The sequence below is a fragment of the Protopterus annectens genome, chromosome 2.part1, assembly GCF_019279795.1.
Source record: "Protopterus annectens isolate FY-2018-M chromosome 2.part1, PAN1.0, whole genome shotgun sequence".
NCBI classification, from domain to species: Eukaryota; Metazoa; Chordata; order Ceratodontiformes; family Protopteridae; genus Protopterus; species Protopterus annectens.
In genome coordinates this window covers 1,143,998,672-1,144,070,760 of record NC_056729.1, presented here as the reverse complement: position 1 = coordinate 1,144,070,760, position 72,089 = coordinate 1,143,998,672, and positions in this window count along the sequence as shown.

The window sequence follows — 72,089 nt, the reverse complement described above, 5'->3', positions numbered from 1 at the left end:
TAAAAATAACACATTAAAAATTTGCATTTAAAATGTGCAAAAATTTCCAGCAATTCAGTGTGATGACATTTTATTAAAAAATGCATACCTTTTCTTCTGTCCCTGATGTCTGCTATTGATTCTCTTACTGACAACTCAAGGTTAAAGGGGGGAGGTACACTAACTGCCAAGGTCATATTCTTATGCATGCTGACAGCTGTTTTAAATTAAGCACTGCCTTTTTTAAGTTACTGCTGAGAATACCCATTAACTGGGAGTCTGTTGTCAAGAAAAGTGATGGCGGGTAAGAAAATATATACTGGTCATTGTTAGACACTGTTATTTTTGTCTGTTTGACAGTCATTGATAAACAAGGCAGTGGATCTTGAAATCTCTGCAGGAAAAATAAATACTAAATTTAATGTGCCTGTCAAGATTATGGGAAGAAGACGAGGGACACAGCAATTACATTTGGAATGGTTATTGCCCATGTAAGTGTTCAGTGATCTAAAAATAATAATTTTCTCAATATTAATCTTCTCAAGTAAGGTTTCCTACTGTACATTGCTCAGTGACACAGAAAAAATATTGTAATATTCTATAGAATCATATGATGTTCACATTAAAATAAAACAGCACAGGTTTGTAGAACAGGGTATATGATACATAATAGCCATTAAGAACATGCATATATAATTTACTGTTCACAGCAAAAGAAGTGCAAATGTTTTGCTTATTATTTAGTGCTGCTTTTCATTTTATAATAGAGCATTTTTCTTTCTTCTTTATGCAGGGTAGCTGAAACAGTTCTCTGTATCACTATTTATTTATTATGCCCATGGGGAGAATTTAACACAGAACTTTGCATATAGTTATTTTCATTGTAGGGTTTCTAGTATTCAGCAGTTATTTTCTGGCTTTAAAGAAATCCCCAAGGATGTGCCCAGTGTAATATCCATTAATTTGTTTCTAAACTTTGAGACTGGTGTCTTAATGATAAGATCTTCAGGGTAAATGACAGCTATTATAAATGCTCTACACAAATGGTAATACTTACGTCAGCTAAACTGTACATGAAAATGACTGCAACCCATTCAGTTGAACACATCTGTCATTGTAACAACAGGAACTTTAACAGCACTGTGGTTAAACAATTTTGGAAAAGACCTGGACGTTTATTACATTTAGATTATTTGAGTTTCAGAACATCTCAAGGACTTTTCATTATCAAACTAGGAATGAAGAAAGCAGAACATAATTCAAAGTAGAATATTTTAAATTCCTATATTTCATGAAACATTTTATGTAATGAGAATTACATTTAAAAGATGCCACATAGTTAATAAAGTCATATCTGATTATATCATATAAATGGCAATTAACATACTAGACTTCTTTGAAGGACTGTGGATCCAAGATGCTCCGTTGACTTACATGTGTTTTCATGCTACCTCTACTAATGACTGTTTGCACTGATTTTGCTTGGTCTGGTTTGAAAATAGCTAAGCAAGCATCAAGGCCTCTTGAGGAGCATTTACTGAAAATTATTTATGGTTCCAGCCTTTAAAAATAGGTGTGTAGTGAAGGTAAGGCTGCATGCAACTATTGATTGCATGCACGCTATGACTGAATGCTTAGGTCCTACTCTCACTAACCTTTTGTTGTACAATAAGTATACTCAGAGAAAAAAATGAAATGGGAAGTAGTTTCATCAAGTGCAGGTTTATTCATATAAGTTACCAGCTGCTTATGACAAGAGTTATACTGCTGTTAAGTCCTTTGTCTTCAATTCATTTTGCTTGAAAAGTAAATTCGTTTTAAAATACCTTACCAAGCAAAGCAAAATTACTGCTTATTTTAAGTCAGCGAGAATTCACATTATGAATGTAATTGAATTCTTTGAAGCTTGAAGCTTAAAAGCTTCTGAGGTTAAACTTAAAGGTCATAGTTGTGTATTAAAGCTTACAAGCCAGAGTTTTAGACTTTCACTCACTGTCATTCCACTTAGTGCTAATGTGATCCACGTAAAATGTTACAAACAGTGATGATTTGTAACATCAGTTATTGTAATAACAGGCTGGACAGGAAATCTAGTCATATTTGTTGCTTTAGAATTAATTAGCTGGCAAGGCTCTTGGCATACATAGATTCAAATGTACAAAGATAGTAAGGACATGTTCTATTTGGCAGCATCATATTCTTTTTTCTGTGTACATATTTAAAGCTGGGTTTCTTTTATGAGAAATCAGTGTAGGGACCTTTATTTAGCAAATAAAAAATACTAGCATATTTTGAATTTGTAACGTACTTAACAGTTCATACATTAACATTCCTTAGTATTTATTGGACTGTTAATCTTTAGTAAAACATGACTATGTTACACTGTTTCATATTCTTGTATTGTGTTATATGTAGTTGAAATCATCTTTTTGTTTCTGAATCTTAATTTACTATTGTGTAAATAATTATGAAACCACATGTGTTTATAACATTAATTATTTTGCCAATATCCTGAAAATCATTTTGCCTTTAGGAAACACATAGTTGCTTATAATTACAATTAAACTACCTAAGGCAGAGTATATTTTTCAAAAAAAAAAAAAAAGGAAAAGTAAATAAAAGCAGGCAAAGCTGTAATCTGCCAGTTCAAGAATTCTATATTTTCTGCCAATGTTTTAATAGCTGGAACATCCTACCTTCTTTGCACGTGGTTATAGGCACATTTTATGCAGTTGTAGTTAACAGATTTTAGACCTGGTTTTGCACTCAAGTTTTTAGATGTCACTATGAAATGAATGTGAAATTCTGCAGAATGGAAAATTTCTTGCTGCTCACCAGTTTTAGCAGTGTTTTTTTTGTACAGGAACTCCAACAAATATTCTTATATGTTTTGCAATTTATGTTCTGTATAATATGCTAACAGGTTATGCTGCTGACGTTTTATAAAATCTTCAGTTAGTGAGTAATGTATTGCATTAATGAGTCATATTTTCTTTGTTACTCTGCAGGTAATGTCATTGGAAGGTGTCAATTAAGGTTGTGAAGAACAAAATCATAGGTCTAGTTTTATTGATGTTAATAATGCATTATGGCTTTAGTGGTTTTAAAAACATATTGAGCAAGGAGTGTTCAAGAAAGCTGGATTACCCTAGTCTAAATGAATTGTAGAGTAAAGAAATGAAAAAATGTGAAATCATTACATGAAGTAACAGAAGATGGAAGCTGATGAGGGGAGAGATTTTAAAATTATCAATACCATGTTTAAGTATTAAATGTGAATGGGAACATTTCTTATAAATCTGTAATACATATTTGAACTATTTTACAGTAACATTGCATATTAGGGAAGAGCGAGTACTAACTATCTACAGTATTAGTGCAGCAATATAGTGTCCCAGCCATAATAACTGTGACAGATTATATTATATGTTTAATTGCAATGTAGAGTGAGCAGTTATATTACTGAGATTATTTTGCTTTTAAAATGAAGTGTTACAGTTCTATATAGTTTTAAATGATTGCTTTAGAATGCATTGCTGCCTTCTTAGATATCAATTTACCATTCATGTAAATGGCAAATATCCTTGGATATCTAGTTAGAAAACATATGCATACTTAATTATATACAATGTTTACAAATTGCATAGTGTATATTTAATGAAAGTATAAAATTAGAGAGTTACGTTTAACCAGTATTAATGTCCAGTTGAAGACCCTTCAAGTAGTAGATGAGTATTCTTCAAAATATGAAATATTAGGGCAGTTGTGCTTAATTCAAAATGTGCAGGCAGTAAGCATAGATGAGAGTTTGGTAAAAATTTGAAAGAAAATACTTCTTACAAGGATAATGCAAAACATATCTTCATATCTGATAAAAGAAAGTATATTAAGAGGATCAGGAGAAAGAAAAATGAAAAACCAAAATGAACTCCAGCTATGAAAGGGAAGATGGGTCATAGTGACGATGACTACACAAATAGGCACATTTGGAATAAGAAAAAAAAAAGGAAGGTAACAAAATGGGTTGTGTTTAGATGAATGCATAAGATAAACACATGCTACTATAGTCAATGAGACAGCACAGATGGAAGAAAATATAAAATTAAGTTTCAGAGATCTTTCTGTAAGAAAGGTATAAGCTTTGTGCAGCTATATGAAAGATAACGGTAGCAAGACTGCACAGACAGTTCAAAAATGTTATCTGACAGCAGCCAGAGAGAAGATGCTCTGTATTATTTTCAGGCAGCCAAACTCACAATTGCCCCTCCTGTAGACACTTGTTTGATGACAATAGTTTTATTTCTCTGAGGTGCTCTGAGGGCAACAATAAATTCTCAATATGCTGAGGTGGTAGAGGGGTATAATACATTTAATGCAGAACTGTTAGACAGACAAATATAAACTGAGAGAGAAGTTACATGTTTTAATATATAAAGAGATTAAAAGAGAAAAAACAGATTTTGGAAGAAAACGCAGGATGAAGACCTAAGCAGAGTACAAGACACTGATATGGCTACATACTTTCTACAAAAGACATCCTGCTTTAATAAAGCAAGTGAAGTTAGAAATGTATCCTTTCACATTCCTGATCCATACTAGGTGAAAATAAAAACATGACAGGTACAGTGGTATGCATATTTTGGCAGGTATATATTAAATAGTAAATGCATATTGAAAATGCTGATGATTTAGGATTTACATAAATGGCATCAGGTAATAACTGTTATTATGCAAAAAGTTTTCCTTTCAGAGACTTTCATACTAAAAGACACAAAGAATGTTAAACAAAACTTCACACTTAAAATATTATATTTCCTATTATATAAACTATTTTAATTACTGCGTGATGCAAATACACAGAAAAGAAAACTATGTATACATTTAACATGTCTCTATGTAGTGGTTGTTTAATTTTATTTTTTGACCTTCACTCTTAGCCATCAGGACCCCCAGTACCCATCTGATGCAGTTGATCTTCCTTTGGTCGAGAACCAGCCTGTATGACAGCCCTATAGAACATTAGCTCCACGACAGAGGTTAAATAGAGCAATTCAATCCATTCACTGCCCTTCCAAAGATCAAGTCAAGCACTGGAAAGGACGTTGTTCATGTCAGTAGTACCCACCATTCAGACCTAACTCCCAACCTATGGTGAATGGTGTTTTAATTGATGTTGATACTCAAAGAATGTTCCTTTTGCATGGTTCCACATGACTCTATGATCACCCCCCCCCACTTACATCGCTTACATGCAGTGTTGAGTATTGAGTGTTGGACAAACAGATCCAATACTTCTGCAAGCAATCCCTCAAACCCTCTTTTTCAATTTAGTGGTGCTATGGATATCTGCCTCCATCTTCTGGGATGAGTGAGAAAATATCAAACACTCCCTCTCATCCTTGAACACCCATCTCTTCCATTACTGAGGCAAGAAACTCTGTATAATTTCTAGCTTTTTAAAAAGGCTCAAAATATGTCTTCAAAGCCACTGATATGCATATCATTTAATTATCTATTATGAAAAATATAAATAAAGCTCTGTCCTGTAAAAATGTTTTTGAAAGGGTGATGTGGTAACTAAGTAATGGGGTGGTCATATGCTTTCAAAAAAAGGGTCACTTTTTTATAGACATATTGCATAGTCCCTTCAACTGTTTATGTGGAATGTTGCAAAGTCAGGTAAGTAGCAAAATTCATAACAGATAATTAATCTACTATTTGGAAACAATTGCATGCATTTTTTCACAGTGGATTACAATGAAAGGATGTGCTGTTTTGCCTTGGAATGGTATATGAAAAGTCTAAGAAGCATGTGGGTTGCCATACATACAGATTGCATATTGTATCAACCACCTACTGTCCTTTGCACTTTTTCTCTTTCCTAAGGGGCATTATGGAATATGTTTTGTATATAATCTGCACAAGATGAATGTGTGAGCTGGTTAGGTTACACAATATAATTGTTTTTTGTGGAGTTGCCAAAAACAGTACAACTTTTTCTTTGTGTAGGTGATTTTTCTAGTCAGCAGCAGAGTCTGACAAAACCATCAGTTAAAGAGCATTCACAGATTCTAAGCAGAATTGTAATTGCATGATGTGAGGAATGGGATGGCATCCTTAAAGAATATTTGGTAGAGATGGAGATCTTCAGCCTGGAATAGTAAGAAGGAATGAAAGCAGTATTGAGAGGATGGATAATGAAAAAAGTGGGGATCACAGGAAGGATGGAAAAATGGATTCTCAGAGAAGTAGAGAAGAAGCTGAAAGAAATCTTTGGAAAATATACAGAAGGATTGAGGAGAGAAGTATAAGCATGAGTTACAAGATGCACCTGTGTAAAACAGCCAAGACTGAATCAGAGATAATCAATTGAAAGTAATTGTGGTGCGGACAACGGGAAATAGGAGGCACATAAACTAAAGGAGGCGAAAGAGAACAAAATAAATAGAAAATGTAATGGAGAAAGACAGAAGTCTAACAGAGAAAAGGGAACAGGTAAAAAAACTACTCTTAGGGTTTTATGAACACCTGTACAGCCCAATTGAAAACAGGGAAAACATAAGAAACAGATGGAGATGGTAGTATAATTTGAGGAAACAAAGATACAATGAACAGACTCAACAATGACATTCTGGTGGGGGAGGTAGGAGAACTTATAGCAGGCCTAAAAGAAGGAAAGGCAGTGTGACTGGATTAGTTCCCAGAGGAATGTTATAAAACTTTAAGTAAAGAACTGAAAGGATCCCTGGCTTGGATGTACAATTAAGGTGACAATGAGTGGAGGTTAGCACCATTAAATGATGGGGCAAGAATCATCCTTATGTCAACGGAAAACAAGGATAGTAAGGATCCAGGGACATTCAGGCTCTTATCAGTGATAGGCAGAAAAGCAAAAATAATGGCAAATATATTAGCAACAATAAAAGAGAAATATATGCCTAAGATTAGACAAGGGTAAGTGGGTTACCTGCAAAGAAGGACATCAATGGATAATTTTTAGGATGGCTGAGATTTATGTAAAGGTATAAAACAACCAAGAGGAACACTTTAAATTTACATTTTTATGTTAGTAATAAGGCATTTGTCCTGCTGGTGTAGGAATATCTATGAGAGATTCCAGAGTACCTAAATGTTGGAGACAGGCTTATAAGGTATATAAAAGCTGTCTACTGCAGTTCTAAAGCAATTTTTCAGGTAAGTGATGATCTGTCTAGAAAAATTAGGGATAGTTAGAGGCATCAGATAGGGTTATCCACATTCCCTCCTAGTTATGGATACCATGGCAAGAAAAATTAGAAATGACTGAGAGTAACTAACGCACAAAAGGAGTGAGGCAGTCAAACAATTTTAATTATTTAGATGACTGAATCATGATGGTAAACAATAGTGAGGACGGCTGCATTCAAATTCATATGACACATTGAGAAATTTAAGGGAATTGTGAGGTTGGTGTACAACAAAAAAACTGTTTCGATAATCATGAGTAAGACAAAAGCTATGCTAGGGTGTAGTGAACATGTCAGGAGCCAAATATTTAGGACTGCAGCTATGAAAATGGTCAAATAGACTAATGAGGAAAATTGCAATCCAAGTGAAAGTTAGGGTACTAAAGCAATGGGTATGCTGAAAAAGGAACAAATGGAAAGAAAAAACAAGCATTTACTTGCACGATAATACTTATAAGGTTGATGGTTAATTCAAGAATGGGTTATACCTTAAGAAATTTGCCATTGATGGGAAATGAAAATGCACAAAGGAGTTACAGGTTATTTAACATATGAATATGGAAAGAAAAGTAAGACAGAATAGCCTCAGCCACAGTACAGTGATGCAGACCTATAGGAGGGTGGGACCCCCTAATCTGGAACTATAGACACTAGCTTGCAATCCTTTCCAAAGGTTAAGGCACAAACAATAGCAGACAAAGAAGGAAAGCAGGAATGTAAAGAAAACAAAGAGAGAGACAGAAAAGGAAAAAAGAAGCCCTCAAAATGAGTAGGATGGTAACAAGTCTTAGAATGACAAATCTAGGATAGGAAAGAATGGGGGAAGGGTGAGGGCCAAAAAGAAGACAAAAAGGGTGAAATGGGGTTCAAGAGGCTAGGCCAAATCCTAAAGAATACCAGTACAGGAAATGTGGTATTTGTGGGGTGGCAAGCACAAAAAATGTGGGCAGTAATAACCTCAAGGGTAACCTCAATAAGGGAACTAATTAGAGCAACAGAATGTGAGCTACAAACACAAAGATGACAGGAAGGAATCTGTCAAACAAATGGAAAGGCTGGAAGACAAAAGACAGCACTATGTGACATGCAAGCATCTGGAAGAAAAAAAACATATGTAAGGATGATATGAAAAATAGAAGAATAATGAAGAATGCCATATGATTGGGAAAGGGTAGAACAGTAGTGAGAAGAGAAAACAGTCTTGGCAGATATGCATAAATTATGGTAATACCTATAGCCATTTGATTCAGAAATAACTCCCACCTCTGGTGTTAAGAGCTGTGTCCAAAAGAGACTGTTTTCCCGGTGCACAAAAATGTGATTCAATGGCACGTTGGCCGCAATGAGGAAAGATGTCATTGTCATCTAATTTGCATGTCTCTGAATCACCCTTAACTACCATAAATGCAAATCAGCACTTTCCTGGGGTATTCCCATTGGTGGCCCATGCATCACGTTGGTATAGACATCTCCACAATTTCACTCTCCCACACATATGTGCACATTGAAACAGATACACACACACATACACAGTCCCCCACCCAATGGTGTTCACAGATTCATTGATTCATAGACTGTGACTAGGCTACTGAATCAGGTTCATAGGTAGGTACTAGGCTATCGGCCCAAGGGCTTACGTAAGCCTAGTCAACAAGGTTGCCTGGCTTACACCATCCAAGAAAGTTATTTTCCTGTGCCACTGTTGAGCAGAGACACAGAAGTGATCCCTGGGGTGTATTACCTATTTCCCATCCACTCATCAAGATTTTTCTTGAAGAGTGCTAATGAAGAACTTTGCTTGACATAGATGGGTAGCCTGTTCCAAAGCATGGGAAGTCTCTGGGGGGCCTTTCCAAGTGTAGCCAAGTTTTCCTGAAAGAATAATGATGTCCTGTATCCAAACAGAACATCCAGAGCCAGACATTTATAAGCTACCTCTGTCTATAATGGACATGGGTGTTAGGCCAGGTGTAAATTTCCTATTCCCCATCCACTGGTGTAGGTTGCACTTAAACTGGGTAATAGCTTCACATGGAAAGGAATCCTGTTCCATAGCAGGAGCAGTCTCTTGGAATCATATCTGTCTCTCCAGCATGTTCTGTTTAAGTCACAGACAAAATTCAGGTCCTTAGATCTTGTATTCTCTGGTACTGTTTGACTTATGAATATGTAGGAGATTCATAAGTATGGGGTTGGTGGATGCCTTGTACGCCAGGCATAAATCACCCTTTAGCAATCTATAGGAAACTGAGTAGAGGGAAAGGGCTTTTAAGTGCTCTACATAAGGCAGATTTTTACACCTTGTATTCTCTTTTGTCAAGAACCTCTCAGGTCACTTTAGTTGCTGCATATACCTGGTCAGGAACTTACTGAAGGGAGCATTATACTCTATGATTGGTCTGATAAGGGCAAAGTATAATGGGATAATGACCTTTTTGACCTAGATGCCATGCCCTAACTTATAAGTTGTGCTACATAAAAGGATTTCTTCACCCTGGTGTGGCCATGTGGTGGTTGAAGGCACTGTTTATGTGCATAACCAGATCCCTGACCACTGGGTCGACTCTTAGGGGAGTATTATCAACCCACCAACATACTCACCCATTCAACCATAGACATACAGACACACGCAGACACTCACACACACCAATATAACTCTTACTTGCCCCTGATGTGTCCATATTCACCAAGGATATTCACACCACCAAGTTAGTTGCCCGACACAATCCATCTGAAATTCTCCAGGTGCAACTAACACTAAGTAAGACTGCAATCCAAATTGTAGCTTGCTAAAGATCCCCACCACCATGCCCCAAGATTCTCACTGTACCTTTCTAAACATACTGGAAAATATTAATATACAACTAAACACCCTAATACTGGGTGATTTCAACTACCCTGCCATTAATTGGGAAAACTACTCATGCACCAACACCTTTGCCCAACAGTTCTTGGAATTCATTAATTCCAATGCCCTGGATCAACTAATCCATAGTCCCACCAGGGGCTCCAGTACCTTAGACCTTGTCATTACCAACATGGGAAATCGATGCTCCACACCTATGGTCACCCCCTTGTTGGTCAGGTCAGAAAATAAGCTAATCACCCTTAACATCTACATCCCACCCCCACTCCCCAGTAAGGAAACCTCCATAAAAAACTTCTCCAAGATCAACTTCATGCTACTCAAGTCAGAAGTAACAAACTTCATGACACCCATGTAGATGGGAACTGAAAGTCTGACTGCTGAGTCCTAGACTAAGGCACTGTACGAGCACATCAACTCGTGCATGAATCGTGTCATCCCAAATAGAACCAAGATGCCCTCCTCCAAAAAAAGGAAGCCGATCTGGTGGTCCCCTGCCATAAACAAACTTTACAACAAAAGGAAAAAACTGTTGCAGAAAAGAGGAAAATCCCAGGATGCATAAAACTCCCTTACCAGCCTCAGTAAGAAGCTGAGATCCCTCATAAAATCCTCCAAAGTTAGTTACGAAAATAAAATTGCCAAAGATTCCAAAGACAACCACAAGGCATTCTATAACTATGTCAATAATCTAAATGGCAATGCTCAGATCTGCTCTGAGCTACAACAGAATGGCATTAAATATACTGATCCCAAGAATATTGCCAATATCCTGGCAGATCGATTCAGTGCCAACTTCACCCCCCTCTCACCCCCTATATGGCCCATCTCAATACTGGAAGATTGCCAAATTCCAGTAATAACGGCCACACAGGTACAAAACACATTCTCCAAAGCTAAGAATACAGCCTCCATGGGATCAGATGACATCCTGGGCTGTGTATTACGTGAACTACAAAATGAACTGGCACCTCACCTAAGTGTCATGTTTAATCATACCCTCACCTCAGGCTTCATGCCCACTGAGTGGTGCACAGCTACAGTTATCCCACTCCACAAGGGGGGAATCCACCTTGGATCCTGGGAATTACTGCCCCATCAGTCTGACAAGCCTGATCTGCAAGGCCATGGAATGTACTATCATGGAACTTATAAACAAATCCATTGGCAACCTTAAAACACTGGACCCCACCCAGTTTGGGTTCACGAAGGGCTAATCTTGCCTCCTGAACCTTACAGACTTCTTCGAATCAGTCTCCAGAGCCATGGATGAGGGTAAGGCAGTCCACACAGCCTATCTGGACCTCGCCAAGGCCTTTGACACCATCCCCCCCCCTCTGGAATCATAGATAAACTTATTAAACTGGGCATTAATCCCCACATCACTCGATGGGTTGCCAACTGGCTTACTGACAGAACCCACACTGTAAAAGTAGCTGACCCCAAATCCAGCTCCAGACAAGTGACAAGTGGAGTACTTCAGGGTTCAGTCCTGGGACCTCTCTTGTTTGTTATCTACCTCTCTGAAGTACAGGCCAACACTAAGCAACTCTGGCTACCAAAGTTCGCAGATGACTGCAAACTGGGAGCCATTATTGAATCCCCAAATGATGTAGATACTCTACAAAAGGGCCTTACAGAAACAGATGCTTGGTGCCAGTGCCATGGGCTCAAGCTCAGTGCCAGGAAATGTATAGTTATCCCCTTTGGGAAAAAATATGTGCCCATGAATTATCACATAGGTGGCAGTACACTAAACACCGAAAGTGTGATAAGAGACTTAGGGACACAAGTGGACAGTGGTCTCTCCTTCAATAACCACATCGCCACAACAGTCAGGAAATCCTTCTATGTGGCACACCTCATCACTAAGGGCTTTTCATACAGAAAAAAAGGAGGCCATTGTCCCACTGTACTCATCCCTCATTAGACCCATTATAGAATACAATGCCCCATTTGGTATGTACCTCTCAAGACATCTGCAACAACTGGAAAGGCCACAGAAATACTGCACTAAAAGAATCACAGACCTAAAGCAGATGCCCTATGCTGACTGTCTTAAAAAACTCCAGCTATACTCTGTCGCATATCGTCTACTCTGAGCTTATCTCTGCTTAACATACAAGGCCATGTCAAACTCAGAGCAGTTGGACATGCTACACTTAAAGAAATCCCAATCCCTCAGAGCCACATGCTCTAGGGATCTAAATCTTTTCATCACAATAAACAAAACATGCTGGAGGGATAGGTTCCTGACCCAGGGACTCCCCAGACTCTGGAATAGACTGCCCATACATGTCAAGCAGAGCACCTCTTTGGCCCTCTTCAAAAGGAACCTTGATGTTTGGATGGGAGAAAGGAAATTCACCCCAGGGATCATGTCAGTCACCCTGCTAGACAGGAGTCTAGGGAAGTAAATAGTGTGGGAAGAAATAGCCAGGGAATTGTTATGGCTAGGCTTGTATAGGCCCTAGGGCCAATAGCCTAGTACCAACCTATGAACCTGATTTGACAGAGCATCTACAATGTCTCTTCTTATTTTTGCCATACCCTGTAAATCATGGATCCTTATAACCAGTCAATAATGCCAGACATTACAGTTTCATTCTTCTTAATATGTGTGTACAGTGCATTGTGATGCAAGAGCTGCTGCTCTATTAATGTTTTCAGCAAGTCCAATTTCATTTTTCATGGTGTCATTTAGTGTACCTCCTGGCTTTCTCCTGAAAGCCTTGCTTTACATGAACACACTAACATTGCTCTTAACTATCCTTGAATTTATAGACCACTCCAGCAACTGCCTGTTATACATGTTATGTCCCTTGAAACTCACATACCCTTGCTATCTCTGAAATATGCCAGACAATGTTTCACTCTTATTATTACCTAAAAAATGCAATGATGCACTGGTGCTGATTTATACTGGTTGATTTTCCAGTCTGATGTCAAGCAGGTGTGATTTTTTTGTGTGCTTTGTCCTACCTATGCCTTCACTGTTCTTTACAGGGTGGTCTGGTTTCTTCCCACATCCTGGAGACTTTAAACCCTTAAACAAATTAGTGATTCTCTAAAATGGCCATTTGTGAAAGCATGTAGTGTGTTAGTATGATCACACCCTCTGATGGACTACTTTCCTTTCTGGCACTGTTTTTTCTGGCTTGCTCCCACTGCTTGCTGTGGTGACCTTTAGTTCTTGCCTCCCACCACCATAATGGAAAAGAGGCTAATGCAGGTAATGTAGTATGAATAAATGAATACTACATTGCTGGAATGTATATTACCTCTAAGTTCTAACACCAACCATAATTGAAACTCTATATAACTAGTCATCTAATACATTATAAAATGTAGTCAAACTATAGAGAATTCACACTTTCCTGCCTTTCAGCAATACATATGTATGGGTTTCTATTAATTATTCGAAAGTTTTAAAGTTCGAATGTCATATGGTCGACACCATATGATAGAACTTTAAAAAGTTCGAAGGTGAAAAGCAATGGCTCTATACAGCACAGAATGGGAAAATTTCCATTTTCTGCACTGAAGTGTGATCTCGGAGTTGGTATATTTAAGTAGGGGATGTGTGGGGGGGTGCAGGGGAGCTTGCCCCCTTTCTCAGAGTGTTGAGGTAAGTTTTTTTTTTTTTTTTATTTTTTTATTATATTTTCGATGTTTCAAACTTCGCTCATATGTTGCCAAACATATGAGGTTCGAAGTTTTGAAACTTCGAATATATAATATAGACCCTACTGTATTACCCATGTTCTCCTTTTTTGGCAAAAGGTAAACATCATTTCTTGGAATTGTTTGCCTTCTAATGTCTAGCATGCCTATGAGTAGCAAACTGCCTTTAAATGTGGCCTAGTACAAGTTGCCAAAAAAGACTAAGTATGAAAGTTGCATATATTAATGTCTAATTCTCCAATAAAGGATCTTCCTTACCTACCTGGCAAGTAATGGATTTAAAATAAAGTGTTTTTGCTATGTTCTTCCCTGCAAAGATTAATGGAATGTACTACCACGTTTCTGTCCCTCTTGGAACAGAGATGTTAGCAAAATCAGTACCACTGGTACTATAGATTCAATATTTTCTTTGCAAGACTGTTGAGACTTTATGACACATTTCAGAAAACCCGTGTACTTCATAGGTTCATAGGTTGGTACTAGTCTATCAGCCCTAGGGCCTATACAAGCCTAGCCATAACAATTCCCTGGATATTTCTTCCCACAATATTTACTTCCCTGGACCCCTGTCTAGCAAGGTGACTGACATGATCCTGGGGTGAATTTCCTATCTCCCATCCAATCGTCAAGGTTCCTTTTGAAGAGGGGCAAGGAGACGGTCTGCTTGACATGTATGAGCAGTCTATTCCAGAGTCTGGGGAGTCTCTGGGTTAGGAACCTATCCCTCCAGCATGTTTTGTTTATTGTGATGACAAGGTTTAGATCCCTGGAGTGCGTGGCTCTGAGAGATTGGGATTTCTTTAAGTGGAGCATGTCCAACAGCTCAGGGTTTGACATGACCTTGTATGTTAAGCAGAGATCACCTCTGAGTAGATGATATGCCGCAGAGTATTGCTGGAGTTTTTTTAGACTGTCAGCATATGGCATCTGCTTTAGGCCTGTGATTCTTTTAGTGAGGTATTTCTGCTGCCTTTCCAGCTGTTGCAGATGTCTTGTGAGGTACATACCAAATGGGGCATTGTACTCTATAATGGGTCTAATGAGGGATGAGTACAGTGGGACAATGACCTCCTTTTTTCTGGATGAAAAGCCCTTAGTGATGAGGTGTGCAACATAGAAGGATTTCCTGACTGTTGTGGCGATGTGGTTATCGAAGGTGAGACCATTGTCCATCTGTGTCCCCAAGTCTCTCATCACACTTTTGGTGTTTAGTGTACTGCCACCTATGTGGTAATTCATGGGTACATGTTTTTTTCCCAAAGGGGATAACTGTAACACTACCTCCTTCTAAACTCACCCTCCATCCTTCCCCTCTAAACCCTTTCCTTACTCCTACCCCTAACTGTCCTTTACTATATCAATCCCCTCACCAGTCGAATGGTCAACAACTACAGTTGCACTTTTATTTCTCCTTCACTGCTACCCAATCACTCATTACAAGCTTCCTCTCTCTTTACTTTAAACTCAATTTCTCCTGGACTACCTACCTGAATATACATAGCTAGCCAACATTGTATGTAATCTGTAATCAGTATTATCATTGTGTACTCGCTTTACATTGTTATGTGTTTTTCTTGTGTACTAGCAAATTTTTTTATTCTTGAAGCTTGCATATATTTTGTAACTCTGGAGCTTTTCTTCCCGGGTCTCCACTGAAAAAAGGCCTCAGCCCAGATGGACCAACTTGGTCAACAAATGTCAAATAAAAATAAAAATAAAATAAACCTCTGTCCTTGCAGCCACTGTGTCCAAGGGAACATCAGTACCTCCCAGCAGCTGTAGCTCACTTTCAGACTTACTGCTACAGGATAGCTCCTTCTCTGAGACAGCCTCTACACCAGTCACAGCATCAGATATGAGATCTGTCTGGGTCTCCCAGAGGCTACTTGACCTACATGCCTTTCTCCCAACTTGACTGCATGTCACTGCATGCACACAAGGTACTGCATCATCAAAGTTATTCCCTATCAGGACATATGCAGAAATATCCTCAAATACACCTACATGCTTGCTTCCTCTTCAACCCTCCCAGTCAAGATGAACCCTAGCCAAAGGTATTTGGAATGGTGTCCTTCTCAATGCTCAGACTAGAGTGAACTGTCCAAGCATGTACTGCTCTTCTCTAACCACTGCAGGCCTCACAATGGTTATATCAGAATCTGTGTCTCTCTTAGCAGTAGCCTGTTTACTATCTGCTAAGACAGGATATAAATTTTGGTGATAGATTGGCACGTCTGTTGTTTCCAAACAACTTACCACTGACAGTTTGTCTTCCCCCACTTGCTGGCTCCTTCACGTTTTGTTTCTCACCTGGCCTTGATGGACATTTGACTGCTATGTGGCCCTTCTGGTTACACTTGAAACATCTAATCCCTAACCGTGTACTTGGACTAGTTGTTTCTACTGTTACTGGTGTACTCTGGTGTACTTTGTTGGAGTGGTTTAGACTGCCACCATGGGTTCTCTTATGTCCATGTGCAGCACTGGGTATCCCTTTCTTGTGCACTGGTGCTCTGCTTGCTAAGTAGAGATCCCCTTTTCTCCCTAGCTCCTCCACAGAGTTACATTCCCCATCTGCTAACCAGATTCTCATGTCATCAGGTAAAGTACGGAGAGCATGTTCTGCAGATCAGCTGAATCTGCGACAGTTTGCCTTTAGAATTTTCTTCACAAACATGCACAGTTAGAAATGCAAAAGGAACACTGTTCAAGTCTTTAAAACATTTTGTACAAACAGATTATAAATCAACATATAAGAACTTATTTACAATATCATAGCTAGTCACGCTGGCATATAATACACAGGTTATTCTGAAACTATGTACAAAAACTCAGCCAGGCATGCTAGCACAAATAACAGTGCCTAATTTCTTGACAACATCTAACAGGGATCTGACATACAACTGAGGTAGGGTGCATATTATGAGGCTGTGCAAAATGATGTGTCTGAATAAGAGTGTACTCTCAGCAGGGGTCTCCGTCAAGGTGGTCACAGTAAAGGATCGTGGAAAACATTACATGAACCAACCACAATCATGGACAATATCTGAATAACACCAACACTAATTCCATGCCTCTGACATAACATATGTGATATGGAGTGATGATATGAACTTGTGCCACGCGCACACACACACACACACACACACACACACACAAACAAACAAACACACACACATTTGAACAACTAAAATGATGCATCCACACTCTATGAAGGTAACCATGCACACAATTCTGGCACTGTAATATATGCAGGAGATGTTATGAGGGACACTGCTATATTTCTATGTGACAGTATTGGCAATACCGGCTAGTTTCCTTGTGTGCATGGCATATATGTATATATATATATATATATATATATATATATATATATACACATATATATGGGTCTACGTTGAATGATCAAAATTACAAAACGTTTTTTAATCTCAACCATTAAAAAAAGAAAAAAAAAATTAAAACACATGTATGCAGGGGGGCAAGCCTCCCTGCACTCCCACATCCCCCGCTACTAAAATATACCAACTCCGAGATTACACTACAGTGAGGAAAAGGGAATATTCCCATTCTGTGCTGTGCAGAGATCTCCATTTAAATGTTCAAAGTTTTAGAACTTCAAGCATATGGTTTCGGCAATATGATATTCGAAGTTCTGAACTTCGATCATTTAACTAGGACCTATATATATATATATATATATATATATATATATATATATATATATATATATATATATATATATATATAGATATATATATTTATAGATAGATAGATAGATAGATACAGATATATGGCACAGTCCACAGTGTCATGAATGATATACATGCCATTAATATTGTCAGACACCTATGTATGTAGTGTGTGCATAAGCAGAACAGGTAGCATACATGCATCTGATGAAACAGCTTGATTGGTGTTCCACACCATTAGACAGTCATGTATATTTCTCAGAAAGAATACATAGGTATGACCAATAAGCTGTGTGACAGCGCACTTTGACAAAGATGGTACACTTCAGTTACACATCACTGGAAGATGTGTAGGGAGGTACATGAAGAAGGGTGCATTGAACACAGTTATTGGTGTGATGAAGGCTGGGAACCATGAAGGTGTTATTTATTTATTTATTTCATTTGTTATTTGTTAACCAGGTTAGTCCAACTGAGCCAATGGCCCGATTTCAGTGCAGGCCCATGGACAAAAGCTTCAGACAGTCATTACAAAGTTACATAAAGAAAAACATCTGACAATGAATTTGTATGCAAACAATAATGTGCTTTACATGAGAACATTAGAAATTTACAAAATGCCTGAGAATGAAGTTTACATAAACATTACAATAATGTGCATAACATGCAGTACAACATTTAATTTTTTTTTTATTATTAACAAAAAGAGAAAGAGATGCCAATGAGATAAGGCACTTGCAATAGGTGGGTGTTAAAAAGTGTGAGAAGTAGTAAGCTGATAAGGTGGGATTTAATTGGGATCATTGCAGTGACAGGATCTGACATTTAGGAGAAAAGTTTTAAGTTAGCTTTTAAAGAGATTTATGCTAGAAATTATTCAAATGTTAAGGGGGAGTTTGTTCCATGCATGGGAAATACTAGATTTGTAAAAAAGTTTACCAATGTTTTTGTTTGATTTATAGGTGTCTACAAGGAGCTGGCCAGAGCTGCAGACAGTTCTGGGTGGGGTATAATGTGGTATTACTGAGGATAGAGCAGGACAAGAAAGGGGTTTTAAGAGTAATGTATGAGTCATTTGCAGCTGGGATTGAAGCAGGTGCTGGGGGAATTCAAGCCACTGGACTTGTTTTAGTGCATGGCAGTGATGAGATTTGTAGGGTTGGTTAATAGCAAACCTTGCAACACTATAGTATGATTGACAGAGTTTATCCAAAAGAGTAGATTATAGATGTGACAAGATGGGGGAGGTATAAAGTAGACATGAAAGGAGAAAGGCCTGAGCTAGTTTCTGTCTAGAGTCAGAGGCTAGGTATTTTTTATGTCTGTAGAGTAGGCCAGGTTTTTGATTGGTCTTTTTATTACAGTGCTAAATATGGGTATCAAATTTTAATAGGTCATTGATAATAACACCAAGAAGTTTAATATGTGGGTCAAGTTGTATGATGGTATTACTGAGAGAAGAAATGGTGAAGGTTGATTTGAGGTTAGAGAGTTTTTTGGAAAAAAGTAGTAGCTTTGTTTTTTTTGGGATTTAGAATTAGTCGGTTATCAGTCAGCCATTTTTCTACAGATCGGAAGCTATGTTGAGTAGTCGGGAGGAGGTTAGAGAAACTGTCAGAACAGGTAATAAGGGCAGAGTTCTCCAAACATTGCATCAGGGAGGATGCTGTACAGGAAGTATACAGTTGGTTTGTGAAAATATTAAAGAGTAAAGGGCAAAGAATCGAGCCTTGAGGCAGCCCAGTTTGGATTGGTAAGTAAGGTAGACAGGTAGCCTGCCATCATACTGATTATTTATTAGTGAGATAGCGAGTGAACCATTTAATAGTAGAGGGAGATAAGTTGAGTTGTGATAGCTTATCAAGAGGTTTGGAGTGTGATACAGTATTGAATGCTTTAGAAAGTTCAAGAAAGAGCAATTTTGTCCATGGCTTTGGCAACAGTTTGAGTAAAGGACAGTTAGGCAGTAGATGTACTATGATGCGGTATGAAGCCATGTTGTATAGGCCTCTGATGTGCACATCTGTAGAACAGAGTGTGTGTGTTTTACCTTTAAGAAGCATTTTAAGTACAGCACATGCATATAAATAACAAGCACGTGCTAGCTTCACTGCCATTTTGAGAGTGCAGTCAGAGAGTGAGCATGCATAAGTGTAATAGCTAGTTTGTTTATAACTAAGTTAAAGTTATTAAGCCTCGGTCTTGATGTGTTTGTACATAATAAAGCTTGGACAGAACCCACAAAGTTCGTCTGTTTTATCCTGACCAGATGAGTGACACAATGTCAGAACCGGCATTCCAGAGACTGCTTTTCAAAGCTACAAGGTACAGAGTTAACAGTGAAGGTAAACTAAGTGAACTGAGTACAAGAAAAGGCCAGAAATGAACCAAAGGTAATGAAAACTTGCATGAACAAAGTACCTCCGCGATGACGCAAAAAACACGAGACAAAGGGAGAGAGGTGAAACATTCAGACAGCTCTAGATTTAAATCTTTGTTGATTTCTTTTTATAAAGTTATGTTACTGAGACATATGCGCGTAGTTAAGGTAATGGTAAAGAAGTGCCGTGAATGATTGACACGCGAAATGGGTGTGGAAACCACAGATGAATGACGGACATGCTAAGTCGCAAGTTATGTCATGTTTAAATTAACGGCATGTCTTGCATAATGATATGCATGGAATGACACGTAGAACGTCATCAATGTACAGCTAATAAATAATTGCTTCTAATAAAATACTTATATAAAAAAAGGAAGGTAAAGAATTACACAAATGATGAGCAATAGCACTAGTGATTAGTGTCCACAAACTTTTAGCGAGAATATTACAAGGAAAAAGGGTCAGAAGTATTAAAAGAAATTACAGAAGAAGAACAGAGTACCGGTAAGAATAAAAATAAATTTTGTTGGCTGACTGGCTACCCTTAAAAACAGCCCCCATATATTGCCATGTAGCCTGGCTGTAGTTGCAAAGTACACACTTGACATAGACTAATCTTTTAAATGAGGAGGAACAAGCAGACACCATGTATACAGAAAAAATACTCATGACACAAGAAACAATGAGAATATGACAACATTAGTGAGAACAGTTAAAAATAGAAGATGGAAGTGTGGAAACACTGGAAAACGTACAGTAATATCACAACTTGTCTTGCAAGATTGCTTGGGAAAGTATTCTACAGAAATTTAGGAAGTAATAAACAAAACATAATGAACTGAAGAAGAAAGAATGAAAGATTTTGCACAGAGAATGGAAAAAAATATGTCATTTAAAAGAAAAATGAAATCTAAGACACAGGGAGATAGTACATTTAGTGTTTTTTTAATGATAAAGAACTGAGGGATTTTGGCAAGAAATGAAAACTTAATTTAAAATGTAAGCCATTATATAATGATATGTAGAGAAAATATAAAATGTTTCATAGTCTCTCCACTTTTTTTAGATAGGTGTTATTATGGGATAATGGTAAGATTTTGATTTAATGTCACTTCCAAAGGCCAGTGCCTTAGCAATGAGGCACCTCTTTATGTTACTACAATGCCAGAGCTGGAATGTGTATCCAAACACTTGGATGAAATACAATCTACACCTTTCTGATACTCTTTTAACATCAAAAGTCTGCTACCTGTGGATCCACTTATGATGCTTACAAAAACCATGCCTGCCTTCCTAAAGTCTTCATGTGGTACCTTGTAAAACAGCTTGCATCTGCCCTGATGGAAAATTACACAATAACTATAAGTAGTTGTATCAGGCTGTATACTGGCCCAAAGTCCTTCCTACTTAAATACCTGCCATCAGCTCCATACATCATAGGTTACTGGTCATCCTTCATATGGTTATCAGATCACCATAATGGAGCTCAATAAAGAAACAACAGATCAGTGTAAATGATCTGCTGTCCTACCTTGTCAAGATATTTAGCCTTCCTTTTTGAAGAACAAATACAGCATACCGTTTACATTGTGCCCCACTAACTCTAGCCTCTACCAGCAGACAAAGCAAACAGCTTGCAAGTGCACATTTTTTTCGGGGGGGGGGGGCAATCTAGCTTTGTATCACTAATGACTATCTGAATCTAAATCTATGAGAAATGCAGATCCCTTACATATATATCCTACTCTTACTACTTACATGTCCTCTGCTTTATTGAATGTTATTGGAGCATGCTGAAACACTCTCAGTTAGGATTGCCACCTTTTCAAATGCCCAAAGTGGGACATTTCTTGTAGAAATGTCAGATTTTGCAGGATTAAACATACCCATGACCAATACAAAGGATAGAACTTCACCTTTTTTGCCAAAATAAAAGCTTATTTTTGGAGCATTTGAGTCGCTTATGCTATTTAATATAACATTTAGGTGTTTTAGGTAAAAATAATTGTTTTATACATCTATTAAAAGAAAACTTAGGGAATATTTTTGTTCTAAAATCTCAGGGCATTTGCCATTTTTTTCGCAGGACACAACTGCCCAAAGAGGGACTGTCCCTCACAAAGTGGGACAGGTGGTTATAAGTAGAAAACACTATACTGTGATTACTTCCTAACAGTATTCCGGGACAGTAGTGCAATATTTATTTATTTATTTATTTTTTTACTTATGTGGGTGCTGTTCACAATATTAATTACACATAAGTATACAAAATAGTTATGCAATACAGTTCTTGTACTGTGGGACTGATTTGACTTGGTAAGTTACGTGGGTGTTGTGTGGCCATCAATATTCATGACAGTATTTTCGGTACATACATGAATATTCACACATCTGCTACAGGGAGGCGCGGTTAGGGCGGGATTTGATACTTCGCATCCTACGAGGTACTACACTGATAGAATGCTCAGTTCACTAAAGAAAGTGAAGCAAATTAAACTGAACTCTGTTGATAGTGGTTTACTGTGGGACCTCTTGCTTAAAAATATTAATAACAGTATTGACGATGAACTATGCTACAGCACATTTTCTGAGAAATAAAATGCGTCTGTATTACTTCAAAAACTCAAGAGGTCACACCACATTGAGGGAAAGGGTAAACTAAGACTAGACAATGGACATTCGTACCACCATCGGTATGGATTATTACTTAATCTTACTCAACCTTCCATGTCCAAAATAATGTGGAACAGATGGACAAAATGTGGAACACATACTAATGGCTTACTAAGAACTTCAACTAGGAAGGTCATAGGATGGTTAAAATATGCTGGTTTTACTTATAAAGAAGATCTTTTAATGAATTAATATGATTAATTTCTATTTACAATGGATTTCACTTTAAAAAATCCCTAACACTGAATGTGTGACAGAGTCTTTCACTGTGGAACTTTGAGGAACTTCGAGGAACATGAACTCTTTAAGACCCCCAATTAGGTACGTTCCTCATAATGAGGTACACTTGAGAGGTATTACCGATTGTCGGGCTGTGGGTGGGGTTTAGGAGGGACTTCCTATGGCGCATGCTGCAAGGTACTACATAAAGCCATTGTTTCTTAAATGGTGACTGATATTGTTTTGCTGTAGAACAAAATAGCAACATGCAAGAGAGATACAGAGGTGAACGTTGACTATGTTAGCACGCACGCGCAGATATGCAGTCACACTCTCACTTTCTTTTACATAAGGACTTTTAACCATGCCTACTGCTGTTGTTGGATACGATACATAATCAGAACTCCATTATACTGTACAGTTTATAACACTAAAACCAACACTGAGGATGTGGTACGCACAGCACCCCTTCATTTATCAGATTTGGGAGATATTTTACTTGAAGGCCTCGCCATGCGTTTCGCACAGAAGTGGGCATGTCATGAATGATTGACGACCAGGTCTGCATATGTAATGAGCCATGATTGACATGGCATTCTGATCAGCCGTTGAGAAGTAAAATATCCCTATTAAATTTAGTATGAATTTTTTTTACTGTTATTGTTCTGAAAATTTATAAAGTGCTTTGGAAAAACGTGGCTCATCTCTTCATGTTTGTTGCTATTATTCAAAATCCACGGCAGCTGGGTAAAAAGAAATGATGTGTAAAACAGAGAGGTCTCCAACATCCAAAAACAGCAAAGGAACATGTTAAACTAAAGCTATTTAAATATGAAACACTTGTTGCCAGTTTTAAAATGTGACGTCTGCGGTTTTAGGAAGTTCAGCAATGCTCCTATGACTGTGGGGGGTCCTTTGATTTGTGCCGTGACAGCTACAGATGGCGAGACCCACCCTCCTTGTACTGTAAACATTCCAGGATCCGGATGGGCAAGGCACAAATACCTACATGGCAGTCTCGAACCTGCGTCTGATTAACCTATGGTCAGGTGTAGGTTTGTGTGGCACATAACTTTTAAAGTCTTAACTCAAAAATGACAGAAACAAAACAAATACTCCTACTGACAGTAATAAAGGATGCTTTTAAAGTATTTGCCTTCTTTACCAGGTCTTCTCTGTAATGTCCAGCAATGCTTTCTGACTAATTATCATTGTTTTATGTCAAGATCACATTCACCTGAAGCAAAAAATCAGGGACATCCCAGAAAAGATGGATTTGATGCCATGGCATTAGTATGTCTTGGCAGATCGTTTTGCTGTCCCAGAGTTGAGTCCCAAAAGACTGGGACAGCCTTGCAATAATGTTACTACAGAGTGAAATTTTTCATAGCGTGGGAATCTCAAAGGGCGGTTATTAAGGGGTAGAAAGATGATGCACATACTGCCATGGTCCTTGCATCCGCTAAGATAGCTTTTGCCTTCTGCAACCTGTTGATGTAAGTGACTCATAGGCTGTATGGCATATTAACTGACTGACTAACTTGGCATTCACCCACCCTATATATGTATGTATGTATTATTTTTCAGTATGGACTAGTAGCATTGCATGTTCTAGTTTTAATTGTAGAATGTATGGTGATATTTTACTCAAACAACATAGCTATATAAACTATATTGGTTTATTGGACGTTATGGATATTAACACTAGATTCTACATACTAGAAACATATGCTAGTGTCGCTATTGAAGGAATGCATATTCATTAGTGCCCGATTACGAAATAGCATGGCGGCGGGTTTTGGGCGGGGCTTGCTACTGCGCATCTGGTGAGGCCCTCAAGTAAAATATCACCCAGATTTGGGTAACAACATTTCAAAATTTGCATTCAAAACACGGTATGTAGTAATAATACTCTTTGTTATAATGTGAGGGCGCTCGTCACTTTGATAGCACTCGTATATGTTGCTCTTATGAATGTTCGCATTTAGTGTCTGGAGCTGTCAAAAGAACGTTACAACGCTTCCTCCTTAAAAATCTGTCTCACTACAAAAGGAACTACTGCGGTCCAGTGCTCTTTACATTCTCTGGTAGCATCGTATACGATTCATTAAGTGTGTCTCACGTACTGGATTAATTTGTCCGGCAGCATATTAGATTCTTCATGGTAACATACCACGAATGTGTTAGTACTGCTTTTTATTACAGTTTGTAAATGGGACTGACACTGTGCACTGAAGTTAAAATGTCAGTAACTCTCCATGTGTTCTAGCAAGTACCACGCACAACATAATTTATGAGTGATCCTCTGTATTATTATGAATATCAAATGCATATTCATAATCTGTGCAATCTCTACTCATAGAGCTATTAATAAGTAGCATAGTATATATTAAACAAACTTTGTTACCATCAAATAACTAAAATAACAGTACAGGCGCTGATAAAGAACACCAAAAATGACAAAAGACTGGGGTTTTGCCTATCCTCATTTAGTCAGTATGATATTTAGACCCCCGTAATTATATAGTGGAATGAAGGTGGGAATTAACTGTGTCTGATGTATTTATTTAGACATAACACTGTGATTTGGATGTCTCAAGTGTTCCTGATTTTGGCTCATAATTCTGCTCTGCCCCTCTAAATCCCCCCATAAAAATGGCAATTTGGGGAGAAAAGTTGATGCATTAGAGTTAATAAATAATGGCAGTAATTGGTGTTATACACTTATTCTGTTTTTTAAGTAAGTGTATGTGATTTAACGGTACCTTATTTTGTAAACTTCCAAAGTTAATAGCACTAATCTCTTAAAAGTGCTCCTACTTGTTTATGGATTTGTCCCAGATTCTGGAAGTAAAAGTTTATGGAGCAGGATTCACGATGGCTTGCACGGAGTCTAAGAGTCGTGTAAGACTCCATGCAGCCATCACGATCCAGGAACAGCCCGGAATCTTGTGTAAGACACCAGCTAAAACGTCTCTTACATGGGCAGGGCGTGGATATGCTGATCACCTCACTTGCAGCTGAAAGGCATGCAAATGAGGTAGATTAGCGATCGATGAAGCTGAAACCAGCCCTTGTAAGAGTCGTGTTAGGTGCAGAAATGTACTCAGTTGACAACTGAGTACGTTATCTACAAATAACACAATGGAACCATGACAGCTCCAAATAAAGTGTGCATATGTAGCAGGGAGCAGCATGCCAATGGCCAAATATGTGGCCATTGGCACGGTAACTCGATGCAAACATGTTACTGCCTACTCAGAGGCGATCTATGCCTAACGTACAAAGCCATGTCAAACCCGGAATTAATGGACATACTCCACCTCAAAAAATCCAAGTCCCTTAGAGCTACACTCCAGGGACCTAAACCTCAACACAAAAATAAACCCTTAGAGTACACTCGCAGTGCCTTAGCAATGAGGCACCTCTTTATGCTACCACAATGCCAGGGCTGGAATGTGTATCCAAACACTTGGATGAAATACAATCTACACCTTTCTGATACTCTTTTAACATCAAAAGTCTGCTACCTGTGGATCCACTTATGATGCTTACAAAAACCATGCCTGCCTTCCTAAAGTCTTCATGTGGTACCTTGTAAAACAGCTTGCATCTGCCCTGATGGAAAATTACACAATAACTATAAGTAGTTGTATCAGGCTGTATACTGGCCCAAAGTCCTTCCTACTTAAATACCTGCCATCAGCTCCATACATCATAGGTTACTGGTCATCCTTCATATGGTTATCAGATCACCATAATGGAGCTCAATAAAGAAACAACGGATCAGTGTAAATGATCTGCTGTCCTACCTTGTCAAGATATTTAGCCTTCCTTTTTGAAGAACAAATACAGCATACCGTTTACATTGTGCCCCACTAACTCTAGCCTCTACCAGCAGACAAAGCAAACAGCTTGCAAGTGCACATTTTTTTCAGGGGGAGGGGGGGCAATCTAGCTTTGTATCAGTAATGACTATCTGAATCTAAATCTATGAGAAATGCAGATCCCTTACATATATATCCTATTCTTACTACTTACATGTCCTCTGCTTTATTGAATGTTATTGGAGCATGCTGAAACACTCTCAGTTAGGATTGCCACCTTTTCAAATGCCCAAAGTGGGACATTTCTTGTAGAAATGTCGGATTCTGCAGGATTAAACATACCCATGACCAATACAAAGGATTGAACTTCACCTTTTTGCCAAAATAAAAGCTTATTTTTGGAGCATTTGAGTTGCTTATGCTATTTAATATAACATTTAGGTGTTTTAGGTAAAAATAATTGTTTTATACATCTATTAAAAGAAAACTTAGGGAATATTTTTGTTCTAAAATCTCAGGGCATTTGCCATTTTTTTCGCAGGACACAACTGCCCAAAGAGGGACTGTCCCTCGCAAAGTGGGACAGGTGGTAACCCTACTGTCAGTCTGTATAAGTAGAAAACACTAGACTGTGATTACTTCCTAACAGTATTCCAGGACAGTAGTGCAATATTTATTTATTTATTTATTTTTTTACTTATGTGGGTGCTGTTCACAATATTAATTACACATAAGTATACAAAATAGTTATGCAATACAGTTCTTGTACTGTGGGACTGATTTGACTTGGTAAGTTACGTGGGTGTTGTGTGGCCATCAATATTCATGACAGTATTTTTGGTACATACATGAATATTCACACATCTGCTACAGGGAGGCGCGGTTGGGGCGGGATTTGCTACTTCGCATCCTACGAGGTGCTACACTGATAGAATGCTCAGTTAACTAAAGAAAGTGAAGCAAATTAAACTGAACTCTGTTGATAGTGGTTTACTGTGGGACCTCTTGCTTAAAAATATTAATAATAGTATTGACAATGAACTATGCTACAGCACATTTTCTGAGAAATAAAATGCGTCTGTATTACTTCAAAAACTCAAGAGGTCGCACCACATTGAGGGAAAGGGTAAACTAAGACTAGACAATGGACATTCGTACCACCGTCGGTATGGATTATTACTTAATCTTACTCAACCTTCCATGTCCAAAATGAGGAACACTAGCCCTCATAATGTGGAACAGATGGACAAAATGTGGAACACATACTAATGGCTTACTAACAACTTTAACTAGGAAGGTCATAGGATGGTTAAAATATGCTGGTTTACTTATAAAGAAGATCTTTTAATGAATTAATATGATTAATTTCTATTTACAATGGATTTCACTTTAAAAAATCCCTAACACTGAATGTGTGACAGAGTCTTTCACTGTGGAACTTTGAGGAACTTCGAGGAACATGAACTCTTTAAGACCCCCAATTAGGTACGTTCCTCATAATGAGGTACACTTGAGAGGTATTACCGATTGTCGGGCTGTGGGCGGGGTTTAGGAGGGACTTCCTATGGCGCATGCTGCAAGGTACTACATAAAGCCATTGTTTCCTAAATGGTGACTGATATTGTTTTGCTGTAGAACAAAATAGCAACATACAAGAGAGATACAGAGGTGAACGTTGACTATGTTAGCACACACGCGCAGATATGCAGTCACACTCTCACTTTCTTTTACGTAAGGACTTTTAACCATGCCTACTGCTGTTGTTGGATACGATACATAATCAGAACTCCATTATACTGTACAGTTTATAACACTAAAACCAACACTGAGGATGCGGTACGCACAGCACCCCTTCATTTATCAGATTTGGGAGATATTTTACTTGAAGGCCTCACCTTGCGTTTCGCGCAGAAGTGGGCATGTCATGAATGATTGACGACCAGGTCTGCATATGTAATGAGCCATGATTGACATGGCATTCTGATCAGCCGTTGAGAAGTAAAATATCCCTATTAAATTTAGTATGAATTTTTTTTACTGTTATTGTTCTGAAAATTTATAAAGTGCTTTGGAAAAACGTGGCTCATCTCTTCATGTTTGTTGCTATTATTCAAAATCCACGGCAGCTGGGTAAAAAGAAATGATGTGTAAAACAGAGAGGTCTCCAACATCCAAAAACAGCAAAGGAACATGTTAAACTAAAGCTATTTAAATATGAAACACTTGTTGCCAGTTTTAAAATGTGACGTCTGCGGTTTTAGGAAGTTCAGCAATGCTCCTATGACTGTGGGGGGTCCTTTGATTTGTGCCGTGACAGCTACAGATGGCGAGACCCACCCTCCTTGTACTGTAAACATTCCAGGATCCGGATGGGCAAGGCACAAATACCTACATGGCAGTCTCGAACCTGCGTCTGATTAACCTATGGTCAGGTGTAGGTTTGTGTGGCACATAACTTTTAAAGTCTTAACTCAAAAATGACAGAAACAAAAACAAATACTCCTACTGACAGTAATAAAGGATGCTTTTAAAGTATTTGCCTTCTTTACCAGGTCTTCTCTGTAATGTCCAGCAATGCTTTCTGACTAATTATCATTGTTTTATGTCAAGATCACATTCACCTGAAGCAAAAAATCAGGGACATCCCAGAAAAGATGGATTTGATGCCATGGCATTAGTATGTCTTGGCAGATCGTTTTGCTCTCCCAGAGTTGAGTCCCAAAAGACTGGGACAGCCTTGCAATAATGTTACTACAGAGTGAAATTTTTCATAGCGTGGGAATCTCAAAGGCGGTTATTAAGGGGTAGAAAGATGATGCACATACTGCCATGGTCCTTGCATCCGCTAAGATAGCTTTTGCCTTCTGCAACCTGTTGATGTAAGTGACTCATAGGCTGTATGGCATATTAACTGACTGACTAACTTGGCATTCACCCACCCTATATATGTATGTATGTATTATTTTTCAGTATGGACTAGTAGCATTGCATGTTCTAGTTTTAATTGTAGAATGTATGGTGATATTTTACTCAAACAACATAGCTATATAAACTATATTGGTTTATTGGACGTTATGGATATTAACACTAGATTCTACATACTAGAAACATATGCTAGTGTCGCTATTGAAGGAATGCATATTCATTAGTGCCCGATTACGAAATAGCATGGCGGCGGGTTTTGGGCGGGGCTTGCTACTGCGCATCTGGTGAGGCCCTCAAGTAAAATATCACCCAGATTTGGGTAACAACATTTCAAAAATTTGCATTCAAAACACGGTATGTAGTAATAATACTCTTTGTTATAATGTGAGGGCGCTCGTCACTTTGATAGCACTCGTATATGTTGCTCTTATGAATGTTCGCATTTAGTGTCTGGAGCTGTCAAAAGAACGTTACAACGCTTCCTCCTTAAAAATCTGTCTCACTACAAAAGGAACTACTGCGGTCCAGTGCTCTTTACATTCTCTGGTAGCATCGTATACGATTCATTAAGTGTGTCTCACGTACTGGATTAATTTGTCCGGCAGCATATTAGATTCTTCATGGTAACATACCACGAATGTGTTAGTACTGCTTTTTATTACAGTTTGTAAATGGGACTGACACTGTGCACTGAAGTTAAAATGTCAGTAACTCTCCATGTGTTCTAGCAAGTACCACGCACAACATAATTTATGAGTGATCCTCTGTATTATTATGAATATCAAATGCATATTCATAATCTGTGCAATCTCTACTCATAGAGCTATTAATAAGTAGCATAGTATATATTAAACAAACTTTGTTACCATCAAATAACTAAAATAACAGTACAGGCGCTGATAAAGAACACCAAAAATGACAAAAGACTGGGGTTTTGCCTATCCTCATTTAGTCAGTATGATATTTAGACCCCCGTAATTATATAGTGGAATGAAGGTGGGAATTAACTGTGTCTGATGTATTTATTTAGACATAACACTGTGATTTGGATGTCTCAAGTGTTCCTGATTTTGGCTCATAATTCTGCTCTGCCCCTCTAAATCCCCCCATAAAATGGCAATTTGGGGAGAAAAGTTGATGCATTAGAGTTAATAAATAATGGCAGTAATTGGTGTTATACACTTATTCTGTTTTCGTAAGTGTATGTGATTTAACGGTACCTTATTTTGTAAACTTCCAAAGTTAATAGCACTAATCTCTTAAAAGTGCTCCTACTTGTTTATGGATTTGTCCCAGATTCTGGAAGTAAAAGTTTAAGGGCAGGATTCACGATGGCTTGCACGGAGTCTAAGAGTCGTGTAAGACTCCATGCAGCCATCACGATCCAGGAACAGCCCGGAATCTTGTGTAAGACACCAGCTAAAACGTCTCTTACATGGGCAGGGCGTGGATATGCTGATCACCTCACTTGCAGCTGAAAGGCATGCAAATGAGGTAGATTAGCGATCGATGAAGCTGAAACCAGCCCTTGTAAGAGTCGTGTTAGGTGCAGAAATGTACTCAGTTGACAACTGAGTACGTTACTGCAAATAACACAATGGAGCCATGACAGCTCCAAATAAAGTGTGCATATGTAGCAGGCAGCATGCCAATGGCCAAATATGTGGCCATTGGCACGGTAACTCGATGCAAACATGTTACTGCCTACTCAGAGGCGATCTATGCCTAACGTACAAAGCCATGTCAAACCCGGAATTAATGGACATACTCCACCTCAAAAAATCCAAGTCCCTTAGAGCTACACACTCCAGGGACCTAAACCTCAGCACAAAAATAAATAGGACATGCTGGAGGGACAGATTCATTTCCCAGAGGCTCCCCTCACTCTGGAATAGAATCTCAATTCATGTTAGACATAGCCCCTCGCTGACCCTCTTCAAGCGAAATCTGGACGTGTGGATGGGAAATCGCAAATTCACCCCTGGGATCTCTTCTGTGTCCCTGCTAGACAGAGGCACAGTAAACTAATTTTAAAAGGGTACCTTCTGTGACCTACTTTACAGAGGCACAGTAGGCTGATCTAATAGGCAGGCGGAAGCCAAATACACTGTGGCTAGGCTTATAAATGCCCTAGGGCAGATAGCCTAGTATCTACCTATGAACCTATGAACCTATGAACCTATGAAAGTTTATTTATTAAAAAAGATAAAATGGAGCATTATAAGGGCACAGAACACATTATTAAGTGAGTGAGAGGCACATGAAGTTTGTTAAGTAAAATCTTTGATAAAAAAAATTATCAGAAAAGTACATAAGGGGTTTCGAATTATCTCAGAATTGCAAAACAAGCATGTTTAAAGTAAAATGAGCATGCTTAGAGTGAAACAAGCAAAAGAAAAGTATAATGGGCATGAAAAGAGATTAAACGAGCAAAACAAATATAATAAAGGGCAAAAATGAAACATTAAGGATAAATAAAGCAAAATGACTGAATATTTTTGACAAAGTACTGTGCGTTAGCATAAAATACTGTTTTGCATTGATTGAAGCTATTCAGGGCATAACTAGAGTTTTTCGAAGTGTCTCAAAGTGTGTAAAAGTGCTTACAGTATGTGCTTATTACTGCTCCTTTATTTCAAAGAGTTTATTTGTGTGTAAAATTGCAACTATTTCATAAAGTGCAGCCAAAATACAGCCATTTCAAAAAGTTTCTTGTGCTGGGTGTGTCTATTCATAGAATGCTGCCATTACAGAGTATTTTTTTGCACTATAAAGAGTTATTTAGCAAAGTACAGCCATTTTGGAAAAGTTTCAGTGTGCGGTGTACTGCTTACTCACAAAGTGCAGTTACTTCAAAATGTTTTTACTCCGAGCTTCTTCCGTCCAGTTTATTTGCACAGTGTAGTTATTTTGAAATGTTTCTTACACTGATAAGAGGTGATTTTCTACAGTACAGTAACTTCATGAGAATTCTTGTGCTCAGGAGAGTTATTTCTCAAAGTTCAGTTATTCAGAGGCCTGTTGTGCTATTGGGCATAGTTACAAGTACTGGCATAAATGTGTGGCATATGTATATGTGCCTGCCTGTTCACATAAACTTGAAAAAGTATGTGTTAATATGGCAGAGGCATTTTGCAGACCAGGTCCACTTGTATTTCATCAAAATATTGCAGAGAATCAGAAAATATTTGAGCAAGGGTAAGATATTTTTATACAAGAAGCTTATTCTGACAAAAATGCATGGACCAGGGCATTCATTTTGCTAAACCTAGCTGGGCCAGAGGCCATTGAAAGAGAGCACTCATTTGTGTCTGCACCAGCAGTATATGAAGGAGAGGGGGAATACTGTCATAGTGTTGTATAGGCTAAATCAAGAGGACCCCTAATGTTTGAAATGCAAATTCAGGGAAATATGCAACCCCCCCAGACAAATATTACATTAGAGAGGCATTTGTTTTACACAAGAGAACAAAAGTAAGGGGAAACGTTTGCAGCTTATATTACTGGCCTGAGGAACAACGCTAAAACATGCAGGTTTGGTGACTTAAAAGATCAGTTCATAAAGGACAGGCAGTTTTGTGTGGTATTAATAGTGCTGCAGTGTGAAAAATTTTGCTTTGTGACAGTGAGTTAACACTGAGCAAAGCTATTGGGATTTGTCAAATCTATGAAGTTACAGAAAGGCACACAAGTATGATTGCAAGTGATAAGAGCATGGTTTCAGCAAGCTCCAAAGCAAATGTTGACAGCATGCAACATGTGATTAGCAGAAGCAGGCCTAAGCAGATGGCAGCTGTAACCCCTGTGAATGTGGCAGGTAAAACTCGTAGTTTTCCAACAAGTTCTAAGACTAGTTCGGTGAGAAAGACATGCTCAGTGCAGTACAAGGGTGAGCTAGCAAAACCCAAATCAAGCTTTATTGTTAACTGTCACAATTGTGGTGCAAATCACAAGTCTAAAAGAGAAGAGTGCTTAGCATTTGGTCAGCAATGCCACAAGTGTAAAAATGGAACCATTTTCAAAAGTTTTGCAAATCAAGTAAACCTCATACAGTTATAAAGAAGGGTCACTTAAAAGCAAGTTGATCATATAGAGAACTGCAACCCTACTTTCTACATGGATCGTGTATCAGTAATTGGTAAAAAGGTTGATGCAGTAAATTTGTTGGCAAGGAATGAAGTGTTTTTTACTGTCCAGATCAATGGTAAATGCACTGATCTCAAAGTAGACACTGATTCAAAGTGCAATGCTATGTCAGCAGACACATTTGCTAAGGTGAGAGCTGGTGAGCAACTTCATCTGGCTAGCTGTGTGAAACCTGTTGCTTATGGAAGTGAAGAAATTCAAACTGAAGGCTCAGTAATGCTTTCATGTTATTTGACTAGGAACTGCAACAGCTAACTATTCTGTGTAGTCCAAAGGCTTGTGCAGTTATTATTGGGTCTCACAGACAGTTTGAGAATGAATTTTCTTTCCTTTACCAAAGAAGTTCATCATATAAGCACATGCACCTGTTCCAGTTTTACTTAAGCTATTTTCTCAGAGTAGGCTGATGTTTTCAATGGCAAGTTAGGCAAACTTTCAGTTGTGTATTCTATGAGGATAGACCCAAAAGTCAGTCCAGTGGACAGAGCAGCAAGAAAAGTTTTAATAGCTATGTAGAATAAAGTCAAAGCTCAGCTGAATAAAATGGTGCAGCAAGGTGTAATTTGTCCAGTTACAGAAACTACTGATTAGGTGTCGTCCATGGTAGCAACCCACAAAAAAGGCTCAAATGAAATCAGAATATGCATTGACCCAAGAGATTTGAACAAAGCATTAAAGGGACCTCATCATCATATGCGGTACAGTCAAGGAAGTTGCAGCCCAAATACCGAATGCCACTGTTTTTTCTATCTTGGATGCAAAAAGTTCATTTTGGCAAGTGATGCTTGATTGCAAATCTTCACTACTGACTACTTTCAGTACACCATTTGGAAGATACAGATTTCTCAGGATGCCATTTGGAATAAATTTTGCAAGTAAAGTCTTTCAGCGTTCAATAGAGCAATTTTTTTCGGGTTATCCTTGTGCCATAATAGTAGATAATGTATTGGTTGGAGGCAATGGTGAAGCAGAGCATAACAGAAACCTTAAGAAAGTTCTAGACAGAGCATGTGAAGTGAACTTGAAGCTCAATCCTCTGAAGTGCAAATTCAGACTACCAGATGTTACATATGCAGGTCATTTATTTACTAGCACTGGCTTATGAACAGACCCATCCAAGCAAGCAGACATTCTAGAGATGCCAGCACCAGATAATGTTCAAGCTCTACAACATTTTCTTTGTATAGTCAACTATTTAGGCAAGTTTATACAAGACTTCATTGAGCTGACAGCTTCTTTGAGAGAGATGACATGAAAAATGTTACATGGTCTTGGTTGGAACAGCACCAAAGAGCATTTGAAGACCTCAAGCAAAAAATTGCCACCCCACCTACATTAAGATATTATGATGTCAATAAACCAGCAACGCTTTCCTGTGATGCTTCAAAATTTGGTCTTGGCACAGTTATACTTCAAAAAGGCAGACCAGTAGCCTATGCATCTAGAACTCTTACCCAAACTGAAATGCAATATACTCAAACTGAGAAGGAAAATTTGGCAATAGTATTTGCATATTCAAAGTTTTGTGATTATGTTTATGGTCAAGCTATTCATATTGAAACTCCAACCCCTAGTCACTATTTTAAAGAGGCCTATGCATTCAGCTGCAGTAAGATTACAAAGAGTGATGCTCAAATTGCAAAAGTACACCTTCAAAATGGTCTATACAAAAGGCAAACTTCTTTATTTGGCTAATATGTTTTCCAGATACCCAGAAATACAATGGAACAGCTTAATGCAAAGAATTTTGACTTTGATGCCATGGAAGTACATAATTTTTCAACCACAAGACTTGATGAGCTGAGAGATCACACAAAGACTGATCCAGTTTTGCAAGAGCTCAACCACGACATTAATGTTGGATGGCCGTCAAAGCAATCTAGTGCACCACCTGAATTGCAAACTTTTTTCCTTACAGAAATGAGGTGTTGATGGAAAATGGCATTGTTTTCAAAGGTTCTAAAATTGTTATTCCTGCTTCCATGCAATGTGAATATATCCAGATATTGCATCGTGGTCACCCAGGTTCTGAATCTACCAAAAGAAGGGAGAGAGGACTAGTATTTTGGCCTTCTCTAGCAAAAGACATTGATAACATACTTTATTTTTGTTCAGTACGCAATAGTACTGAACTGCATTTGCAAAAAGAACCATTTCAGCTAAGTCAAGTTCCTGAACTACCTTGGCCAAAGGTAACCACTGTTATATTTGAGTGGGGCAATCAGAATTACTTAGTGTTGCTAGACTTTTATTCAAACTGGTTTGAGATCGATTTACTACCTAACCTAACATCCACTAATGTTATCACCAAGTTGAAATATCATTTCTCAGTCCATGATAGTCCATACAAAGTTATTTCTGACAATGGTACCCAATTTACCAGTCAGTTGTCTCAGAAATTTGCAAAAGAGTGGGACGTTGTACATGTTACTAGTAGTCCAGTATACCCACAGTCAAATGGACTAGCTGAACATGCATACAGAGTGCAGAGTACAAAGCAATTTCTAGAGACGTCAAAGTGTGATAATACCAGTATCTTTTTAAATGTACTGAATCTCAGAAACATACCCACTGATGATATACTTGGCTTGCCTGCTCATAGACGTCTGTCTAGGCAAACCAGAACAACATTGCCTATCAGTTCCAGTTTGCTGAGGCCTAAAGCTAAGAACAACAGAACAATCAAAGCCCAACTATTCAGAAAACATTCTTTCCAGAAGTCCAGCTATGACAAATCGAGCAGATTTCTTCCTCCATTGAAAGAAGGAGAAACATTAAGGATACAAATGGCAAAAGGTTTTGACTGGATTGGTCAAATGACAGGTATATGTTCTAAGCCGAGATCCTACTTTGTAGAATCTGAGGGTGTGGAGACCATGAAAAATTGTACACATCTCCTTCCTGTATCAGAATCAATATCGTAGCATTTTTCCTGTGATACAGAGTCTAGATCTCAGAGCAATCTAGATGATGTTCCTGTTGGAGAACATGTCTTATCTTCTACTTCCAGTCCTGTTGATGTTCCTGATGCCCCCAAAGTTGAACATTAAGCGAGACAGTCCCAGTTGCTATACCTATGTCACATGATTTGGCCATATTTCCAGACCTAGTGTGAAATACACAGCAACCTGGACATAATTTTCTACATGCATTTAGTTCCAGATAATTGCACGACAAAGAATTATTTTGTATTAATTGCATGTCACTTGGTGTCATCAATATTGCATGAGTCATTTCTCAAAGAGGGAGGATGTAGAATACTGTGTGTTGTACCTTTAAGAAACATTTCAAGAACAGCATGTGCATATAAACAGCAAGCATGTGCTAGCTTCTGTGCCATTTTGAGAGTGCAACCAGAGAGTGAGCATGTATGAGTATAATAACTAGTTTGTTTATAAGTCTATCTAAGCTAAGTTATTAAGCCTCAATCCTGATGTGTTTGTACATAATAAAGCTGCTTGAACAGAACCCATGAAGTTTGTCTGTTTTATCCTGACCAGACGAGCGACAATGTCCTTCACATACCCAGTACCTGTGCTACATTCAAAGGAGTAGGCAGCACTGTGACCACATGCTGGTGGATGCATCACTTACCATCTACCCTAGGACTCTGGTCACATACCTATTGGTCTGATTATAGGGTGTGATGTCCACATTTTATTTAGGTGGTGTGTTTGTTTCCTGATTCAACAAATCCCTCCATGTTTCTTGTCAATACTGGTGTTGTCATGGTTGTGGCAGCAGTTTTTGGTATGTGTTGATACTGTCTGTATTATACTAATAGCACAGGAGGAGTCAATAATTGTCCATGATCTCTAGTCCTTCATGCAGCTATTTGGACACAGCATGTGTATGTCATCCGTGATGCCCATCACTCAACTAATGGGCAGGAAAGGGCCTAGCAGACAACCCTAATGTACCAACCTGATCACAGGACCTGCCATATAGGTCACATCACACAACAGTGAGATGCCATGCATATCATACACTGGTTTACCCATTCGAGGATATAGATGTCTATGGACATATTTGACAGTAAATGCAAACTCACTGGCCCCAACATATATAAGGTGCCAAATAAATGAGACAATAACTAAAAAGAATAAAACTGCATCAAAGCACCAATTAAACTTAATATACTCTATTTGAGTAAGCGCTTTCACAAACCATTCGGTTCTTCAGACTATAAAAACTATTATACATCCAAAACAGTACTTAAATAAAAATTCAAAAATTGGTCAGCCAATAAGGTGCTTCCAATTGACAATATAGCTCAAACATTTAAAAAAACAGTAACAGCACCATACAAAAATGTTAAAATAACAACATTATAAAAACAAAAATAATTTCCTATACAGCAAAATCTCAAACTGGATGCAGCAGTCAATGACTCAGTCACAAATACATATACAAAAACCTTCACTAACAACTATGTCATGTCCTTTCTATATAGAGATTCTCACATCTGTTAATTCTTAAATAAGTACAACACTGTACATTATATCAGATGTTAAAATGGCAGAATGAACACCTTCAACCAAAAAAGGAGCAAGTAAAGAACATAGACTTACCTCATCAAAACATGAGTCGTCATTCTGCACATTATAATCATCATTAAGCATTACAGCATTCCAGTGGAGATCCCTTTAACTCAAAGGGCTCCATATGAAGCATAGATTCCAAGATGCACTAGGTGAATGTAGTGAGGCATTCCACTATATAATGCTAGTCCATCCATAAGCTGATGCATGACTTGAGCTATTAAGATAACTCAAAAATGTTAAACAACAGCTCAGGTCTACAGCCTAACAGTAAAACTCACATAAAAAATAGCAGAATAAAATATAACACTAAGTAAAACTGACCCATTCCTAAGACAAGAGCACTCATCACACATTTCAACATAGTGAAATGCCATGTATGTCATACACTGATTTACACATTTGGGGATATAGCAGTTTATGGCCATATATGACAGTGTCATAGGATCATAGGTGGTTACTAGGCTAATGACCCTGGGGCCTTTACAAGCCTAGCCAAGAGTTTAACCCCAAAAGGAAACCTCAGTCAGCACCTGTTGCCTCTACCAATAAGGGACACAGGTGGAACCCCTGGGACAAATTTGTGGTTTCTGATCCACTCATCAAGCTTGCACTTGAAGAGTGTCAGCGAGGTACTCTGTTTGACGTGTCTGGGAAGTGTACGCAAGAGACTGGGTGGCCTCTAGGAGACAAACCTGTCTCTCCAGCAGGATTTTTGATGTCGCATATTAGATTCAGGTCTTTCGAGTGGGTAATTTGCAAGGAGTTAGACTTATGGATATGGAGCATCTCTAGTAGGGCAGGGTCTGAGATTGACCTGTAGGTGAGATGCAGATCACCTCGGAGTAATCTGTACTCTACTGAGCAGAGTGACAGTGATTTGAGCTTGTCCACATACGACAGGTGTTGGAGGCCATGGATTCTCTTTGTGATGTATTTCTGTGGCCTTTTCAGTTGGTGCGGATGTTTGGAGAGGTACATATCAAACAGGACTCAGCCCATATATCAACTGAATATCTCAGAGTGGATTTGTGTCAAATGCCTTCAGCTGATCAAATCCTACAAGATGATACTGTTGTCATCGTGCATGCCCTCTATGACCTCTTTGAGGACATCTGTCAGAGCTAACAGACTTGATGTAGCATTAACAACTCACACAGGTCTGTTGCACACACACACCTAGATTATTACTAGTGTACATGTAGAAGAGGTCCATGATGACATGTTGGTCTACCTCACAACTGAGGAGAGTCAGGATGTCTCTATACATGAATGCATTAGGTGCTGTACCCCTAACTCAGGTGGATGCATGTTGATGTACACCATTGTATGGAAACATAGGCCATGTAGTGGGTGTGTTGAACTATGAATTCAACCATATCAGGAAGGTATATGTGCTGAGTCATGCCGTAGGTTATCTGTGATGTTGTCACAGCCCATTGATTCCATGCGATAGGCTCAGATGAGGGTAAGACAGTGCACACTTCCTATTGTGGTCTGGTCTAGGGTTTTGACACAATGGGTCTATATCAGAATCACAAGCTTTCACAATGTCGAATCTGACATTGTCAACATGTAAACAGTGAAACCACAAAACATCGAAGAAGTAAAAGGAAATCTCTGTAAAGGGAGATTTCCATTTACTTCAATGTACTGTGGTATCGAAGTTGGAATATTTAAGTAGTGGGGGTTGTGGGGGGTGCAAGGGGGCTTACCCCCCTGCTTAAAGCAAGTAGGTCTATTTTTTTACTTTTTGTGATGTTTTTATTAGGTGCTCGATGTTACTGGACTTCGACGATATGGTGTCGATCATATCGTATTTGAGATTCAGTAACTTCGAGCATCTAATACAGACCCAACACAATTCCCCACACAGGTATCATTGAGACAACCACCAAACTAGGTATTAACCCTTACATCAGTTGATGGGTAACCAATTGGCTCACTGACAGAACATATCATGTAAAAGTTAATGAATCAACCTGTACTAGTATAGCTGTCACCACTGTCAAACACCAGGGATCTGTGCTTGGCCCTTCACAGTTTGAACTCTATTTCTTGACAGTTCAGGGAAAGGTATATAGCCTTTGGCTTATCAAGTTTGGTGATTATTGCTTATTGAGTGCAATCACTGAGTCCACCAGTGGTGATAACATATTACAGGAGGAGCACACACAAGTGAATGGTGACAAAGGCACACAATCTACAAATAAATGCAGAAATGTGTGTTTGTAATGTCGTCCATCTAAAAGTGGAATTCCATGTTAATCACAACATTAACAACAGTTCTGCTATGCAGAAACCCAGTGATGCAAACACTGGGAACACATGTAGAGAGCAATCTGAACTTTGACTACCAAGTGTCCCCTCTTTTATTGAAAACCTATGTTGTGCACTTCATAAGTCACGCCATCATATTGAGATTGTAGGACTGTATATCAGCACTGTAGTCATACCTCATCACAAGACTAATAGAGTATCATGCCCTCTTTCTCATGTATATCACCAGACATATATAGCAGCTGGAGAGACAACAGGACTTTCTCAGCAAGATAACACCAGGCCTACAAACCATGCTGTGATATATGTGGCTAGACTAAAAGCCATGTCACTGTAATATTTATTGTATAGGATGAGGTGACTTCTGCCTGGCCTGCAGGCCAGTCTCTGACCCTGCCCTGGCAGGAGTACTGCATAAGCAAAAATCTGATCTAGCTGATGACATCAGCAGTGTCTGTTGAGGAGATTTTAACTGTGTTCTGCTTGTTGGTGTAAATTTCTCTCTGTAATGTCAAGCTACAGTTCACACACACACACACACACACACACACACACACACACACACACACACACACACACACACACACACACACACACACACACACACACTTCACTGCCATGAGAATAGAATCCTACCTAAGTACACAGGCTACATAACAGATTACTTTACACAAGCCCCACAACTCAAGTTCAACTTGGAGTATCTCAGACAACACTTTATAGCTGATGACATCAGCAGTATCTGTTGAGGAGAATATAACACTGTCCAACATTCTGCTATAAAATTTCTGTAAGGTCAAGCAAAAGCTTACATTCACACACTTGCCCAGCAAGAATAGAACCTCTACCTATCTAAGTACACAAACTGCAGAATATAGTACTTTATTCAAGCGCCACAGGTCAAGTCCAACTTAGAAGGTCCCAGACAACACTTTATAGCTGATGACATCAGCAGTGTCTGTTGAGGAGACTATAACAGTGTCCCACATGCTGGTGTAAAGTACTCTCTGTAATGTCAAGTAACATCTCACACACACACACACACACACACACACACACACACACACACACACACACACACACACACACACAGACACACACTTGACTGCAGTGAGAATAAAATCCCTGCCTAAGTAGACTGCAGAACACAGTAGTTTATGCAAGAGCCATGGCACAAGTTTGACTTTTACAAGACTGCGGGTGAACTTATAGTAGATGATATCAGTAGGCCATGTTAGGGACAAGATGTTGTGTGGACTGAATGAAATTGATATGAAGGAATCTGCAAGAATCAAAATACTGTCAATCCTTGATATTGGAGAAGTAACTGTGAGATACACACTTCTGCTCTTCTGAATAGGGACAGACATACCCAGATGACTGTAGTGACAACAGAACCCCTACCTATCTAAGTACACAGACTACAGAATTCAGTACTTTATGCAATACTACTGATCAATAGGATTGGAGCGGTAACTATTATATACACACTTCTGCTCTTCTTGCTGGACAGAGACAGACAGACAACACACACACACACACACACACACACACACACACACACACACACACACACACACACACACACACACACACACACATACACACATAGTTGACTGCAGTGAGAACAGAACCCCTACATATCTAACTACACAGACTGTAAAACACAGTACATTATGCAAGCATCACGGCACAAGTCTGACTTTTACAAGAATGCAGGTGAACTTATATTAGCAGGCCAGGTAGGAGAGAAAATTTTGGGAGACCTGCATAAATTCCTACCTTTATATGTACATAGGAGTCTACTAGCCTAATGGTCCTACCGTATTTAGAAGCCTAGCTGTGTAAAAACACAAGTACCCTTATTGAGCATAGTTGGATGGTCATTGTTAGCAGAGCAATTTTGTGAACAACACTAACTGGCCCTATCCATGAGGGACATAGGTGCCACCCCAGAGGTGACTTTACAATTATCCAACCAGTAGTCAAGGTTACATTTGAACAGGGACATTGAGGAGCACAAATTCACATTCAGTGGGGGCCTATTACAGAGGAGTGTGAGTCACTGGGGGATATATCTGTCTCCCCAGCATGTTCTGTTTATGTCACAGGTTAGGCTGAGAACCCTGGGCCAAGTTATTCTTGTCCCATTTGATTTTCAAATGTGCAGCATTTCCAGTAGGGCAGGGTCTGAGACTGCTCTGTAGGGCAGGTATAGGTCACCTTTCAGCAGCCTGCATGATACTGAGTACACTGACTGGTCTTTCAGTCTTTCCATGTATGTCATGATTGGAGGCCCTGGAGTCTCCCAGGCACAAACCTGTATTTTCTAGAATTGCTGCAAGTGTCTGGTGAGGTACAGGCAGAAGGGAGCATTATACTCAATTAGTAGTCTGATAAGGTTAGAGTACAACAGAAGTATGACCACCCTGGTCTTGGATGTGATGTGTATGATGTGCAAAATGCAGAATGTGTGTGTCATCACTATGGACACATAGTTATGAAAGTGTAGATTGCTATCAACATGTGTTCTCAAGTCTCATAATACTGTATTTCAGCTTAGAGGGATGCTATGTATATCATAATTATCAGAGGTACTTTATTGTCAAAGGGGACAATAAGCCAGCCAGTGCATGCTTTAAAGTTCAGAACATGAGTTTTCCACCAACCATTTGTATGTGGCAGCCCCTTCCATAATATGTTACATCATTGGGGGACTCAATATTAGGGTGTCCAGTTACCAGTCATCTGCAAAGTTGGTAAACCATAGGCCATCTGCCATTGCCTGCTCTTCAGGGAAGTAGTTTGCAAACAGTTGAGGGCCCATCACAGATCCTTGTGGTATTCTAATGGTCATTGGCTACTGGTGGAGGTGCAGTCCCCAGCTTTGAGAGTGTGTGTTATGTCAGTGAGCCAGTTGCCTATAACTTTACTACTGTATGGCTTGATTCCCACGTGGGAGATCTTCACTATGACACATAAATGGAGGATAGTGGCAAAGGCCTTGGATAAGTTAGCATAGGTGGCATTTCCTGTTACCCTTCATCCAGGATTGTGGGGACAGTATCCAAGACGTCCACAAGGTTCAGTAAGCAAGATCTACCCTTGACAAAAAAGAAAATGGGTAGGGTCAAGTGTATTGAAGGTCACCTATGTCCGTGTGAATATAGTCCATGCTGATTTCTTCCCTAGCATTGCAGATAAGTGTTTTTAGGCATATGGGTCAATAGTTGTAGTTATGCATGTTACCTGATTGATGTTCATTGCATAGCACTCAACATTTGATATTACATTTTGTACTGTGGTTGATATATGTGTGGAAAAAGACACCCGAGTTGGAGTGCTTTGGGGATGGTCCTCAGTCTGTAATGTTTACACATGTAATTTCATGTCATATACAGGGAGTGAATAATAAACAGCAGTAATACACCATAATATGTACATTTGCATACAGTGGTGATAAGCAGGTTTGCAAGCCAATTACCAAAGAGCATACACATGCACAATAAACATGTCTGCATATAGGTAAGTAGTGCGGAAATGCAAGCTGCATTGCTAAAGTCTGACAGTTAGTAGTGAGTTTATGAAATACACCTGCTGCTTAACTGACTCTGTTGCAGCATGTGTTAATGCATTGATGCATTCCTTGTTGGGGCCAGATGGTACTGAGTTCTACTACAGGTGTATCAAATATATTTAAATGCATTGCCATCATATTTAATACTTTTAAATACATGTAAATACATTGCTGCCATTCCCTGTTCCTATGTGTTGGTGCTCAATGTGCACCTTCACACAAAAATGGCTTAAAGAGGTAAAATGGTAGTGAAATGAGGAGCAAGCTGGGGGAAGAACAAAGGGAAAGCAGGTCTGGAATGTGCAGGAGGGAGATAAGCAAAAAACAGAATAGCTATACATTTCTTTAACAGTTTGAATATATGAGGAAAATATTAACTGACTTTGAACTGTCACCTCCAGAGAGAAGGGTGACCACATCACAGTCATGTTGTATAGTCAATTGAACTGAATCAAGTGTGTCAAGAAGACACATGTGCAAAATGGAGAGCTCTGTATGGGATGCTTTTTTGGGGGCGGGAGTGTATGAATGTCTGGGTCTGGTAGGTGAGGAAGCCTTTGTAGACAGACAACACATACAAGACAAGAGGCAGGACAGTGATGGATACAAAAGGTTGAGGGACACCATGGCTGAATTGAAGGTGTGGACATCCCATACCCATAGTTGTCAAGCTGGGTAACAGTGAGAATTGCATCCTCACCCACTGGACTGTCATCACTGTCACCTCACTCTGCTGTTGGCTGGAGTGCTTGATGTCTCATTCTCCTGGTGCTATGTAAAATGAGGGAGAGCAGCATTTCCAGCTGGCATAGGCATGCACAAACAGTCCAGCCCACAACCCTACACACCATCCCTAGTAACTCAGTGTGGGTGATAAAATCACCATCTTTGCTACTGCCCCTGGAGGGAACAACTGAACCTGCCTCCGGAGAAGGACTACCTGAGGGGGCAGGTAGTGCATGGACAGCAGAGGCAGTGCTTCCAGGTTGGCTCCCAGATGTGCTGGGCAATGGTGCTTTACTGGTGGAAGGGGGCAGGCAGATCCTGTGGGGCATGCCTATCCCACTGTGCTGTGGACCATTTAGTGATGTGGTACACGTGGATAACATGGACATATTTTGATGACACATAATAAAATGTAAAACAAAATAAATAAATAAAATAAAATTAATTTTACAATAAAATAAAATAAAATGAAAAATAATGACACAAAAATGATTTATTATAAAGGAAATAAACTAAACATAGATTAAAACGAGAGATAAGGGTTGGGGTGTGAGGAAAAAAAGAGATAAGAGTGGTACCTTCATATGTGACATACAATGTATTAATACAATTATTTGACTCTATTATCTTAACTTTTATATTTAAGATTACCACCTCCCAGCAGATGGACACTATACTACAGATAATCCTTGATGTGTGCATATATTGCATATATTAGTGTTCCATTTCTACAGATTAAGTTTACAGCAGGGCATTTGTGTCACTGGTATTTAATTTAAATGGAAATATTACTGAAGATTTAACAGACTTCTATAGTTGGAAAATGTGGTATTTAAACCCACAAACACTGACTGAAGTCTAATATTGTACTCTTGGTTTGTGCTACAGACTAATGCATGCATACTTGCTTTTAAAGTTGAGATATGCATCCTCAATTTGATACAAATCTACAAAATACCAAAAAGCTATCTTTAACTTTTAATACTACAATAACACTACTCTTCTGCTGCATACATACCACATGCTTCCCTCATCCTCCCAATCCAGCCCCATGGGTTCGGGCATTGATCTCATGATCATTGGCAGCTTTGGAAAAAAACAGAACAAAACAGAATATGATTATGCATACCAGTCTTACCTATATTCATCTTTTATGTCTTAAAAATACTCCCTGTAGTTAATACTTATAAAGGTGTGGTACGTCCACAGTCCTAAGTGCCTAGATTGAATGGTTGCGGGTATTCATCTTCCTCCTCTGTAGGTCATTAAAATGATGTCTACATTGGTCACTAGTGCGCGGGTTACCAATGGCGCTGGTTACAGCCTGGGCAGTATCCCAAGCTTCTGACTTACATTGTTAGCCAGAATAGCCCCACTGCAGAAGCCTGGCACTGTGGCTCTTAACTAGTAGTCCAATAAAAATCTTGGACTCCTAGACACCCCATCTCTGTGCCCTAAGCCTGACACCTTCCCACAAATACCTGCCATGTCTGCCATGCATCTAAAACAATGGAGACTGATGCTTTCCCATCAGTTGCAGTTATCATGTTTACTGGGAGTGCACACAGTGTTTGAAACTGTTGTGCTCTGCTTACCATTGCCCAAACATAATGCTTGGCAATGCACAGCACTGAGCACCACATTTGCACGACGGTAAGCAGAGTGAACAGTGGCAAGCAGTGAGGCATTACCTAATTGCAGTCACAATTTCAAGGCTACTGGATGTGCAGGCAGTTGTGTATGTGTGTTAGACAAATGTGAAGGCCATGCCAGTCCAGATAACAGAGATATACTTACAGGAATATAGTAGACAGTATACCCACAGTCATACATATGATAATACATGTGATAATACATAGATTAATATACATAAATCACTGATACAAGACTAGAATCTTAGCCCTCATAGATATAATTCATATCAGCTCCACTATGTCAAGCATTATAAGTGAGAGTGCCTATAATGGGAATTGGAACAACAGTCAATGTGTATGAAATACACTGTATTTGAACCCAGGAGTGTGTGTATGGCAGTCCTACACTTACATCTGTTGCCACAAAAAGCTTGAGAAAACACGTCTATGTTGCATTTCATTGTTATAAATTACAATGTCACAACAGCAGAACAAAGGCTGCACACCCTCTATTAGAATCCAGGACCATCTGTTCTCCAGCCCTACACTTACACCTGCTGCCACAGGACTAGTTACATAATATTCCCTATTTTACTAATAATTCTTAAGGTTTTCCTGTTAACCACCACGCAATGCTCCTTAGGGGAAGTGCAAGATGCCCAGTAGTATTAATTGAATGCATCTGGTTTCTATTTTTGGCTGCCTCAGTCCTGTCTACTTCCTGAGGGGTCCAGTTGTCCAGTTGGGGCAATGCCGCTCTTTGTGCAATCAAGATAAGCACAGCCAAACCCGGCATTCATTTCCTCCATTCCCATGATTGCACTACATGCCTCAAAGCACAAATGCTGCCACCCCCCAAAAAAAAATTATTAGACAAAGACAGAAAAGAAAAAAAGAAGAAAAGGGGGTCAAGTAGTTGAAATGAAGAAAATCAATGCATGACATACGTACAAGAAAATGATGGCTCACATGAGATATGTCTACATACATCTGGATTTGAAGTCTTACTCCAATGCACCTTCATAACACAGGAAGGGGACCTTATCCCTCTTTGCCACACAAACAAATTTGCAGCAAAGAACTGAGCTCAATCTGCACACAACCAATTGCAACAGCATCTACAGTGGTACCACACCATACAACTGTTATTTGCACATTTATTATTCTTGGATGTACTGCACCTAGTGATTACTCAACCTGCTAGGATTGTTGCTTGCAAATATCTGTCTTACGTTTCTGTGTTTGATGGTCATTCTTTAGTTGTATGGCCAATAATGGGAGATGTGCAGTATGTAAGCCATTCTATATCATTGTCCTTAAAATGTGTGAGGTTAAGTGGAAATACTATTATATGCAGTTGGAAACAAATACAGAGCAGGCTGGGTGGTAAGGAACACATCCTCTGAATTGTATGCTGCTTACTTACATTTCCAACCTTACATCTAACAGTTTTGAGATCTAACCTGACACAGCCAGTGGAAGTAAGGCAGCCTGCAGTTTTGTTACATTTTCCTTCTCTCAACTAGTAAGCATTCACAGCTGTAATCCATTAACAACAAATACTGAGGGAGTGTCTGCACTAGGTTTACATCTTCTACACAAATAAAAGCATTTGAGATTCAGCAATTCCAGTGATTTCACACCTCATTTGCATCTTCACTGTGCTAATAGCCCTGAATCTACAGCATATTAAAAGGCAACCATGTAGCTTGGCAAACTGATGGTGAGAGTCATTTATGTTGGAAAGACTGTACAAATGCTGTTTCTTCAGGATATATTTGTACACCCATGAACTTCAGAAGGTATGCTTCTGTTTTGTCAGCCACATACTGCAAATGCTGGAATGTATTTAAGAAAATTCTGAAGCAAAGGCTGTTACACTTTTATCTGTATCCATTAGTTAGAATTGTACTGATGGCATGGGCATGTTTGTCAAGCCTTTTCAGAGGCATACATGATTACCAATATATTTATTTATTTATTTTGGTGGTGCAGCGGTAGCATTGTCACCTCACAGCAAGAGGTTCTCCCATTCGGTTCTCGGCTGGAGCACCTTCTGTGTGGAGTCTGCATGTCCTCCCTGTGGTCGAGTGGCATTTGAAAGACATGCGTGAATGGGCGTGCCTTCATTGAAGGCTGGGTGTTGAGCTGGCAACTCGGCACCGTAAAAATCTACTGCCAATCATTAGCGGACCGGAGTTCCGCTGTAGTGACTCCTAACCAGGAAAAGCTGAAAGAAGAAGAACAGCATTTATTTGACATTTGTTGACTGGGATAGTCCGACTGAGCTAAAGCCCTTTTTTCAGTGGAGGCCTGATGAGAAAAACCCCACAGTTATATATACAAGTTGGTCAGTTCAATAGTACTATAACAGTTATTAGAGAAGTAAAACATTATGACACATCAATTATATAGAGATTTTTCCATTTTGAAACTGCAATGCTGTGTGATAAATATGAACAAATGTTTCAGGGTAAATTCCTTTGATAGAACTTTTAGCAGTTCAAAGATGGTCTGTTAGCAAAATGTGTCATTTTCCTGTTCCTTTTGTGGGGGAGCAAAGGTGAGTTAATCTTACGGCTCAAACAAGGGTACACTGTTCTTTTTTGGGGGGGACAAAGGTTAATGTCATGGCACAAACAAGGATACGTTGCTGTTCTTACTCTCCTTGCTTTGCATCCTGCCTGTTGTTCATATTTCACATCTCTAGACTGTTTTATGTTTCTTCAGTGGGTAATACTGAGTGGCTACCTTTTCTGTTTGTTCTGTAACCAGTTATTTTTGTAGTTATGTGATACTTATGTGAGTTATCCTTCTGTTGTCTTTTAGGACACCTAGGAGCAGGCCACCCAGGTGTGTCAATTCTTGGAGAACCCCTTTCATTGATGTTGAGAACAAGGTGATGGTGCTTTTCTGCTGGAAAGTGAGACAGTGAGATATGGCATGTAAACTGCAGATATGGCACTCGATAATAGCTGATGTGAATGCCATCAGTGACCATGGCAGGATATACAAGCAGGTGCATCTCAGGGCCACTGACATGATTATATCTGCATGGAGGAGAACGGATGCAGTGGGTCATGACCAGATGGTCACTGAAAGAGGGCCTGCTAGGGAAACACCACTAACATGCAATGAAGAGGTCCTGGTCAATATCAGGGATCCAAACAGCTCTTAGGGGCATGCAGTACAGCATGAGCAACATTTTTGGAAACAGCAAGCATGTCCCAGGAGGAACTTCCAGGTAGGCTTTGGTATCCGAACAGCTGAATACTGTTAAATAGTAAAACCATTTAAATCAAGAATTTACTTCTGGGTTGAAAATTGCTACTGTTAATAGCTTAGGTTGTAGTTGTCAACCACGTCCTTGTTGAAAGTATAGTTAATGGACATATAAAGGAGTAAAAGTATTACCCCCCTTGTGTTACTGTTAATTGTGATGATGTTGCTCTTACCTCCTGCTAAACTTCTTCCAGGATCATCTGGATTACAGAGGAGAATCTGTTCTCTAGGTGGTATGCCAAGCATTTTTATGTCAGTACTTTGCTGAGCAATTTAAAGAAATATTTTAGTGTGTGCTGTTGATGTCAGGCCTGTTTTGTGAATTGCTGTACTGTCTGCAATAGTGGCAGCACTGTTGCTTTGTTAACATATATTGTAGCATAATGGGGTAGGTATTAATTTATTCATATGTTTGTTGATTTTTATAACAGATGATCATGACAGTGGGAGTGTGGGCCTTCTGCCACCTGATTCCAGTGTATCAGCAGAGTCTGATGATGATAGCAGTCAAACTGAGGCATAGTTGGAGGTGCAGAGGTTGAATCTGACACTGAGGTTAACATGCAGACATCCCATGCAGTTCCATTAGACACAGCCAGTAGGCCTACACCTACCCATTCCAGTGAGGACACAGATATTGGACAGGTGAAGGGTGAGGTCGCTGATCAGGGAAGTGTGGCTACTGCAGCTTCAGTGCCTGTTGAGTCTGGCCATAGTCAAAAAAAAAAAACACCCTGTGCAAGTGATGATAACTGTGCCATATCCCTGTTTTCTATCTTTTGCATTCAGGGATTGACAAGCTTTGTGTCTGATACTCCGGGTGCATAGCTGATTTAGTGCTTAGTATGTCTACATTTGTGGTGTGGAACTGTTAATGGGGCCTTGAACATATATTGGCCCTGGAAAGTTAGACAGTTGATACCATCAAAATTTCCCAACTTTATAGTGAATAATCTTGTGAAGGTTGTGAAGTAAGAAACTGCAATGTGTATCATTACTTTCTAACTTCTGTCTTTAATGATTTTCCAATACAAAATTATGGTTATAAACTGAGGGCATGCAGTGACCATCAGTACTTTTGAGAGGTATAACTGTGTCAGTCTTTGATGCCTGAGGCCTACTACATAGTAATGGACACATATAAGTCAAATAAGTCTCTGCTGTCACATGTTAAGGTACTTTCTGTACAAATCTCTTTCTGTAAAAATCTTCCACCTTGCTTACTTAACCAAGCAATGAAATACAAGGATATGCCACACATTCATATTATTAAACAATACACTCCAGATTCATGACTTATCTTGTAAATGCAGTAGTTGCCACTGTTTTAGTTCAGGGCTGATTTTGTCTGATGCAAGCAGTACACAGGCAATACATAGGGAGGTAAAGGTTGTGTGAGTTGCCTGGCATCAAGGTTACTATATGTATGTGAGTAGAAGGAAGGTTTTAGGCCCCTAGGTGGTGAGTGAGTGTTCAATGCATTGTCTCATAGCCAATTCAAGGGCATACTGAGCATGCCTACATTCTTCCTACACCTACAGCAGCTGGTGGTTCCCCGTCTGACTCGTCATCTGCCTGTGGCTGTGGTGACCGTGGTGGGATGTGTGCCTTTTCCACTTGCTGATCCTGCAGAAGCTGTTTCCTCAGGATTATGTTGTGTAGCATGGCATATACTGTGAATATTTCTGTACATGTCCCTGGATTGTACTTCAGGCTCCCTCAGATATACCTAGGCACAAGAACTGTGACTTCAGCAGCACAAACACATGCTCTATGATATTTCTGGTTTGAGCATGTGCCTCATTATGGCATTCTTCCATGGGTGTGTGTGTGCATTTCTGGTGGGTGTCATCAGCCATGGTTCCATTTCATAGCTTGCATCCCCCAGTAAATGAATCTGTGGCATATCCCCCCTAGCAAACATCTGATACAGTTGGAAGGTGTGCCAGATATGTGAGCCATTGTAACTGCCAGGGTTGCCTGTACACATGTTCAAGATTATTCCCTTAGCATTACACACACTTTGGCAGTTGATAGAGTGGTACACCTTTCTGTTTATGTAGAAACTACCCTGTTTCCTGGGTGATGCCTTCATTTCTATATATGTGCAATCATTGCCACCCAGTACTTCAGAGTAGTGTGCTACATGGTAAAACTCCTAGATATTTCTGGTCCTCTCCTCAGGACTACAGGGAAAATATATGTGGTCACTGGCATGTTGGAGCATAGCATTCAGGAATTGATGGAGAATCCTGGATTGTGATGCCTGTGACAGCCCCAGCGTGTCCCCTGCTGGTCTCTGAAAGGTACCTGTAGCTAAGAGTCTAAGGGCTACACATACCTTAGTCTCCACTGGGATGGGTTCCCCTTGGTTGACTCTGGCTCTGAGTTGAGGGTGGCAGAGATCTCAGAGTTCTTGTAGTGTGTTCCTATCCACCCTGTTGCACTGTACAATTTCTACATCATGCAAGTAGTGAAAAGTTAAATGGGCCTGAAAACTTGTATCCTTCTCAACCTAGGCCTATTGGCAACAGCAGCAGCATTGGTTTCAGCCTGTAGCAAATACAAATGAATTAAAGAAGCAGCAGGCCCTAACATTCTGTATGTATAGACGCTTTTCATGGCTATTTTCCAAAAGTTCTGGAATTTGCAGGAAAAACCAACATGGAGTCTACACAGATGCTTTATAGCTTGTTGAATAGCTCCACCATATTGGATTTGAAGATTAGGAAGAAATTCAGCTGATTATGCTGTAAGTTGCACCCCTTGGTGTTTACCTTGTTTGCACAAGGGTGCGCACTTCTACACGGCACTTACTGAACTTAAATTTTGCTGCTACCGTGTGCTCATTGCAGTGGTAAAAATTACTGTGTAGGGCTTATTGGAAGCCCCCATTGATCTTTATAAACAAGGACTGTTGAATAATCTCTATCGGAATAGTTACACAGGAATTTAGCTTTAACATTCTGACAGGAGAATGGCACCTCAGAAGTTCAGCAGGTTTGGCATGGCCAAGGATGAACACAGGATAGCAGCAGATTTCTTCAGCTCCACCAATTTCACAGCACTGACAGGAAATAATTACTTTAAAAATTAATTTATGAAATAATTTTCTTTCTAAATACGTTTGGAATATCAGTTTCTTGAATAATATCTAAAAAAGAAAGAAAATTTCAATAATATTCCTGTCAGAAAACACTTTGGAAATTTCTCTGTCAGCTCCTCTGTTTGAAATGAGTTCCAGTAAGACAAATTCTCAGGATTCCAGCATTAAGAAAGAGCTTCAGTCTCTGATATCTACAATTCAGCAACTTACTACCAAAATGGACAAACTGGATACTAAAATTGATAACTTTATAGAAAAAACTACAAAACAAATAGACTTGTTACATCTTGACTTGCAACAACAGAAGACTCAGATTACAGGCATAGAAGAGACTGTTAATGACATGGAGAATAGAATCCAATACAAATTAAATTTAATTAACATTGAGTTTTTGCTGAAGCAGAACACACATCTACAAACTAAACTTGATGACCTGGAAAATAGATCTAGGCGCAATAATATTAGGATTTTTGGACTGCCAGAAAATATAGAAGGTAACAATATTACTTCTTTTTTAAATACTTGGCTTCCCAAAACTTTAGACTTGCCAGAAGCATTTTCTTTTGGTATTGAAAGAGCCCATAGATCCATATCTAATTTTAACTCTAACAAAAAGTATCCTAGATCAGTTATAGTTAGATTTCTATCATCCTATGACAAGGAGATGGTACTTAAATCTGCATGGGCTAAAGCACCTGTTAAAATTAATGAGGCAACTGTGCATTTTGACAATGACTATTCTTCCTTAGTAATAACTAAAAGAAAAGTTTTTCTGCCATTAATAAGAGAGCTTAAGAAAGCACAGTTTAAAACCTACCTTTTGTTTCCTGCCAAACTAAAAATCTTTCTACCTGATGGCCCTAGAATTTTTGAAGACTTAGACTCTGCATTGCTGTATATCAAAAAAAATAAGATTTTGGATAAAATAGAGGAAATGGAATGGGCTAGTCCTTCATTAAAGAGGTTGGCAACAGAAGCTTCTTGGAAGACTTCAGAGAAGAAAAAAAGACTAAGAAACAAATGACTTGTTCTATGTTTTTTCTCTCTCTCTTTTTCTTCATTATTAATCTCTTCAAATACAGTTACTGCATCTCCAGAAAGCCACAAATATTCTAAAAAAGATTTAATCAAAGTTATTTTCTGTGTACAAAGAACTGTTTTTGTTTCATAAATAGTCAAAATACCTGAGGAACAAATAACAAGATATCAATCAACTTGTTTCTCTTTGTGATAAAGAGACCCAAGGTTAGTAATTTGATACACTTTTTCCTGTCTCTTCTTGTTTTAAATAATGACATTCTTTTTAAACTATGCATTCAGTAAGGGGTGGGGGAGGGCAGAGGGAGAAGTATGATGAAAATATGATAAGTGGAATAATAACTTATTAGTTTTTTTTTTTAAAGTATATATGCTGTTTAAATACTGTTGCTAATTATTTTGCCATGATTCTATTGCTTATACATGTTTACAAATAATCTGTCATGATTTAATTACTAATAATTAGAACTAAAATAGTAGTAAATAATATATTTCATATCTATCTTTATTAATATAAACAGCAAGTAATATTTCACTGTAGATACTTTTTATAGCTTCCTTTTTTATCTTTTCTCTTTCTTCTCACACTCTCTTTTATTTTCTACTCTCTTTCTTTTCTTTTCTCTCTCTTTTTTCTTTCATATAAGTACATTTACATGCTTTAGATAATACTGATACATGTATAAAATGAGATTTGTATAAAAATTGAATTGGGGCATAAAAAATAGTTGTATTATATATTAATAACTGTGGGCTTAGTTTCACTGTCATAGAGACTGTAATAACTTGTAAAATACTTCGCGAAGGTTTTACTCTGTTTAGTTTCATTTGTATTGCTAAATGAATGTCAGTCACTTGCATTTATTAAAATTCCCGCCAGAATGTTAAGGGAGACAATTTGGGATGTGGGTTACCTCGTGAATAGTGTCCTTGAGTTGTTTTAAAAGCTTCAACACTCAGAATACATGCAGAGAAGCTGAATGCAGTCATTTTGAACTTTGACCCCTGAATTCACACTGACACATCGCAGATTCAAAAAGAACACTCTACCAGGAAGTAGAACTGCTGCTAATGCAACTCTGTGATGAAAAATGAACTCTATAACATTTAAATGTGAGTTATTTTTATAACTACTTACTTATTTATGTTATAATTTATAAAATATAAAAGTTATAATGATTTTAAATGATTCAGTATGCCATAGTAAGCAAGTGTGATATTTTAGAAGGCATAGAAAGTAAAACATATATACATATGTTTTTGAAAGTTTACATGACTGCAACATATTAATGTATGTAAATACTTATGATTTAAATATATATAATACTACAATTCATTTGATTTATCTAACTGACAAGCATAAATATCATTATGATTTTATCTTAGAAGAAGTTGTCATGTGACATATTTTAAAGCAGCAGTTCGGATATATAAAATGCAGATGGCTTTCTTCACAATGATTTAAGTATATCTGGGAATTTACATAGCTATGCAGTATGATTTGTAATCATATTTATGAAAATAAATATTTTATTTAACTGGCTATAATAACTATGAGAAGAAAGCTTTGATGTAAGTAATTTAAAGTCTTTTAGAAGCTGTTAACTGCATTTCTATGACAGAAAATAGGAATATCCTAATATATGTAATGTCTGAACCATAATAGCCTAAGTTATTGACTCTAAATGAACATAAGAACTTATTTTTACAAACTTTGAATAAATTAATATGTAGATATGCCACTTTTTTTCTCTCTCTCTCTCCCTCTCTCTTCTTTTCTTTCTCTCTCTCTTCTCAGTTCCCAATATCAAGTTTATTTGAATGCTATTTGATTATAAATGTATTATACTAAATAGATGTACATAGTAGTATGAATTGTTTCTAAAAGTTCCTATTTGTTTATATGATGCTGATTTATCAAATGTTTAGCTTTGTCTTACTAGATAATCTAATAGAAAGAGGTTAACTTTAGTTAATAATAACCAGTATTAAATTGATAAGGTGGCAGCTGAGGTACTGCTGCTTTGGGTAGGGGGTTAACTTGAGTGGTATGTGCTACTCAAAGTTGGAGTTTTTAACTCCAGGCTGGGTGCAAGGTTTAATCCTTATATTATTTTCTTCTGTTTACTGTTGTTTATATATAGTTCTGACATCCACAATACATTTTATAAACTTATTGTCACTACAAGCAAAAATGAAGCTTATACAAAATCCCATAAGAGTTTCAATAAATACAGCTATATTTAAAGGTACACCTAAAGGAGGAGGTATAACATTACTTATTTTGTTAATTGTTATTCTGATTATAAGTTTTATATGTTTAAATAATGCCAAATGACTTCTCTAAAAGGAATTTCTTTAAACATTAATGGACTGAATAATCCATGTAAAAGGGCAAGCTTAATGAGATACATTAATTTACATAAGGCCAACTTAGTATTCCTTCAAGAAACACATCTCCTGAAAAGGATATTGATAAATTAGCCACTAATAAATATACAGTATTAGTTAGTTCAGAGCACACTCAGAAAAAAGAGGAGTGGCTATTTTATGGAATAAAAGTATGCCCATACCTAAAACTATTAAGTCTTATGAAGATGATAAAGGAATGTTTTGTATGGTTACAATACAAATTAATGGAAAGACATATACATTAATCAATGTATATTGGATACCAGGAATTGGTATTAATACAGTGAAATACCATCTTAATAAGATCATATCATTTTCTATAGGAGATATTATTTTAGCAGGTGACTTTAATTGTATCCTACATGAAAAAGATACTACTACTATAGGAAAAAGGAAAATTACATCTAATGCAAAACATTTAAAGGATTTTGTTAATTCATTTCATTTGAATGATATTAATAATCAGATAGACTCAAAATCATTATCATACACTTTTTTTTCTAACAGATATAAAACTTATTCAAAAATAGATAGAGTCTTTATTTCTAACCAGATGGTAACAGAATTAATTAATTCTAAAATCATTTCGTGTCCTATATCAGATCATAATTCAATTGTCTTTGAGTTCATGATAAAAAGTACTTACAATGTTCAGATCAAAATGATACCAGCATACTTAACTCAACTAAAAGACTATAGGGATTATATACTTTCAGAAGTGCAACATTTTTTAGACATAAATAATACTCCTGAAGTCTCCATTGTTTATGTTTGAGATGCTTTAAAATCATATCTATATGGACAAAGTATCAGATGGTATAATAATAAAAGGAAATCTTGGGATAAGGAATTATTAGATATTCAAAGTAAATTAGACTCTTATAAGCATAATAATAAAGAAAATATTATGGACAAAAAAGTCATTGAAGAAATAAACAAACTAAATGAGAAATACAAAGAAATTTTAACTCATAAAGTTAAAATAACTTTAGAGAAATACACGTTTTTGTCTTACTCAATAAGTCCCAAATACTTACATAGACTTAAAAATAAAACAAAAAGGTTGAATAAGCAAAATCATATCAAAGAAATTTTTTCTCTAAGGAAAAAGAAGAATGTTTCTAGTCTACCAGAAATATTAGATGAATTTAGAAATCACTTTCACAAAATTAATCATAATAACATTAACATGGAACCTAAAGATAAAATAAAGAAATTTATAACTACAAACATGAATAAAAAACTTAATAAACAACAGACTAAACTATTGGATAAAAATATTTCATATACAGAGGTTGTTACACAAATAAACAAGCTTAAATCAAACAAAGCACCAGGTAATGATGGTATTATACCAGAGATATATAACATTTTTTCTAAAAGTACATACTCATTAATACATAAGGTTTTTATTCTGGCCCAAAATTAGTTAATAACTCCCCCATCTTGGCAATACACATTTATTTCGCCAATTTTAAAACCCAATAAAGATCCAACTAGATGCACTTCATATAGACCTATTTCATTACTTAATGTTGATTATAAAATGTTTATGAGTATTTTTGCTGATAGATTGAAGACAATCATCCCAGGCATTATAGATATAGATCAGACAGGCTTCATTGTAAATAGAAATACGTTTGATAATATAAGGAGAACTCTAACATTAATTGATTTTGCAAATAGGAGAAAGAAAGATTTAGCACTTATTAGTCTCGACATAAGTTCAGCATTTGATTCAGTAAGTTGGGACTACTTGTTTATCTTACTGAAGTGCACAAACTTTTCAGATGCATTTGTAAATCTAATTGAACATTTATATAAAGGAGCACTGGCTTACATTAAGATAGGAACATATGTCTCACAAAAAATACCCATTTTAAAAGGTACAAAACAAGGGTGTCCGCTCTCTCCATTATTATTTACTTTAATAATGGAGCCTTGGGCTAATCTGATCAGAAACAGTACTGATATAGAAGGATTTGATATAGATGAAAATACAACATCTAAAATTCAACTTTTTGCAGATGATGTTCTAATTACATCAGCAGGATCTAATTCTTCTATGAAGTCCCTATTTGATAAAATGATGAATTTTAAAAATATTTCTGGTTTAATATTCTATGAAGAAAAAACTAAAATATTACCTATATATACACGAAAAAACGTCCTCATTAGTGATTTTAGTAAATATATACCCAATTCAGGTCAGATAACATACTTAGGTATAATATTAACTAAGGATATCAAATCTATTATACATAATAATTATAGTACCTGTCTTCTTAATATACAAAATCTTTTCAATAGCTGGAATAATATGTTTTTTACTATGGAAGAGAGACTTACAATTATTAAAATGATAATATTCCCTAAGATATTATACTTAATACAATCAATAATACTCCCACCTACAAAAATAATTATTAAGAAATTGAACACACTAATGTTAAATTTCTTATGGGCACCTAATAGACCTAGGATTGCATTAAAGAAACATACTAATAGCTGGTCTCAAGGGGGGCATTTCTTTTCCAGACTTTAACTTATATACTATCTCTTCTATTATAAAAGTTATTACTTTGTTAATAGATCAGTCATATGTTGCAAAATGGAAAGATTACTGGGAACTAATTAGTATTCACTTCATGAAAATCTCTTTAACACATAAAAATATGATTGTAAATAACTCCATGTTATGGTTACTAAAAGAATTTTGTACTTCACCTATTACACCAAAATATATAGTTAGTTATCCATTAAACATTATTATTAGTTATCGTAATTTTATATTCATGCATCCTAAGTATAAGGAATGGAATTTTATTATATTCCCTATACTGTATACACAAGGTATGCTTTTGTCATCCACTTCAGAAAGAACGCTTTTAGTCACAGAAAATGATCTAAAGTACTGGTATCAATTGCTATCTGATAATAAAGTTAAAAATTTAGACTTCTTAAAACAAGAATTTGATCTGAGAGAAACTTGTTGGTTAGAAGTTCAGACCTTTAGACAACATCTTATTAATAAAATTGATTTAATGTCTATAACAGTTAAAGAATCTATTCCAATACTGATTGATTACTTGATATTACATTTACAACATAAAGTTTCTGATAAAGGTAAGCTTTCATACATACATAAAATTATCAGAGAAGAAACTTATTATAGTGTAGATACCTATTGGAATTATTTCACTTCCATTAATGGTGAATCACCAAATCAACAAGACAAACAATATATATTTGAATCTGCTTATAAAACTACTTCTTCCATTATTTGGAGACTTTTTACTTGGAAATTTTTACATAGATCCTTTTATACACATTTGATGATGAATAAAATAAATAATAAAGACAATCTATGTAAAAGATGTAATGTAGAAATGAATGCTGATTGGGCACATATGTTTTATGACTGTATAAAATTGAAAGAATATTGAAAGTCAATCAATGATTTTTTGCAGGCTCTTTTTACAAACAATTTCATTATTTCTAAATCACTTATATTATTCAACACTCCTGTTCCTCAAAGTGTTAAAAAGGTTAAGCTTCCCTTGTTATGGTCTATTCTAGCAGTGGCTAGAAAAATAATAACCAGAAATTGGATTTCAGATACTCCTCCTTCGTTTAATGAATTTAAAAATGTCATGACTGTAGTGTGCCATATGGAATTGATGACAATAAAATCAAGAACTACTAGAAAAACATCTTAATATATTATATGGGATACTTTACAAAATCTGTTAAAAAAATTTTAGCTTCAATAGCATGGTATTTTAGTTTAATTAATTGATTTGATTGTAGTGGATGTCTTTGTAAATACTTTGGTTATTTTATTGAATGTTATAACCATTTCTATTTTAATTACTTGTATAAAATTGTTATGATATTTATTTTGCATGTTAAAAACAATAAACTTGTTTTAAAAAAAAAAGAAGTGCAGCAGGTTGTCATTACACACTGCAGTGACAGGGACTGGACGTAATTCCAGGTTCCTTATGTGAGGATACACCACATAACCATCTATTGCACTAGTGTTAATGTCAAGTATTTTTACAGTCTACTGTCTAACTGCATTATTTCATCTCACAATAACCACCAGAAGAGAAAAATGAAAAAAGAACAATAACTGCAAACTGACAATTTATTTTTTATGAAATTACAGTGCACAAAATTAACCACTGGAAAACTTCCCTTGATTTTAAGAAAATGGATATGTTCTAGACAATGTAAGACAGGTTCTTCTCCAAGTGCTCATGTCCCAAGCACTTGAAAACTACTACTGCACCTTACCTGAACACATTATTTGAGTTAGAGTGATGTAAGTGTGGGAGCCATGGGAGAGAATGGAGGGGGCTTTAGGTTTATGGAGTGGGAAGGGAATTTAAGTTTAGGGAGCATGAAGGGAGTTTTAGGTTTAGGGAGTGGGGAGAGAGTTTTTAGTATTCAAGAGCAATCAAAGAATTTAGAGCTAGAGTTAGGGCACTGGAAAGGCTCTAGAGTATTATAGAGTTGGGTGTTGGAAGGGCTAGCTAGTTACGGGAGCTTGGTCTAGAGGGAGTTCAAGCACTTGCATTTTCAAGCAAGTGTATTGTGAGCTTCTAGCACATCCACACTTATAGCAAACCTTTTATGACATGATGCCTGTTGCAGTTTTGTATTACACTCTATTTTCCTATGTCTAAATAAAACCTTTATTCAAGGCATTCAAGGTACATTCGACTTCATCAGCTTGTGGTGTGCAGCAGTCATACAAAAATATTATCTTAGTCATCTAATGCACAATCACACTATATATATTATGTATGCTGCCTGTGATAACTGTAATTTATTTTGAATCACAATAATACCCAGCAGTGTACAATCTCATTCCTGTTTTTTTTTTTTTTTTAATGAATGGCACACAATAAAAACCAATATACCAATGTTTACTGGGCTGTCCTATGCTCTAGTTAGAAGGGAGTGCTGTGAAGCCTAACAGCACTGTACAGCACAGCAGTGCGGTCAGATTTCATAGGCACTAACAGGCACTCCCTGCAAGTTCAAAGATTCCTGGATTTTGTCAATGCAGACACCCTGGAACAGCTAGTCTGCACACCTACTTGAGCTGCAAATATCCTAGATCAGGTACTCTCAATATGAGGGAATGTTGCACATCCCCTTGTGTAATGTTCTCACTCATCAGATCATATCACAAAGCAGTAACCCTTGAAATAATAAGTATAAAGGCTGAACTCCCAACAAATACCAGAACCTTTAAGAACTTTTCCAAGTCTAACTATCTCCTATTAAGTAAAGGCCTAGAGAAATTTTAAGACTTCCCCCCGTCATCTCAGAGAACACAGTGGCCTATGCAGACGTGTTTACAGAAACCCTGTATAAGCATGCAAATAAAAACTGAAGTAAACTTAGGAGAAACTCCAGAAAGAAAACCCCTTTTTGGACATCCAGTATAAAAAGGATGTATAACAAAAGAAAGAAAGTCCTGTCCAAAAATAGGAAGGGCTATGCTCAAAAGACAAAAAACTCCCTCAGTGTCAACAAGCCACTCAGGGGACTAATCAAGTCCACCAAAGCCAACCTTGAGGCAAAAATAGCCTCCCAGGCTAAGGATGGCCATAAGGCATTTTTCAGTTATGTAAGCAAGCATAAAGGGAGCATCCAACAATGTGCTGAACTAATGATGAATGGAACTTCCTATACCAAACCGGGGGGGGGGGGGTATGGAAAAATTTATGTTTGAAAAACTTAGCCCTAATTTCACTTTCCTATCACCCCCAGGTTTCCCAGGAAATACTGTTTACCATTTCTCCATCAACTATCATTACAAAACCATGAATTCACTGCACTCTACAGAGCTAAAAACACTGCATCAGTGGGTACTGATAATATTTCAGGATACCTCTTATATAGCTTGAAACATGACCTGTCAGGCCCACTAGAATCTCTACTCAATCACAGCCTCCAGACAGGCTTCATCCTTAGGAAATGGAAGACTGCAGCTGTCACCCCTCTACACAGAAGGGGAACATCAACAGACCCAGGGAAGCACAGACCCATACTAATCCTATATGCAAAGCTATGGAAATAATTATTGTGGATCCGATAAACAAGGACATAGGAAATCTTCAAACACTGGACACATCCCAATTTGGTTTTATCAAAGGCAGGTCATGCCTACTAAACCTGGTGGGCTTCTTTGAGAAGTTCACCAGAGCATTAGACAACTGCAAAATGGTACATTGTGCCTGCTTTGACCTGGCAAAGGTATTTTGACACAATACCTCTCTCAGGTATTATAGACAAACAGAAATGTAAGCATAACCCCCTATGTCAACCAATGGATATTCAAATGGCTGACACACAGGACACATGAAGTTACCAAGAGGCCTGTTACTAGTGGCGTCCAACAGACTTGTTACTGGAACCTCTCCTGTTTGGAATATACTTCTCTGAAGTCAAGACAAATTTAGAGGGCCTTTGGCTGATCAAATTTGCTGATGACTGCAACCTGCGTGTAATCAATGAGTCCCCCAAATATGTAGCTATCCTCCAGGAAAGATCTGACACAGATACATAAGTGGTGTCACAACCATGGCCTAAAACTCAATGCAAAAAACTGCATAATCATACCTTTTGGGAAGCTGAGTACCCTTGCAAATTACAATATTGATAATACCTGCATAAGAGTAGACCCAGTGGTAACAGACTTGGGAACTCAGGTTGACAGTAACCAAAACCTGATCACCATGTGTCCACTCTAGTGAGAAAATCCTTCTATGTTCCACAAATTATAAGTTATAAGTAAGGGCGTGGCATCCAGATCTAAGGAGATCATAGTGCCATTATACTCATCCCTCATTAGACCAATAGTCAAGTAAAATGCACCCTTCAGCATGTACTTGACCAGGCATTTGCAACAGCTGGAGTAGCAAGGTTCATCAGTAAAAGAATACAGGGTACAAATAATAAGTCACATGTGGAATCCTTCAAAGTCCTGTCTCTGCACTCAATCTCCTGCAGACTACTAATGTGTGATCAATGCTTAAAGTACAAGACATTCTCCAAAACATCCCTGATGAATCTGCTACACATTCGCAAAACAAACAGCATTAAAATTACCTGATCTAAAGATCTAAACCTCTTCTGTGACATAAATAAAACATGTTACAAGTGCATGTGTGTGGGTCATAGATTACACCTTCTCTGGAACAGACTCCCCATTGATGTGAAGCAGAGCTCTTCCCTAAGCCTATTTGAATACAGTTTGGACCAGTGGATGGGAAATCACAAATTCACCCCTAGCTTGTCACCTGTGATCTTTGTGGACAGGGCAGTTTGCAGATGCCCTAAGGCACAGGCATATACCAAAGTCATGCTTGCGGGAACTAATAATTGGGAAAAAGTAGAGCATGCTGTAGAGCCGTTAGCTTAGTAACTTCCTATGAGCCTATATAGCTGCTCACAAAGGAAGACTGTATTTGCTTAAACTATATCATAAACAGTAGATAATATGGGTCCTCATAGATCAGTTCACTATACTAGTTACCATATGGCTTTCTTATATTTCAGTGAAGTTAATCCAATGATTGTTTCCATAAGTTTTGTTACTGTTATCAGATGATTCTGTTTTCTCTACAGTTTTGTAATACTGCAAGTAAGTAAAGGGAGTGGACTGAAAGAGGGGACACACCCCTCACAAAATCACACATATATATATATATATATATATATATATATATATATATATATATATATATATATATATATATATATATATATATATATATATATATATATATACACATAAATTTGTATGTATATATATATATATATATATATATATATATATATATATATATATATATTTATTTGGTATGCACACATTTGGTCGGCTGGTAGATGGTAGATCGGAAAATGCTCGAACGCATGTCTGCGAGTTCACACATATGCGAACACAAAGTAAGCGAAACGCAAAATGCCCCCCCCTTTGTGACCCATGGCAGAACTTGTTTAGGTGGTAGAGCTGTCGGAATTGTCGAATTCAGTGTTTTGTTTGACATTCCGACCGTTCGCCAAAGGGAGATTCGACGTTGCAGGTCGGTGTTGTACCTGATCGACGGAAGGTAGCTCGATGTCATGATTGTATTCCATATGTATAAATATATATATATATATATATATATATATATATATATATATATATATATATTTTGTTTTGTTGAATCTCATTTCACTGAATTTCATTTCACCCCGACCACTTCGCTGAAAACTCAAATTACTGAAAACTCATTTCACCGAACTGCAGTCAGTATATATGGCACTGTGTAGAGTACTGTAAGGCAAGTAAAAGGTATATGCCTTTTTCCCCACTCTAGTGTAATCCTGGAGTTAGTATATATAGTTGGGGGTGTGTGGGGGCACAGCTCCCTACATTGGGGGGTGTGGGGGTCACCCCCACTTCATTTGATTACATACTGTCTTCTGGAGAGAGTTAGTCATTCCAGTTGCAACTATGCATGTCTATTGTTTAAAATATTGTTTTGAAGTTTTTGGTAAAATACAATATAAAACTATTTTTTTGTTTGACAATATAAAACAGACAAGGTGGGAGACTATGCCCACCACACCCCCAAATGTTTGAGGCTGTATCTTGCACACCCTCCCAACTATATATACTAACTCCAGGATCACACTACAGTGGGGAAAAGGGACAGTGCCATATATACTAAGTTCATTTCAGTGAAATAAGATTCAGTGAAATAAGTTTTCAGAAATTTGTGTTTTCAGCCATGTGGTCAGGGTGAAATGAAAAGTAGACCCATAAATATATATATATATATATATATATATATATATATATATATATATATATATATATATATAGACAGTTATAACTGACCTGTTAGTGTAATTTTGGGTAGGACACCAGGAATTAGTAGGGGGCACTGGTTGAAAAGAAAAACAAATAAATAAATAATGTTGAAAAAGAGACTGACTGGCTAAATAGTAAACTCCAGAGGCAGTGTAATGCCCACATATCAGTGCATACACAAACAAACAGGCAAGGCAGGCAGACACACACACACACACACACACACACACACACACACACACACACACACACACACACACACAATCCCTCACACAGAGTTCACATAAATGGTGGTGAAACAAGTGTATGTACAACTCCCTGTCACAATTGTGTGACCTTATTCTCTGACTCACAATGCTTTGAAAAATAAAGCATGATTTAGAAATAACAGCAAAATCTGAAAGTCACTTTTCAGGGAAATACTCCAAGATACACCCCTGGACTTATTAATCATCCATGCAGGACAAGCTTAGTCCTGCATGGATCGACCGTTCAGGAGCAGGATGGCAGTGCGCCATGCATATTAATGAGGCATACTGCCCGAGCTCCTAGGCTTACACAGAGCATATAAGAGTGCAGGGAGCGTGTCTGAGAGCAGAGCCCTCAGAATAAACATGCCTCCACAATGTAGAACAGCAGAAAGGGGTATGCAATGAGCAAGACCACTCACAGTTGACTGCATATCCCCACCAACAGTCCCCCTTGTGTACAATATCAACAGCATATATAAATAAAATGAAGAAACCCATTAATTTTTTAAAAAAAAATCCAATTAAAGCTAACCATAGGTGCATGGGTGTGCCCATTGCTTAGCTACGGTTAATGCAGCTTAAATGGCTGAAGAGGATAACAAGGAAGATATACACAAATGAAGCAGCATAGCAATAGTGGAGTAGGCAAAGCATTCACCTTACAAGCAAGCAGTCCTGGTTTGAGTCCTAGTGCAGCACATTCCATTTTACATGACAAAGCACATTATGAGTAATATTTATGCTGCATAACTCACTAAATAACATATTTTTATGAACTGGAGTACTGCAGTAAATGCACATGTGAGGTGTCAGTGTCATAATGAATAAGGCACTAGTAAGCAGTCCCACAGGGCTCAGTCCTGGGCCCCCTCTTGTTCGGCATTTATTTTTCTGAAGTGCAGGCAAACATAGGGGGATTGTGGCTGACAAAATTTGCAGATGACTGCAAACTGGGCACCATAATTGACACTCCATCAGACACAGACATCCTCCAGAAAGGTCTCATAGAAATGGATAACTGGTGCCAGAGCCATGGCCTTAAGCTAAATGCCAAAAAATGTATAGTCATACCCTTTGGGAAAAACAAGGTAACCCCTAATTACCACATAAGTGGTAATCCATTAAACACGGAAGAAGTTATCAGGGACCTGGGGACCCAAGTTGACAGTAACCTCTCTTTTGACACTCACATTGCCAAAGTGGTTAGGAAGACCTTCTACATTGCCCACCTGATCATGAAGGGATTCACATCCAGATCAGGAGTGGTCATTGTACCCCTGTACTCTTCACTTATCAGACCAATGATTGAGTACAACGCCCATTCGAATGTACCTTACCCGACACCTGCAGCAGTTGGAAAGACCCCAAAAGTTCCTCACCAAAAGGATAAAGGGGCTCAAACATATGTCATACGATGCCCGACTGAAGAAACTCCAGCTCTATTCAGTCGCATACCGTCTTCTCAGAGGTGATCTGTGCCTGACATACAAGGCCATGTCCAACCCGGAATTAATGGACATGCTCCACCTCAAAAAATCCAAATCCACCAGAGCCACGAGAGCAAGAGACTTAAACCTCAACACGGATATAAATAAGACGTGCTGGAGGGACAGATTCATCACCCAGAGACTCCCTACACTATGGAACAGAATCCCAGTCCATGTGAGGCAGAGCCCCTCACTGACTCTGTTCAAGAGAAATCTTGACGAGTGGATGGGAGAGCGTAGGTTTACCCCGGGAATCATCTCTGTATCACTGCTGGACAGAGGCACAACAAACTAATGGGCATAGTATTCTCATCCTAAGGGGTGGTGAAAGCCACACACACTCTGGCTAGGCTTATAAATGCCCTAGGGCAGATAGCCTAGTATGAACCTAAGCACAAATAAACAGTAGTAAGCATATCTAAGCACTAGTAAGTGGGCTTAAGCCTGTTTGCATGGTGGTATGCAATGCCCACACTGGTTAAGCAATTCTAAAGCTAACACTGTGTAAGCAGATGTAACGGCAGGTTAGCAGTGCTTACCGTCATGCAAACCCACTTACAATTGCTCAAAAGTGCCTTAATAACCCTGTATCTAATGGCCCTTGTTCTGCTCATCAACAAAATTAACAGCCATGCAGGTTATGAACCCAAGACCCCAAACACCCTATTCCCAGTAATTATCCACAAAGCCATCGCAAAAGTGCAGAAGAATGAGGTATCAGCAAACAAGTCCTCACCATAGTATAACCAAACTGAACCTGTGAAAGGAATCAGTATACAGTCATATGTACCATAACCCACTACATAACATAAATATGTGAACTGGAATACAGCAGTAAGCCCAGAAGTGAGGTGCAATTGTAATAGAGTGTTGAAGTCCCCAATAAAACACAAGGACCTCATAGAGTGTATATACACATTAATCATGGATACCAGGCAGATATATAAGATGTAATGAATAAGAAATCAATGCCAAAAAGGAAATATAATGCAAAGTGTACTGTAAGCAACGCTAAGCATTGCACAGGCCAGCATAGGAGATGTAAGCCCATGGAGACCAGCTAACTCATTGTGCCCAGTGGTATACCCCTTTAAACAATGCCATCCTTAGGTAAACAGGTTTGCCCATAACTTAGCCATTTCAAAACCGGCCAATCACAGAAAAGTGTGGGAAATCAGCCCTATTAAACCCAAGAGGTGGGAATACATCTCATAACTGGTTGTAGCTTCCTCTTGCAGGCACTATGGCAGTAAGGGGAGATGGTGTGCGCTTTAGGGCGCAGCATTGGTGGATCCAGGAGTCCAAGGTCATGGCAGGACTCCTTGTCAAAGACCATGCTCAGAGACTGCTGCAGGGCCAGTACCACGGCTTCCAATATAAGGTGGAGGCCTGGGACCGTTTCACCTGTGACCTCACCAGTGCCACTGACATACCCCGTACTAGTGAGCAGGTCAGGCACCACTATGCCAACCTGAAGCAGTTTAAGAGGGACCTCTTGGGGGAGTGGCTCCAAGAGGCTAGAGTGGCAGGAGATGATCCAGCCATAAGTATCACCCCAGAATGTGTGTAATAATTTCCAGCTCAGTTATATCATGGAAAGGTATGACTAAATATTTCTCTTATGTCTCCCACAGCTGCAATGAAGCAGGCCATGAACCAGGAGCTCCACATCTGTCATCTGGCAAGGTTGCAACACGAGGCAGGTTAGTAATACTCATGCATTTACTGTCATAGGAAATAAAACTAAAAGTAATAGTAAATTAATTGCCTGTATAAAACCTGTATTGTTCAAGGCAAGTACTGCATACACTAGAGAATATGGCAGGAAGAGTCTCATATTGTTTGTATGCCAATAAAAGTGCAATATCCTTACAAAACAAACTGCTGGACTGCATGTGTATATTCTGGTATCATATAGTAATGTAGATATGCAATCATGTAATAGTAGTGTTGTATTAAGCACTGTTATCCACACCATGCACCATAAATTGAATGTGTAGGAATGCCTGTATATGACAGGTGTAATCCCCAGAGGCCAGTTAGTACAACTGAGAGACACACAGACAGTAAACAGGGAAAATGCAGACATCAAACAACATATAGCACATGCAACTGATATGTGAACTGTTGTTCTTTTAGCACACACAACCACGGTTCAAATCCTGCCAGTGGTAGTAGTCTGCATACAGAATCTTATCTCACAACTGTACAGACATGACCAGAATGTCTATTAATGTGGCCCATATCTATTGCCTATCAAACTGTCCACCTGGGAAATCAGTGGGATGATCCCAGATGCATAGACAGCTAACAGGAAATACAACTGATTGACACATGGCTATGAGAACAAAGCTGTCACACAAGCAACTCCCCAGTACCTTATGTGACTAACAAGCCATGCATGTCCCATTTACACCCCAACTTGTGAAGCTGTGGTCAGAGTGTGTACAGTAGCAGAGTGAGATGTATGTGCATAATAGTAAATTGGGATCTGTCACTGTGTGTGGGAACATTCAGGTAGTGCTAATAAACATTCCTCCCACAGATCTGTCAGATACCAACACTGTGGCCAGAAATACAAGAATACTATGCATTTGCTCTGAATAATGAGGTATTACACATCACTGTCACCCACACTGTCATACAACATATAATGGCCTAGGAAATCTATATGAGTGCTGTAATACAAGGTCAGAATGCATAAGCACAGGGGATTAATAAAACAGAAAGCAGATTGGAGATATACAATATCTATATAGCAGACACAACTGTATTGGACAGTGTTTAAGTTGTAGCAGACACAGCCATGGTCTGAATCCTGGGAGTGGAATTAGACTGCATACAGATTCATACCAAACAACTGTACAGATGAGGTCAGAATGTCCAGTATATGTGCCCATGTCTGCTGCTTGTCCCCCTGTCCCCCTGGTAAGTCTGTGGGATGATCCCAGATGTGTAGCCAGCAAACAGGGAATACAAGTAATTGTCAAACATCATGAGAGCACACCTGTCACTGTAGCAACCCCTGAAACTGTTAGGAGAGTAATATTTCAAGTATGTCCTTTCTACATTCCCATGTTGTCAAGCTGTGACTAGAGTGTGTACAGTAACAGAGTGAGATTATGTGCATAATACTAATGTGTAATCTGGAACTTTGTGTGGCAACAGTCAGGTAGTGCTAACAAACATTGCTCCCACAGGTACGTTGGATATGAACACTGTGCTGAGAAATACCGACCATTATAACCTGCACTGGTAATGTTCACTCTGGTATTGTAGGGAATTGTGAGTGTTGCAGTTTCTCTGACTAATAAAGTAGCACTGTCACCCACACTGTGCTACATAATATAACTGTGTAGGAAAGCATGTATATGTGTGTGTCAGGACACTAAAAGTGGAAGAGGGCAATATTCTAGATATGTCCTGGCAAACCAGTATGTGGTCAACACATGGCCAGAGTCTGTGCAGAAAGAGTTGGATAGCTAGGTGCAAAACAACAACCCAGAATCCAGGAGTATGTGTAGAAACAGTTAGTGTTAACAAACATTCCCTCCACAGGTATACCAGGTAAGAGGTGTATACTGTAGGTAAATCGGGTTCATGTGTAATGATGACGACAGCTATATCACTGTCCAAACTAAGGCTATACGGTAGTGCAGTAAGACTTGTAAGGTACAGACAACAGCACTGACTAGGAAAGTAATGTGGACTACAGGAATATACTAGTTGATAATTGACATCTTTCCCCCCACCACCATATCTCCAACAATAATCAACATACCCACCGCAACTGGTATGTAATGACTGTGATAATGTCCATTTGTTTGATAAATATTTTCATGGTTCCCATGCATGTTCCCATGCATATTGAATAATTCCAACATTGGTGGCATGGTGCCATCAATGTACCTGCATGCTGTTCTTATTACCCTGTGGTCCTATATATGCACGTGTTCTGTTTGCTATGCAACTGTTCCATAGCTGATGTCTGGGTTAATGGAAATATCCATGCATGCTGTTATACCTAACCCTGGAATGTGTTGACTATTACTAACCCACAAATGATGATGTAATCTAAACACTATAGCATGCTTGGGAAGGCTGGTCCCAGCAAACCCACCTGTCCCACCTCAGCTGGCCGTGGCACCAGGCACCAGCATGTCTGGGAACCAACCCGGGACCTCCCTGTCTGTTGGTCCTGCTCCACCTTTGGGTGGAACCGCCTCAGGGGATGGGGCTCATCCCTCCCAGGTGTGGGCGTGGACAACCACCCATTGCCAGGTTGGGGTCGTGGTGCATAGAGTGATCAATGAGCAGTTTGGAGATGTTCTCTGCCAGCTCGAGAGCTGTGTGCCATGATTAGAGAGTCAGCCTGGCCCTGTGACTCAGCTCCCAGCACAGCCACCTTCGGGGCTGTGAAGGTGCAGTGGTGACTGCCCATGGGTGGGGACCTCAGTCTCATTGTTACCACTAGGGGGCTTGTGGGCTTCCGATATCCCAACACTCCTCCCCATCAAGGTGTTTACCCCCAACATGTGTCATATATCACCCCTGTATGCATCTTGTTTGTCTTGTCTGTTAACCTGCCCAACCAACCTCCCCAAATATACCTACTACCCCTCCCCAACATCCCACTTTCACCTAAAAAAAAAGAAAAGAAAAAAGGGCAATCTGTTCCACAAAAAAATCTCGCCCCATACATAGCTGTCCATTCCGCACACATGTCCATTGGACACATAAGCCAGTCTAATTGGCATCACAACTTATTGTTATCCTCACACCTCTCCCAGGGGTTTGAGGGTCCAAATCTACCTCCAAATTCAGTGTATATGCACAGCTGTTGCTGTAGAAGAAGTGGGCATCTATGGACCTTCCCTACACCCTTCCTGCACATCCCTGGCTATTTTCCCTACTGTCTTTCCCTCTTTGTGCCCCATTTTTCACCACATTCCTATCAACCCCTTTTTATTTTCTTTTAAAGAAACTAGAGAGGGGTAAGCCGGTTTAAACCTGTTTGCATGGGAGTAAGCAATGCCTAAACAGGGTAAGCAATTTAGCAGCTAACTAAGTATAAAAAACTGTAACCAGAAGTTAGCAGTGCTTACCTCCATGCAAACCCAGTTATAACTGCTATAAAGTACTTTAATCACTTTGTATCTAATGGCCCATGTTCTACCCAACAACAAACCAAACAGCCTCTACAAGGCTCGAGCCCAGGACCCTGTACACCATAGACAAACTGATTTACCACTAA